This window comes from Neofelis nebulosa, chromosome 7 (assembly GCF_028018385.1).
Source record: "Neofelis nebulosa isolate mNeoNeb1 chromosome 7, mNeoNeb1.pri, whole genome shotgun sequence".
In the NCBI taxonomy this organism is placed as follows: Eukaryota; Metazoa; Chordata; class Mammalia; order Carnivora; family Felidae; genus Neofelis; species Neofelis nebulosa.
Window position 1 is genome coordinate 131,275,322 of NC_080788.1, and position 72,089 is coordinate 131,347,410.

At 36.6% G+C, this 72,089-nt stretch overlaps 1 protein-coding gene and 1 long non-coding RNA gene across 4 annotated transcripts; both read left to right on the plus strand.

Annotated features, from left to right (window-relative positions):
• The first annotated feature begins 10,287 nt into the window (after positions 1 to 10,287).
• Positions 10,288 to 34,311, plus strand: LOC131517598 (uncharacterized). 3 transcript variants are annotated; one of them, XR_009264674.1, is made up of 4 exons: positions 10,288 to 10,533; positions 23,362 to 23,518; positions 32,733 to 32,916; positions 34,079 to 34,311. It is a non-coding gene; the product is annotated as an uncharacterized LOC131517598 (long non-coding RNA). The 3 variants fall into 3 exon arrangements; XR_009264676.1 differs by lacking the exon at positions 23,362 to 23,518 and having other exon boundaries at positions 10,303 to 10,533; XR_009264675.1 differs by lacking the exons at positions 10,288 to 10,533; positions 23,362 to 23,518 and adding an exon at positions 31,304 to 32,003.
• Positions 34,312 to 50,530: 16,219 nt separating this feature from the next.
• LOC131517597 (small ribosomal subunit protein eS1-like) lies at positions 50,531 to 51,615 on the plus strand. Its single transcript, XM_058739926.1, is given in 3 exon segments — positions 50,531 to 50,774; positions 50,777 to 50,999; positions 51,251 to 51,615. Coding segments are annotated over 3 exon segments (663 nt in total). The 5' UTR covers positions 50,531 to 50,545; the 3' UTR covers positions 51,462 to 51,615.
• The last annotated feature ends 20,474 nt before the right edge of the window (positions 51,616 to 72,089 follow it).

Genomic DNA, 72,089 nt, shown 5'->3' on the forward strand with positions numbered 1-72,089 from the left:
GCATCTGGTGTCGGCTCAGGTCATGATCTCTTGGTTTGTGAGTTCAAGCCCTGCATCGGGCTCTGTGCTGGAGCCTGGTTTGGATTCTGTCTCCCTTTCTCTCTACCCTCTCCTCATGCACTCTGTTTCTCTCTCTTTCAAAAATAAATAAATATTTAAAAAACCTTTTTAATCAAAAATAGGGTTTTTCACTGCTTCATGCAAAGTACCTCCCTCCCTTCTCCCTCCTGTCTGCTTTCCTTCTTTGTCTCCTCCTCCCACCCTTCTCCTCCTTCTTGTTATTGCCTTCTTCTTCCTCTTCTCCTCTCTCTCTCTCTCTATCTCTTCTTTCTCTCTCCTATGGTTGTGTCTGAAAACAACCAATGATGCTCTCTATAGTTTTGGTTATCTCTCTATAGTTTTGCATTCTGAGAATTTTGCCCTTCATTCTTTCATCAGCTAGACCCCCAAACCTGACCTTTACTGCTCACCCACCCACTGAAATTTGTCTCACATTTGTCCTTAAGCTCTTCTTTCTAGCTCATCTTTTAACTAAGGTGAAGAAACCTATGGACATAACATCCCGTGGTGGAAATCAAAACTACCCCTCAATCAATAGTAGTGTCTAGGGGAAGAGCTGTGGTGGTTCAGACCACACAGACAAGTTTGAGCTAAACCCTTGCCTGATGCCTATGCAGATGGACCATACAGTGACCTCTGGAATGACTGGCAATTATCTTTACCTCATGATAATATTAACATCTATGTCCTAGTTGTAGCACAAGTCTCATACAAGGCAAATGTTTCCTTAAGGCACCTGCATGACCATATGCCCAACTCTACATAGGATGACAAGGCTTCCTGACAAATATTCATCCTGTCCTAAATAAAAGGAATCCATTTGCCTTTTCTTGGGAGTCATGGCTTTGGAAGTTATTCCCCATGATTTCCTTATTTGCTGCAAATAAAGTTTCCTTTGTGCAGCAGCACACCTGGTGTAGTTTCTATCAGTGACTCACCGAAGAGCAAACTCACGTTGGTTTGATTGCAATTCTCCGACCACCCACCTGCAATATATATGAGGTCTGTCTAGGAATTTCATTCAAGTGTCACAGTATTGCCAAAAATCAGATATCCAGTAACAAGTGTTGAGGCACACAAACAGAGGGCAAAGGGGTCTTTCAATAGCAGCTTGTTAGTAACCACTGAGGAAGCTACTGGACTTCCAGCTCGCAACCTGTAGTGAGCTTTTTAAAGAACTTTCAAAAGACAAAATGCCTGTAAGGGTTGAATAGAACAGCAACAACAACAAAAATGCCAATTTTGAACCATGGACGTCTGAACAAATAATAAAAAATTGTTGTTTTAAAGCTAAAATTGGGAAGCGCTTCTGTGACCAGTATCCTCTGGCATAAAAATGGAATGAACATTTTTTTTTTTAATTGGAAACAATTGCAAAATCATCTGGAGGCGACTGAAAGAAGAGTGGAAATATTAGTAACTCCTATTGAAAGAGTAAACCCATATGTGATTAAGGCATGGCTGCTTTAGAAAATCAATGCTCAATAACAAAGTTTGGCATATATATATATATATATGTATATACGTATATACATATATATATGTACACACACACACACCTATATATATATATATATATATATATATAGGCATAAATATTTTTTGGTTTGGTTTAGTTTGGTTGCTATGAATGTTTCTACTTCTTAAAGCATTTTGATAGTTCATCAGATTCCTTTCTTTCTCTTGGGAAATGTATAATTAAATACACATTACCAGTCATCTTCTGCTGCTACACTTTATGTTCATAAACATAAATTTTTGTGTGAAATTACAAGTTTTGTTGAAACACAGTCAGCATGAATAACCCAATACAAGAGATCAAAACTGGCATTTTTGCTTTGAGAAAAGTCATCATCTTAAATCAAGTCAAAGACATTGATGGCCTCGAGTTGCCGGCTGACTTACCTGCCATTTTTGTGGGGTTTTTTTTTGTATCATGTTGTGTACATAAAATATGACTTTCTAGACATAATATCAAATTCAAAATAAAATTTCACTGTCACTTATTGTCAATCAAAAGCAAATTTCCTATTCAAAGTAAAAATAAGAAAAGTGTAGAGCTTAGACAAATCCACAAAAAGGCTTTCTTAGCATGCTTAAATATTTGATTAATAAATGTACCCATGCGGCATTTTGGGTGTCAAAGAGAAAAATGAATCTATATAGCAGTACTTGCTTGCCAAATGTGGACTCTAATACAATCATGCTTTGGGGTGTTTAGGAAAAGATTGTGAAATATAATAAATGGCATGGCAGGCAAATTATTGCTTTTTGTATTAGTACTGCAGGGGGAAAAAAATCAGCCACTAAAATACTCTCTTATTCCGGCAGTGTGGTATCATCAAATAGTTAACTGCAATGTTAATGCAAAATGTCAGCGTAAATTGTCAAGGTTGTAAGGTAGTATATTAATGCTACATAAAAAGCTTGTATTATGTAGCATACAATACTACACTGTCAATTCAAAGGCTTATTCTAAAGGAAGATAATTCTGAATTATATTTTTGTCTCTATGCTATGACAGCCTAAACTGAATATGTTCTTTGCTTTTCATTCTAAAAATGAAACTTATGTCAGTTCATCCGAAGGGGAAAGAATGGAAATGGAAAGCATCACAGGGAATTTAGGACTATATTATAGTCTAAATTAAATATCCATTTTGCCTCTAATGTGAGCCATGGTTTCCTAGCTGCACTGAAGTGGAATTCAGCTAAAGCAGAAGCTAATTTCCCTTCTCTGTTCCTGGAACGCCAAAGGCAGAACATTCAGCACCACGTCAGGCAATACTCCCATAAAGCTAATAGATTTAGCAGAATTGAAAAGTAATGTGACCTCTGGAATTGAAAAGCTTGCTGGCAAGGTAGAAATATCATAACCCTGGGATTTCCTAGTGTTGGTTCTACAGCCAACTCATAGGAGTTTGGAGTTGGAAAGGACCACCTGGAGAGACACGGGCTTTTCAGAGTAAGAATCCAAGACTCATAAACTTTATCACTTGGTTGGGTTCACAGAGTGGTCTGTGGGATGACAGATGACCTGGGTAAGGGAAGCCAGCTATAGTAGTGGTGACTATAGGAGATTCCAGAGTAAATGGGGAAGAAATGTTGTATCTGATAATTTTCATGCATGTTTATAGCATTCCCCTCTTTGTCCCTCTCTCTTAGGAAATGTGTAATTAAATCCAGTGCTACTGCTAATCTGCTACTCTTTTTCTATGTTCGTAAGTGTACATTTGTGTTTAAAATTTAAACATTTGTTGAATTACAAAGTCACCATGAATAATCTCAAAGTTGACGTTTTTGCTTTGAGAAGATCATTATCTTAAGCCAAGTAGACTATTTTGGGAAGGTCACAGGTGAAGTCACAGGGAAGGGGGGGACAGAATTACATGACTCTGCCAGTCACGGTATAGGGAAAATCAGGTCACCACATTTGATAACCACAGACTATTAAGAACAAATATGGAGGGGCGCCTGGGTGGCGCAGTCGGTTAAGCGTCCGACTTCAGCCAGGTCACGATCTCGCTGTCCGTGAGTTCGAGCCCCGCGTCAGGCTCTGGGCTGACGGCTCGGAGCCTGGAGCCTGTTTCCGATTCTGTGTCTCCCTCTCTCTCTGCCCCTCCCCCATTCATGCTCTGTCTCTCTCTGTCCCAAAAATAAATAAAAAACGTTGAAAAAAAAAATTTAAAAAAAATAAAAAAAAGAACAAATATGGAAAGATGGCCCATTTCCAGCTTTCCAAATTAGGAAATGAGTTTAGTAATTCCTATTCAATGAATTAGTTATGAATGTGCATATGCATATATTATTGTTACCGTAATATTTATATTTGACCATGAAGACTAACAGATTCTAGCTTGATGTGTCTGCATGAGTCAGCATATGCAGGAAGAAACAGAAGATTAACTGTAGCAAAATAGTTGTAAACACATTGGAGAAGCTAGATTATAACACACCAAACCAAAAATACAACCCCAGTCAATATTTCAGCTAACAAACTAGTCAACATTTTAGCTAACAAACTGGTAGCCTAGAAGAAAATCTCCTCTTAGATATTCTCTTCTTTAAAAAAAAAAAAATTATAATAATGTTTATTTATTTTTGAGAGAGAAAGAGAGACAGAGCACGAGCAGGGAAGGCGCAGAGAGAGAGGGAGACACAGAATCCAAAGCAGGCTCCAGGCTCTGAGCTGTCAGCACAGAGCCCGACGCGGGGCTGGAACTCGTGAGCTATGAGATCATGAACTCAGCTGAAGTCAGATGCTTAACCCACTGAGCCACCCAGGCACCCAACGCATTCCCTTCTTAACATAACACTAGGAGATGTCATTTTCCCCAGCTGTTTAGAGACGGCAGCATCCAGTTATAAAGTGTTTCCCTTAATCAGATTCAGTAGTTTAGTGAGCTCCAAGTTAGTGTTGTTTTAATCATACACCCAGATTATTTAGAAATTGAGCACATAACTAAATTGCAATTACAGAAACCATGCTTTGTTTTGCAAGCCAACATTTCAGATTTTGTTGGTCAATAATTTAGAGATTGATTCTCTAAATTTGCTTCCCTAATAATCACTGTTACATGACAAATTGTTTTGATTGAAAAGCTTTTATGCTATCCATACAGGAAGTACAATTTTTGACTATGCTTGTGACATTTCTTGTGATAAATATCTGACTATAGAGTAGTTAATTATTATGAGGTTCCGATGGGTAAATATAATTATAAGCACATATATATTCTAATCATTTATAGAAGAAATGGATATTAATAATAAAATAATTATAAGGAGCTACATGGAAATATTAGCATAATAATTAGAATAGGGAGATTAGACACCATTCAAACTATTAATGATCATTCTCTGATTTGTTTTATTTACGTTTCAAATATATTACCGATGGTGTCTTAATCAGGATACTTTAAATGTTAGTAGTTCAATGTTGGAACACAAAAGCACACACACATATGTATATTTACATGCACATAAACCTAAATGTATTTTTCTCTAAAGATAGAAACAAAAGATTACGCAACCTGAATTAAAATTTATCTTTTATTTGCATACTGTCATAGATGCTATTCCTTAAAAAGGAATTTGGGACCAAGAGTTTTTGTCTTAAAAGTAATAGAATTAAAGTGGAGACGTTCATGGGCTATAGTTTTAGGGGTGGACAACTTTTTCTTTCTTCCCTTCTAGGTTTTTTGGCTGGTCTAATAATTAAAGTGCCATAAGATAGAGTAACAACAACAACAAAAAAAACAAATTTAATTCGTACATATGGAAACTCATAGGAATATGAAGCTCACAGCAGTAACCAAAGCAGTCAGTTTTTATACATTTTAAATGAAGAAACAATAGATCTGTGAAGAATTGACAAGACAAAGAAGTTTGAGCTCTCAGGCTAGTAAATTAGTAAAGAAGTAAGGAGATTTGTTTATATAAACTTCTCAGCCTTGGATTTTCTATCTTTGGTGATAAGGATATAGCCTTCCCTCCGGGTACCTGGAGGGTAACTTTTATCACCTGGAGATTTATTTCCCATTATCACGGAGGGTGGGGACAGGGGGCACAAAAGATGGTGAGAGTGTTTTTCTTGCATAGCCTATTTTTTATGTAATTTTAATTCAGAATGAATGATATGCCAAAGTGCCATATTTTGGGGGGCTTGCCCTGAACCCCATCACAGTGTAACTTACAGGGGTCAGGAGGGATGCAGTTTACTATCCTTGATTGTAGAAAACTGGCAAGACCATTAAACAAAAAATTAAAACATTCTTCAAAAAGCTGCAATTACATGGCAAAGCCATCCAAAGACTGTGCTTACTTTATGCTCCATTAGGTATGTGGGTTTATATGGCTATCTATTACATTATTGAGACCAGGTCTAATAGCAGCTGCCATTTACAGTACCTGGGAGATACCGAGCAGTTTATTAAAGTGCTTATTTTCGCTAATAGGAAATCTGATCACTAGTTCTTTTTCTAGTATTACTAGGAAAGCAAAAATGCATTTTCTCTAGATTAGATTTGGTGGTAATTTATCTTTGTAGTAAATGTAGATTTACCCTTATTGTTTTAATATATCAAAAGAGTAGGCTTTTAAAAAGTTGTTTAATAAAAAGGAAACTACAGGAAAGTACAAAGAGGAACGTGTGTCCTACGAGAGATAATTTCTCAGGAAACTCAATTAGCATCATGGACCCACCCCCATCCACACCGTCAGATCTCTTATTTACTTGTCTTTTTCATTCCTTGTAAGCAAAAACATTGAAATTGGAAAATACACATGTGTACAGAAATCTATATTTCTATACCAAGTGTCTTCTGTATGTCTTGTTTTTATCAAGTGTAACACCACTCAGGGGAAGACCAACTTTTTTTTTCTTGGCTAATGGAGAGAAGCAGTGACGGAACAAAACAAATCAGTAGGACTTTCTTTTTGAATACTTTTGGAGTAAAAAACTCTGAGATACTAAATATACTTCCAATTAAGCCATGATATTCCAGAATGTCAGACCATACCATAAATTACCGTTATTGTAACCAGGACATAGGGTGCAAGGAGTCCTGGCTTCAGGGATCCCAAACAGACCGGGTTCGGATATTCACCACTGACAAACTCCAGAGGCAGAGAGACAAGCAGTGGTGAAACAAGAAAGGGATTTATTTCAGGGAGGTGGACACCGGGAAGACTATGGACTGATGCTCAGAGTTCTAAAAATACCCCCAGGTTTATATAAGGAAAATGTGGGACAAAGTCGGGAGATACACACAGGTGGACAGTGAAGGTCAGATTGATCACTGGCTCGGGGTCAATCACTTGCTGGCCTCAGGGCAGTTGTTATTGCTGGAGGGGGTAGTTTGGGTTCCCATCTGGGGATGCATTGCCTGCAGGGTCTTTTGCCTGAGTTATAGGGATAAGCTGAAAGGAAGTTTAATCAGAGAGTAGAAACTGAAGTATAAATGGAGGTTAAGTGTTCTTTCATGATCTAAATTGGAATAGCATATCCCTTCAAACGAGTCTCCATAATGCAGGAGATTATATACATCTATTGGTTCTAACACTAACAAAATAATGATTGGTGATATTTGCTATTATTTATTGCAATTTTTTTTTGAGAGAGAGAGAGGTGGAGAGAGAGGAGAGAGGGAATCCTAAGCAGAGCCCAACATGGGGCTTGAACTCCCAAAGGTGAGATCATGACCTGAGCCAAAACCAAGCACCTGATGCTCAACTGACTAAGCCACCCAGGCGCCCCTATGCTTTTTATATGCAAAGCATTGTGTCAAGGGCTTTAGGTAGAGTCTATTGTCTTCTCAGAGGGCAATCCTGTGGAGTGTATTATAGTCACGGGCAACTCCAGTGTCATTCTTTTGTTGATTTCTCAAACTCTTTTTCCTTGACATTTTAACTATCTAATTTTTCCGTCCTGCAAGGGTTCAAAAATCAATTTTTTTGTTTTTGCTTTCATTTCCCTAAAACATGATTTACAAAGACAACTGCTTTCAATCTACTTGTCATCCTATTTTGAGGATAATAATGAAGTTACCTTAGTGGTACATTACAGCAACATGGGTCCACGTAATTTAAAATATTCCCGCTTTTAAAATCCTTGTCCATTCCTGCTTAAGCATGTTTTACTGTCCCTCCCCACCGTGCTGCTCTTCTCCTGGCTGTTTTGCCTCTTTGCATTTGTTATCCCTAATCTTCTCATTTCTGACTCAACTCATATCTTTGGTCTTGATGTGTGTCCAGAAATTCAGAAGTCCTTGAAATTTTTGTGCAGAACAATTCAGCTCTCTATCTACAATAATAATTTACAGATACATGTCCTGATGAACTGCTGTATTGTAAATTAGCTTAAAAAAATAACACAAAGCTAGGGGTGCCTGAGTGGCTCAGTGGGTTGAATGCCTGACTTCAGCTCAGGTTATGATCTCGCGGTCCGTGAGTTCGAGCCCCATGTCGGGCTCTGTGCTGACAGCTCAGAACTTGGAGCTTGCTTCGGATTCTGTGTCTTCTTCTCTTTCTGCCCCTCTCCTGCTCATCTGTGTCTCTCTCTTACTTTCTCCCTCCCCTGCTCACATGCAGCCTCTCTCTCTCTCTCTCTCAAACTTAAATAAACATTAAAAAGAACTTTTTAAAAATAATAATAATAATAAATAACATAAAGCCAGAGTGTGTGGGTGACTCAGTCGGTTAAGCCATCGGATTCTTGGTTTCAGCTCAGGTCATGATCTCAGGGTTCAGGTCATGATCTCAAGGCCTGCGTCATGCCTTGCTCTGAGAGCAGGGAGCCTGCTTGGGATTCTCTCTCTCTATCTCTCTCTCTCTCTCTCTGCCTCTTTCCCCAACTGTCTCTCTTTCTCTCTCATTCTAAATAAATAAATAAATAAATAAATAAATAAGATAAATAAAATAACAAAAGTTTTCACTGCTACACTTAGAAAAATAAATGTATTTATTCTGAGTCTAGCATTCGGTGATACGACGGGCTTGATCTGCATCCCTGGTAAAATAACTCCATTTCTACACAAGTAGCCTAACTTAGTTGGTCCCTGTTCCTGGCAACTCAAACAATCTGCAAGAAATGTGGCTCCAAGGGAGAGTGATCGGATTGGCTGTTCCAGAATCACACACCTTCACACACCTTCCAGAGTGGGCTTTCTGAATGCCACTCAGCAATATCTGGGATAGTGACATAGACTTGGGCAGAGTTCCTAAGGGTGTCAAAAGTAGCTCTCTTCCCCTGTTAGGAGCTCTGTGATTATTTAATTGCTAGGTCTGCACCCAGAAGTCAGACTTGTGAACTGTGTGGTCACCTAGCCTAGAGAGTGACTTAGACTTCAAACCATGAGCCTGTGGTACAGTGAAGCTACAGGGTCCCTGGGAAGGGAACTTTTCTCATTTACATAGTCACCTCTATAGCTTATCTGTGTCCCCGAATGTTTTGCCTGTTATGTACCCGTATGTGCTATCTGGTGGAGTGTGTAACTCGTTTCTTGTGCTTGTTTACTTTTAATTGAGGGACGGCACTGGAAATATTTATTTTTTTCATGTTTATCTATTTGTTTCGAGAGAGACTGTGTGTGTGAGCAGGGGATCGGCAGAGAGAGAGAGGGAGAGCCCAAGCAGGCTCTCCACTGTCAGAGAAGAGCCTGACCCCGGGCTTGAACACACAAATCATGAGATCATGAGGTGAGCTGAAATCAAGAGTCGGACGCTTAACGGACTAAGCCACCCAGACGCCCCAATACTGGAAATATTTCTTATACTCCTATGGGTTTCCCATATTTTCAAATATCTGCTATACAATAGACACTGACGATGATAAAATTACATATAATAACTAAAAGGATGAACTTCTTACCTCATAAGTCTCCTCCAACACCTCCTGCATCCCACATATTTTTGGAAGTTCCCGGTAAGTGTGCCACAGATGCCCATCAAAAAAGCCCACTAGATGCTGTGGTTGTTGGGTTGAAAGCCACTCTTTGGGAAAAACCTTTTCCCAGAAGCATTACGGCATCTTACATTTTGCTGTTCCGCCACTATTCCTGGGTAATTAGCAAGCTTTTACTTTCATGTCCCAAGATCACACATCAGCTTGTTCTCACACTAAATTCTCCATGAAATGCTGTGCTTTTTTAAATTAAATTCTGAGACATGATCGGGAGATACGCTCAGATGATAAAACCACACTTGGAAAATATGGTTCTCTCTAAAAATTCTATCCATGAGAGATGAAATAAATGTTTCCCATGGCAATTTCGTGCCGCAAGTACGATGATACAGAACACTGGTCCTCAGCCCTCACTGCCCATGAAAATCATCTGGGAGCTTTGAAAACTCCTGATCTCAGACCTCATCCCAATTAAATCGGATGCTCTGGGGGAGAGGGAGGAAGAGCAAGGGCACCAGGAGATTGTCAAGCTTCCAGTTTGTCAGGTGATTCCAAGGTGCAGCTAAGGTTAAGAATCACTGATGGATGTGCCATTTTATTTGTGACACAATTAAATACATGACACGTACCCGAACATGAGAGTGGAAAGAGCATATATTACACTTCTGGTATAATTGCTGAAAAAAATTTGACTTTAATTAAGGAATCATTAAATTTGACCCTCAGAGCCTCTGAAAAATTCAACTTAAAGAAACCTGGCTTAGCCATTTATTCACTCTCGTTTAATTAGATCCTATTCTTAAACAAATGCATGATATAGGTACAGCATATATTTTTATGAGAAAAAGATCTTCGCTCTTAACAGAGCTCAGCGTCCTGCCGATTTTTTCTCACTTCATGTCATAATCTTCTGTGACATCACAATTAATCCCTGTGGAGATGATTATGGAGACATAGAGAGGATTATGATTTCAGGAAAGTGATAAACAGCAGGCACAGAATAAGGCTTTCTTTTACTTCTCAAGGATTACCAGCTTGGTAACAGCAAAAGCCAAGAGGGGGGAGAAAAAGGTTCGTACAGAATATTATAAAATAGCATAAAACTATAGATTTGTCTCTTTTGTGAAAGCCAATTAACTCTTTAAACATTTTTTTGTCAATTGCATCAGCTTAATTACTTACTTAAACAGGGCATGTTTTGTCAGGTCAATCACATATTTTATTAGTATTGCTTTAAATTAAGATTCCAAATGTACCTTGCGGTTTAGATTTATCAGCATCATTATTGTGGATATTGGCTACCTGTGAATGTTTAGCTTCGCAAGCACCTCTGACTTTAGGACTTTAGAACAGCGATAAAATAAATTTGGCCTTCACAGAATATACTCATTTCCACTAAAGTTATCAAGACTTGAGTGATAAAGCAAGTGATTTTTTTTTTTTTTGTCATTTTCGTAAGCCCTGAAAACTTTTGAATGAAGATTCTCCCAGGGCCTTTAATTCCACGGAATGATATTCAAAGCATTATGTGCAAAGGATCTGCACCTGTACTTGTACTTAAACATTCATGCTATGACTTGACCCACAAATTTCTTCCGATATTATTCTCCATATTCAAGTATATAAAGTGAGTACCCTGAGTGAGTGGGGTGTGGCTCACAGTCTTATACCAAAAATGGCAGAAATAGGAAAAGCAGCGGTGAGGATCAAGGTTGACTGTCCAACGAATACATTCCCACCTGACTTTGCCACCTACCGAGTGTTTGCCAATAAGGAGGTTTGGGTAGCTACCATTTTTCAGAATTTTTATTTGTCTAGACTTTCATAGAAGATCCAACTAAATAGATAAGGGGACATAATTTACCAGCTCTGCCCAGCAGGAATTTAAATAAAAATCATGTTTTAAGCTCATAGAGGTTTTTGTTTTGTTCTGTTCTGCTTTTCAAAATTTCTCCAGGCAAGCAGAAGTGTTACTTAATAGTTTTACAAACTATACTCAGGCTTGAAGGATCCAAAACTGTCTACTTTGTCTGTGAGAAACTCTGAGTTATTACTCCTAGAAAGCACAAATGCTATAATCAATAAATGGTTAATTCTTTTCACAATTTTGGCATTGTTCTTTAGAAAATAAAAACAAAATGGAAAGTTTATAAACAACTTTAAGAACCTGTAAAATGGCATTTTGTGAGGCTATCTTTTGGAATAGGAAGAACTTTCTTCATAATTACCCAAACACAATTTTCACTCTGAAAGCTTTTTAGCTTTGAAAATTTCCTAAATTATAATTAATTGATTTAAATCTTGCCTTGATGAAAGAATCCAAGCAGATAAGATTAATTTCTTAGTCTCTAACTATCTAACTTACCCAAGAGGCTTTTCCAAAATGCTCAGCACTCAGACCCCCATCGATTATAATTTATATAAATGATCTGTTTCTCTGCAAAAGTACTGAGAAAGTACAATAGATACACAAATCAGTGGGCTGGTGGGAACATACAGACTCCACGTGGGCTATTATGAAAGCTGATTTAATTATTTCTTTTCAAAGTTTAATATGCAAAAAGTTAACTTCTAGAAATATTCAGACCATTGCCAGATGGCTATGAAAATTGTTTTTCATTAAATTGGACTGTTCAAATTTTCCAGGCCCATGAATCCAAAGACAGTTTAATCATAGTCAAGAGGGAATTGTAACTCTGGAAAACTAAGCAGAACCCTCCAGCCAGGGCTATAATGATAATTATAATGAAATAAGACCACATGATTGGGAATCGGCCTACAGGAAGGTAATTCTAGCCATCCAGAGTCTGACACGAGAGGTTTATCAAAGGCAAGGCTTGAGAAAAATTCCTAGATAGTCCACTGGAAAAGCAGGAAGAATCTACTCTCTTTAGGAGGGAAGTACACAGTGTCATGCTTGGGTTGTGCATGCCATTGAGTTGGGATTATGGCTTCTCATTTAATATTCATTTACCCAATCAAAGGAACATTTATCAAATGCCTCATTCACTACACAAAGTGTAAATACAAAGTAATGTGACTGATGTTGAAAATAATCTGCTGGATGAGTGATGTTTTCACCTGTGTTCTCATACAGAGTTTTCTGGGAGGTTCTCCAATTATCAAATCATTGGGAAATCCCTCTTTTTGCAAAGCATCTTCAGAATCAGTTCCCAAACAATGTAAGATAATGCATTATTATTTCAGATGCAGACATCTCAAAAACATTGTGACTGAAGTCTGTGGTTCGATGAGCTCTGAGAATTTATGATTAGCTTGCTGTAATGGGGATATGTGATGGCATTGCTTGGGGTTTATCATGGCATTCGTGTTTGTACAAAAATTAGGGATCCGGGGCATCTGGCTGGCTCAGTCAGTTGAGTGTTCCACTCTTGATTTCAGCTCAGCTCATGATCTCACAGTTTTGAGATCAAGCGCTGCATTGCAATCTGCACTGAGTGTGGAGCTCAGTTCTTTGGGATTCTCTTTCTTCTTCTGCCCCTCCCCCACTTATTCTAAATAAATAAATAAATAAACATTAAAAAAAAAAAAAAGATTTTCTCTGGGTACCTGGGTGGCTCAGTCAGTTAAACGTCTGACTTCAGCTCAGGTCATGATCTCATAGTTCATGAGTTCGTGCCCTGCCTGGGGTTCTGTGCTGACAGAGTAGATCCTGCTTTGGATCCTCTGCCTCCCTCTCTCTCGCCCCTCCCCAGCTTGCTCTCTCACTCAAAAATAAATAAACATTAACAAAATAAATAAAATGAAATAAATTTTAAAAAGATTTTCTCTCTCCACCTCATCCTCTGCCCTTTCCCTGCTCACACTCTGGCAGTATTTTACAAAAAAAAAAAAAAAAAAGATCTATTTTCACACACACACACACACACACAAAGTTCTACACTAAGGAAGGTCTTCTTTCTTTGCCACCAAGAAAAGATTTAAACAGATCTGATGCCTTCCCAACATTTACAACTATTAATCCCGCAGATAGCCTAGAGTGAACTAAATATCTTTGGTTATAAATATAGAGTTAATATAGAGTCCGTTTAATAACTTCCCAGATAATTTCAGAGTTTTTCAGACATTGGAGAGATACACGGCCTTCCACAAACAATTAAGAGTGAATACTTACAGCCAATGCATTGAATGGCTGCAGAGGGAGACAGGGCTCTGAAGCAAAAGGGGTACATCTTACCTCAGGAATACTGTGACACGTACAAAGACACTTCAGATTGTAACACAAGTATTCTCTTAGGTCTGCCGGTTAAAAGTTGTACCTGATCCTGGTACAAAAGAATTTGAGTCTAACAGAACTGCTATCTTTCAACATTCCTACCTATAAATATGGTACCATAATTCCCATTTAAAAATGATTCAGGGGCGCCTGGGTTGCTCTGCCAGTTAATCCTCTGACTTGAGCTCAGGTCATGATCTTGTGGTTCCTGAATTTGAGTCCCCGCATCAGGCTCCCTGCTGACAGCTCAGAGCCTGAAGCCTGCTTCAGATTCTCTGTCTCCCCTCTCCCTCTACCCCTCCTCCGTTCACAATCTCTTCTCTCTCTTTCAAAAATAAGCCTTAAAAGAACTACCATGTGATTCAGTCATTCTCAATACATGACTCTGTGGCAGCCATAAATATCTTCAATCATTATTATAAATATGCCACAAATAGGAGTAGCCACTGTGTTCTCAAGTCATGTTTCTGGGCGTTGACTTGTGGATAGCCTGGCAAACTTCCGGCTTATAAACATCTGACTAAAGGAGACCTGTTTCCACTAGCAGCTGGACTTTAATGTCCAGAAGCTTCGATTCAAAGGGATTAACTCGGCCCGATGACAATGTGATGACTCCATGCATATGTTTCCATTTGTTCTTTTCTGAAAGAGATTGAAACATACACTTCATTTGCAAATGTAAATACACTCAATGATTAAATGTCCCATTAGAATTTTCAGAGAAAAAGATAGGGAAAATTTTTCCTCGTGGTGATTTTGTACTTAGAATTGAGTGAGGTCTTGCTTTAACCAAAAACAATTGCTCCCTTTTCTAAATTTCATTGGGTAAAGCCCACAAATGGTTTAATTCACTAGTAAGACTTTTTAAAACTATTCTTGCATATGCAAAACACGAGTAAGCAGATGGATTTCATAGCAAGTTACACTATTCTTTGGATGCTTTTCTATTCCCTCAGAGAGACATAGTAGCTACATGTTCTATATGTGAAGAATACTTTATTTCTACAAAAATAACAACAATGAGGGTGACTGGGTGGCTCAGCAGGTTAAGCAACCGACTCTTGATTTTGGCTCAGGTCATAATCTCGTGGTTCGTGAGTTCTAGCCCCGAGCCAGGCTCTGTGCTGACGGTGTGGAGCCTGCTTGGATTCTCTCTCTCTCTCCCTCTCTCCCTGCCCCTCCCCACCCACGTTCTCTCTCACTCTCCAAAATAAACAGCCATTAAAAAAAACAAAAATAACAACGATGAAGATAGCTAAGATTTATTGAGCATTTCCTAATCAGCTTAATTGCATTATAGATATTATTTCATTTTATTCTGACAACCACATGGTGAGGTTGACATACTCATTATTTCCATTCATTCAGAGATGTGAAGCTTATAAGAGATTAAGTGACTTGCCCAAGGACACTGGAATTAAAGTCAGAGCCTTTAAATCCTACGTGCTACTTCTTTAAACTTTGCAACAAATATCAACTTGCATTTTAGCTAGTTTCTCTCCTGTTTCTCTAGTAAGATTAGACTGTCACTTCTCACGGGGGAAGATTTTATATTATGCTTCTTGGCATTCGTAGAACTCTAACAGCTCCTGGCTCTAGTGCTCAATGAATGAAGATAGAAATGATGAATGCATGAATGAATGAAGACTTAAAAATAATTAAATCACCTTTCAACCAAGGCAAAATTTACTGTTACTTTCACTTTTTCGTATAGATTTTTTTAATGCTTTAAATCTTTGCAGGAAAACACAGAAGGCTCATATTTTTGTTTTGAAAATACTTGAATGGTCTCAAAGGCACAGAGCTAAATGTTATCACTTGATTTGAGGATGATTTGTTTTCATTTGATGATTATTTGGAGTCCTTCCTCAGAGACAATTCACAGTAACCCTGGCTTCAATAAACACTAGGGAGGGACTTCTTGTAGTTTATCTAAATGGTGGGGGTCATTAATATGTTTGTTGATCTGTACGGGAGCTAAAATTTTCTAGTAATATCTAGTTTAAACCAATTTTCTCAGCACAAAGAGTGGGTACATTCACGGCTAAACACCACATCAGGTCTTTGCACTGTTAGTAATGACACAGATCCCATGGATTCCTGCATCCATGGTCCATCAGGTTGATAGAAAACTCTGCTCCACACTGTGCAATCATGGACATTTGTTCCCAGAAATGATGAAAATGATTTGATCATGAGTAGTTCTCAAATGCTTTAAAAAATTCTTACCTTTTTCATAGGACCATTAGGATTAGTGACCTTTAGATGATTTAATATTTGCAAAATACCCGAAGCTCCCTGAAGTACTATGTAAATATGAAAATCGCCCACAAGGAAGTCAATATATGTAAATAACCCATAAAAAAAAAAGATAGCTTGAATTAGGCACAAGAGAGGCTGTCCATTTACCTCATTTGAATAGAAACTGCAAACACTAATCCTAAACAGGATTTTTAAGTTTCAGTTATTTTTAAATAATCACTTAAAAAATGTCTTTTTTTAAAGTGTTTTTGAAGAGATGATGATAAAACTCTACACACAGGAAAAACTGAATCTGCTGTGAGATTAAAATCCAAAGGCTTTCTTTCTCATGAAATGATGCATGCCTTAAACTGATGTAGCACATCACTCAACAGGGGAGGGGACACGGCAGCCACCAAATATCAGCCTTGGTGATGACGGTTTACTTGGTTTATCCCTAAGGTTGTCAATTGCCCTACACCTCTCAGTGTTCAGACTCATTTGTGAGTTACAGTGATGGGAAATACTTGTCACAGCCCAGGAACTGCTTCTTGAAGTCACGCGGAAAGACATAATCAGCTAGAACCGGCACTCAAAAGTTTGGATGCTTATCTGCACTCCGCTCAGAAACAATCTGAATCGTTTTTGATACAATATTCTGACACTTCCCATTTAGATCTTGTTTGAAAGAGCAAGGGCAGAGGCAATCAAAAGTAAAATAAGAATGTGGGCTGGGAAGAGTAAATATTGAAATTTTATGAGCATAAAAGATTCAAATTAAATTTGTGGCGAAGTTCTGAAGAGTGACTTGATGGAAATTCTGGTTAGCTCTCACTGTAGCAAAACCATTTATGCATTTATCGGGTCGGCCTGCAAGGTGCACGTGTGATAAGGTTGGCAAAGATTCTTGTCGAGTCAGGCTCTCCTGTTTCTCAAGTGTCTAACTAGGTGGATCATCAGAGCTAAAACTCTTTTTCTCTTGTTCATTTATAAACAAATTCCTGTTTTCACAAGTGAGATTTAAACAGTACAGAACCTACAGAGCAAAGATAAGCAAATTCTCTCCTCTTCTTGACTTATCCTGTCCTCCTCAAACTGCTGATACTCCCTTCCTTGCCCAGAGTGCTCCACTCACTCCTTATTATAATGAAAATAAAGGCACACCTGGGGTTTGGTAAGGGACATCTCAGGATCCAGGCTTTCCTGAAATGTACCCTGTGGATATGTGGGAATCTTTAAAAGAGGGTTGGTTGTTTCTTCTTCTGCATTCCAGTACCTCATACCAACTAATCTTGATCCGATGGAAAGACCCAGAATTAGGAGGTGAGATCACTCTTTGAAAAGGAAAAATAATAGGAATCAGATCATCATGTATGCATTGACATATTGCAGAGGCATTTAGTTTAAGCAGTGGTTTGTAAATATTATGGGAAATGTTGGGGAAAAATAGCATGTGTTTGTCCCTCAGTGGCTGGAAAAAAAGGTATTTAATAAATTAATTAATTGTCTATTTATTTTTGTTGTCACTGTTTTGTTTTTCTTTGCTCACTCCTATAGCTTAGATGCCAAAAGAGTGGCACACAAGCGGTACTCAGTATCAGTCATATTAATAGAATCCAACAAATCCATAATAAAATAACAAAAACTAGCATCTCAATATAAATATAGAAAAGTAATAAAGGATACAGTTAGAAAAAAAAAAGCAGGGGATTAGTAAGATAGGTATTCAGCCACATTAATAATCAAAGATATCTGTCTTTTTTATATATATGTAAAGAAAACCTATTTTCTGCCTATCAAAATACCATTGACAAAAATACTAATATAATTTTGATGAAAATTACTGCCTAAAATGTACTTTCTGGGAAGCAATAATATTCATATCTAATGCAAAATCTTTAACATATGCATACCTTTGATATAAATTACACTTCTAGGAATTTATGATAAAAATAAGAGGGCATATATACATATTCAAGGATATAATATTTAATATTCTTTAATATTTAAAGGAAATGAATGTACCTATAACCTACATTACTATCACAAGATTTGGAATATATAAATATGGACATTGCTGTACACAAAACATAAGACATATCAATCAATGTCACTAGATGTTAACGATCTATCATTTAATCAAAAAGAGACTTACAAGGAAATAAATGTATATGTACACATTATCATATAAAAAGGTGCAAAGATTTTCAATACAATCGCAATAGTTTATATTTAAGTGTTTGACTAAAAGGTGACTACACCTTGATATTTTTACATCTAGTAAATATTTGAGAAGGTTTATATGCTACATTTATGATGGGATAACATTTTTATTTTAGAAAAATATATCCTTATAGAAACTTAAGAACTCAAAGTTCAATCAAGTTTACTCCAATCTAAAGAATCTATTAAGAAAAGAAACGCAATTTAAAAACTTACAGAAGAAGATTCGAAGAGTGACACACATGCATTTATTTTTGGTCATCTGAATGTCTGAATTGACTCTGACCGTGCACATAATTAGCTTTATATTTTGTTTGTCCCCCAGTAGATGAATGGATTCATCATGGCAACTTACTCAAATATCTTTATCAATAAGATTTTCTGCTTCTTTTGTTCTGTTTGGAGGTTCTTGCCCAGGATGAGATGGACTGATGAGTCAACCTAAGTGTCCTTTTACACTTGGACCGAATATTATTGGTCTTCTGTGAATTTTGGCAGCCTAAACTAACCAGTACTCTGGATGAACTAAACAAGTTGAGTGTCTGATCTATAAAGCTAAGGACACTGGTGGCGCTTTTACCACCAGAAGGCACTGTCAGCCTGAGAGCCCTGCTTCTCACACTGCCAGCAGCTCTTCCTGTAGGCTCTTGCTTCGTGTGGTGTAACTGGGCTATCCTTGCTGTTTCATAATTATCGGGGGACAGGTAGCTTTTAAATCTACACTATCTGTAGGGTACATGGCATAAAAGTCCTCCTGTGATGACTACTGCCCAGCCCACCCCTCCAGCCTCTTTCCTGAATATATCCTGCTTAGTTATTACAACTAGTTGAATTTTCCTATTTGCCATTTAGATGATTCCTGCAGCCTGTCTTAACCTCTACTTTCTGCTGTGCAACTTTCTCTGCTAGGTCTTTGTGGACTTCTTATGCCAAGCGATGACTGTGGTCTCACAGTTCACTGCACACAACCCTACTGACATATCACATTGGTACATATTGGTTTCCTTACCTCTCTGTCTACCAGATTCGGATTCCCTGGAAGGAAAAGCACCTATGTCTGTTATTAGCACTTCGTAGGACAATGGCAGACACTAACCACTCAAGAAGTGTTAAAACAGGAATGAACGAATGAATGATGAATAACAGCATAAATGAGTGGTAATAAAATAAAGAGATTATTCTCTCTTCAAGGATAAAATCATTGTGGCATTTAGTTACTCCATCTAATTCTGCTTTGAAGAAATGGTGCTGTAATTATGAAAAAAATAAAGTAATCAACACTCTTTTAACAAATGAAATGCAGCACTTTTTGACTTTCAATGTTTCATAATTACTGTATCTTTTACTATAGTTATTACAAATGTTTTAAGCTACAGGAACAAAATTAAAAAGAAAATCAAACAAATCCTGAGCAGATAATTAACACATTACTATGCCATAGCCATTCTCTCTCTTTCTGTTGTTTCTGTTCTGTTTCTGTTTCATCAGTACCTGATGTGTCAGGTACTGTTTTATGAGTTAGGGATACACAGGGAACAAGATCAACAAGGTTCATGGCTTCACAGTGTCCATGCTGGGGGAAAAGAGGGAAGCAATCAATGACAAATCAATAAACGTATTAACAGTAAGACTTCAGAACAGAATAAATAATGGAAGGACCAATATACTATGGTGTACATAAGTGATGGTAAATGGTGTTTCTGAACCATAAATGGTGGTTGGGAAGGATCTATCTAGAGAAGTAATAATGAAATTCCTGACCTGGACAACAGTGCCTAGAAACTTCTCTTTGTCTGCCTGATCATGACTTGGACTTCCTAGTCCCAAATCCATACCTACTTTGGTAATCTCCCCAAAACAATGCTGAGGCTGATTAAGAAAGAATTCCTCAGAAGACGGAATTTCAAGATTATACTTGCTCCTTATTTCATGGATCTTCCGGATGCTGTCAGATTTCAGGCTTGAAATCTGTCTTGACATTTCCTAGATGCATTTTTGTTTTGCCTTTCCACTAGTTAATTGGTGACATATTTGCTATTTTTCAGTGATTTGCCAGACCCATGGGCACAGTGGGATACTTGTCTTCTACATTTGTACTTCTCATCAACCAACCAACAAACAAACACCAAAAAACTAAAGCTGTTGAAATTGATGAAGCAAACCACAATGTCTCAAGCTTTAGAAAAAATGTTCCTGGCATATCAAATGGAATAGAAAATTATTTGATATTGTTAGTAAGCATTTTCTTGTTTATTTTGTGTTTAATACAATTGTCTTCTCCAACAAATGGATTATTTTCAAGAGACATCCTTTGTTGGACAGAGAAACTTTTGACAGTCTAATTTAGTGATGTTGCCATGAAGAAAACTTGAAAGAGAAGGCAGAAGCCAAGTGCAGCAAAATGACACCAAATGGCACATTTCCCATTGCTTTCAAAACAGTGTCTGTTGTCACATACCCCTACCAATCTCTCACACACACACAAAAGCAAAGCAAAACACAGAAAGGAAAATACACATAAAAAGAACAGGAAAGGCACACAACCAGGCATGCACACACACCACTGATCCACAGGTTTGAAGACTTTAAACCATAGTTTCTTATTTTAGCTTCGAGAAAAATGGTAGCCATCTTTAGATGGCTATTAAAGTTTGTAAGTGGTAAATCCTTTGACGATTTCTTCAATCGTTTCTTAGACAAGCCAAGAGCCTCCTGCCATCCCAACTCTAACACTTACAGATTTTTTTCTTCTTTCCCTTCATTTGGCAATTAATCACTCATTACCATGTCTGGCATCTCGAGTATTGATACCATGAAGTGTTATATAAATGGTTCATTTCCCTCGGCAGGTCTCCATACTTTAAGCACTCAGAGCTTCTGAGAGGCTTGAGTCACATTAATTGATGCTTCTCTATTTCCTTGTAAATAATTCAATTACTTGAACACAAACATACAAATATGCATGTAATTACAAATTTTAATAATTAATGAGGACAACAAAAGGTCGGGGAAGTCTTATCTGAAGAAGCAAACACTTAAGACCAGCTGAGCGGTTGTAGAAAGCACATTTTAGCAAGGCTGAAGAGCAGGACGTAAATCCAGGAATCCCAGGATAGCTGATGATTACAAACCAACAGGGAATCTTGGAGACATAATCTGGAAGAGAACACAGAAGCCACATTATACAGGTGTTTGTAGGACTTACTACCTAAAATTTGAATTTCATTCCAAGTATTAAAAGATAAATGAAGCACATTAAAATTTGGAGGGATTTTATTTGAGCAAGCATTGACTCCAATCAGGCAAGACCAAACAGTAGGTAGGAGAGCTTTACCCACAGAAGCTAGGGGGCAAGTTTTTTTTTTTTTAATTTTTTTTTAAGTTTATTCATTTTTGAGAGAGAGAGACAGAGGGTGAGCAGGGGAGGGGCAGAGAGAGAGCAGGAGACAAAGAATCTGAAGCAGGCTCCAGGCTCTGAGCTGTCAGCACAGAGCCCAAAGCAGGGCTTGAACTCATGGACCCTGAGATCATGACTTGAGCCGAAGTCAGAAGCTTACCCAACTGAGCCACCCAGGGGCCCCAAGGGACAAGGTTTTTAAAGAGAAGATGGGAGCAAAGCAAGGAAATTATTTATGTGACTATAGCTTAAGTACTTGCATTATTTGGGGAAGTGAAGTTCATTGTTAGTGATTGGTTTTCTTCTTAACCTTGAGTTATTTTTAGGAATTGTCTCTGGCTTAGGTTCTAGTTTACTTATGTAGGTGACCAAGGTGTTACAGCCACCTCAGTGTAATGCCTCCTTGTTTGATTACTTTAACAAAAATATAATGGAGAACCAGGAAAAGATGTTATGGAGGAGAGTAAAATTTTATATTGTTAAAATGATGCCACATTATTTTTTTCCCTTGACCCAAGGTCTCACGATTCTCTTCTTTTTTACATTGCTTCCAGATTAACCAACTTGAAATACAATTTCTCTTTCACTCTCTTCAGAATTATAATCACAACCACTGCACTAATGGAGAGCTTGCTGTGTGCATCTCACATATATTTTCACATTTATCCTTTATTATCACCATAAAACTCTGGTGATGGAGAGATTAATACTTCCACTTTAAAGATAAAGAAACTCAGAGCTAGAGAAGTTAAATAGCCTGCCGTATTTACCTGGGTTTGCCAACTCTAAAGCTCAGGGTGGAATACTGTCCACTATCTTCCACAAACCACACTGTTCTCCTGTTACCACCTCAATCACGTTTGAGCTCATAAATGTGTCCTATTGGAATACATTCATAAACGCACATAACTCTCCCTCTATTCCCATCCAACAAACTGCAGTTGATCTGTTTCCTTTACCCACTCGTCCCCATCTCCAAACCACTACAGAACATGCTTATTCTACCACTTTTTGTGATAATTTACTAGAAAGACCATTGGTCGGCAGGAAAGTTGAGTTTTCATTCAGAATTCTCCACTTATTGGGCCTCACTGAGCCTCAAAAAGTTAAGGTTAGAATGGTAATCTAACCTACCCACCAGGAATGGAGTGAAAATTAAATGAAGTGTTGAACATAGAGGGTTTTTTTGACTCAGAAAAGGACTATGTAAATGTACATTTTATTTTATATATTGTTTTAGACCCTTTCTGTGACCAGTAACGATTCCCCCTACCCTCCATATATCTAAATGCCCTCTCCCAGACTGAGACAAAGGGAACACTATGGACGCAGATATTCTCCTTGATCTTAACTACCATATTCCTTTTGTGCACTATGTTCATACCTAGTTAAGAACAAATTGTTATACTGTCTTGTACTTTCCATACGTGTATTCATGCTTGGCTATCATTGACGCAGAGTCAGTACAGGATCTTATGGTTTGGAATCCTGACTCAAACAGTTAGCTGGAAAACATTGGCTAAAAACTCTCCCAGCCTCATGTTTCTCACCTTTAAAATGGGGTTATTAATTCCATCTTCCTCTTTAAGTTGTTGTGAACTTTAAGTCAAGAGAAGTATGGGTAATGCAGTGGTTGCCTTCCTTTCCGTTAACTATTACTCTTACCTTCCTTCTTGCTATAACTGGTGTAGTGCCTCATTTATTTTCGTGTTCCTCAAAATCATCAGTTTCCTGGAAGTTTAGTTAATGTCTGTTTGCTAAATTAAATATGTCGTCTATTCCTTTGGACTTCTCTATGCAGTGTATCCACGTTAAGCAATTGGACTGACCCAGATTTTCTAGAAGAGCAATTTCCACTCAACCTAAGATAAACCCCAGCCAAGCTTCCTCACGCCTTAGATGAAAGAGGTTGTACTTTGTTTTGTCAACTGATGCCATTTCACACAGACCAACAGCAGGTATAATTTACTTTGAAGAAGTCCTATCAGTGGTTATCACGATATTTTTGTGTATTTCATAATTTTAGGGGCACCTAGGAGGCTCAGTAGATTAAGTGTTCTACTCTTGATTTTGGCTCAAGTCATGGTCTCACAATTCATGAGATTGAGCCCTGAGTCAGGCTCATGCTTTGCATGGAGCCTGCTGAAGATTCTCTCTATCCCTCTCCCCACCTCCCTCTGCCCCTCCCCTGCTCATACTCTGTCTCCCCAACAACAATAATAATAATAATAATAATTTTAAAGGTCAGCACTTAAGGCTTGTTTTTCATGGAATATAGAAATAGCCCAGCTGAAAAAGTTGAGTTGATAATTGTATTTATTTATTATTTATGTATGTAGGTATGTGTTTATTTATAGATTTATTACTGATAACTAGAGATTGCATGGAAGAGTATGTGTCTTTTTTTTGAAATGGTAAAGAAAGCAAAGTATGGAATTGCTCCCCAGTAACTAAGTGAAGAATGCACCTGCAAATGACTTAGTTTGCCATCTTTAATCTCTGAATGGTTTTAACTAGATATTAATTAGTGTATCATGTTAAATTCATTACACACTTTATGAATATCTTGAATCCTCTTACCATAAGTAAATAATATAGAAAGCATAAAGGATAAAATATTAAGTAATTTGGACAAAGAAGACTTTGGAAAACACTTTACAATAAACTTATATGCCTTTGGAACTATATTAATAAAATTAAGAGGGTTTAATCATGCCGATTCTTGTTTACATTCAAAGGATTAAACTCACTGGTGGATTTGAGAATGGAGGTTTTTTAAAGGACAATGTGAACATAATTTGGCCTTTAGCTAATTTGTAATTGAAAAGTTCAATTCATTAAGCAGATTTGTCTTTAAAGCTTATGTGACAGAGCCTATCATTACTTTAGAATTTCACAGAACACTGAGGTCAACTGAGCCAAGGAGTTCTTTCAAACTTTTAATTTTTAAGTATGCAAATATGTTGGAGACTTGAAGCGGAAGTAGAGGGGAACATCAATTTAACTTCCTCTGCTACAATTCTCTTGTCCCTTTTCCTTTCCTTCTCTCTGTCTCTGCTGTTGTCTTCTTCCATCTTACCTGCAAGTAATTCTAGTACATGGAATAGACTGGCGGAACAGAAATAGAGATCCCAGAGCTTACCAAGTCTGTCTCAGCCTTACAAACATGAGTCCAGTGGGAAGGGTAACTGATTCAGCCTGATACTAGAGTCTGAGACCGAAGGCCAGTGCAAATGCTGTTCCCTGAGAATGGGTTGGGAGGTGGGGTAGAGATGTGGTCTGCTCCATAGCTATGTGACACTGGGCAAGTTGTTTTACCTCTCTCCACTTCCATGTCCTCACCTATAAAGTGAAGATAATATCGATGCCTACTATAGGGATTTTGTGAATGCGTATTGAATAAGACCATCTCAGTAACCACTTAACCCCATGCTCTAAGCAGTGTGTGGTCAATAAATGTTTGCTGTTATGAGGACATGCTTTTTTGTATTATTAATATATAAGATATATAGGTAGGGAGTATAAGAGATATAAAGAGGGAAATTTTAGAAAACAAAATAGCCTGGTAAGAAGAGTCAGATTAAAATGGTAGCATCTCTAACCATCAGCATCGCTATCTGGAAAATGGGAATAATTATAGTGTCTACTGTTTTAAGAATTCATTGAAACACTGCACCTAAAGCATTTAGTCTGGTGCCTTGCACATGATGAACACTTGAAAAATGGTGGCTGTTATGATGACAACAGTAGTAAATAAAATGACATAGAGTCGGGGTTAGCAGTGGAATGACCTGGTTGCAATGTACAGGCTAGAGACGGGGACATTTGGAACCAAATGACAAATGAGTCATGGAGTCTTACAAAATCATAAAGAAAATTGTGATACTTCTTTCTCTCCTGAAAACCCTGTAAGCCCTTCCCATCGCTGTATCTTAGTGCTCCTTAAACGTGTCACTTAGATCCTATTTCCACATATGTTATTATATGGTATGCCTCCTACTTGATCGTCTCATAAGGAATAATGTGCAAGCTAGGACGTGCTGGCACCTGAGTTATGTTTTTCCCAAATACATACAAAAACAAATTTGTAACTATCAAATTAAAAATGAGATCATCACTAAAAAACCCAAATATTGTGTTGTGATAGCGTATGGTCCATTTTCAGGAAACGTTGAAACTAACACATGTTAATTACCACCATTGCTGCTACAAGTCAGGAGGTTCTGGGAGTAAGAACGGTCACACCGATTTCAGTTATTTCAGTTTGCTTGTCTACTATGGTTGCTTGTTGGTTCTCCTCAATCCCTAATCCCTCTACAGTTAGTCCAATCCTGGAAAGCTTTTCACCTGATACTCATGACAAGGTGATCCAAGAGCTTAACATTTTACAGACAGCTCAGACACTTCAATAGATTTTTCCTATCTCATTTCTTGTGCATACGTGTTGTGTATTTTATTATATTAATGTTGTGCGTAGTGTGTGCATGTGTGTTTATTCAATATTATAGTATATTATATTAATTTTGCACAGGCTAATGAAAATCAGGATGTGATATTTCTAAGTCTAAGCCTTAGGTCTCCACAGAAAACTCAGGTAAAGTACTGAAGTTAGTATTTCTAAAGACAAACTTCTACCCCTAGTAGCTTCTTTCTTACCCCCCCCCCTTTTTTTCCTCCTTCCTCCTCCCTTAATATCTCTTGAAAATGGAGGTAAAGTTGAGTCATTCAGCTCAAGTGGTCCAGGTAATTTACTCACCTTAATACTTCACTTGGAGATAGAGACTATTAATTGTTACAACTCTGAGTAGTTGAGAGATAAGAAAGATGTACTGAGGAAAGGATGGACGTAAAATAGCTCATTAAAGCATCCTCATCCGCCCTCCCCTTTCTGAGATTCAGGGAGCTTTTATGATCCACCTGTGTGATTCTCATCATCACGCTAACCCGGCGATTCCAGGACGACAGAACAGTCCCCTAGACTCCCTCTGAGCTTTGGGTCAGGTTTTTCATTTCACACATCATTCACCTCCTCGCTCCAGTGATCCTGAAGAGCCAATAACCCACCTGATCCTGTGTGCACATTAGCGCCAATCATTTAAATGCATACTTTGGAGAGGTGGAGACTATAATACGAATTCCTAAAAAACATACACACTGGGGACTTTTATAGTGGATTCTCTTAGAAATCACCTCAGAAAGTGATAAAATTTCAAGCCAGAAAACAGAATAGTTTATAGGTCCTGACCAACCTTCACGATTACAGTAATGATTCCTTGGGTGAGCTTCTCTTTTTGTGCTCATAATATGGAATTGAACTTGAGTTTACATTAAACAAACATTATTTTCCTTAAGTAAAAAAGATCTTCTTCAGTCAAGTTGGCTTAATGTGGCAGCCTATCGGAGAACAAGGAGAATCCATTTTTACCTGTAAATTGGTCCTTGTCTCCAAATATCCATATGCTCTAATATTCAAAAGTGAATATTCCCAAATTTGGTACTTTCTACCTGACACCAACACAAATAGCTTAAAATTAAATAGAAAAAATACGCATAATACTTTAAAGTCAGCAACCTGAAATTGGGTCAGTTTGTGATTTAAAAGGAAAGTAAATTAATAATTGAACATTGATGAGATTTTTTTGCTCCCATTAGAAGCTTTTCTACTCCTGTGTTAGGTTAACAAACAATGATTACATGTTTGGGGCTGCTATAAAATATTAATTAGCTGGAAAAAATAGAAGATTTGAAGAGAAAGTAATATCAGCCACATTTTGACCTTAAAATCGCATTTGTATTTGGGTGCATAATGTTAAAAGGACATTACTCAGTAGCAGAACCCTGTGTTTATTTAGGAATTGGGTGACTGTTTTTTTGTTTGTTTGTTTGTTTGTTTTGTTTTGTTTTTATGGAATCTCTTAACCCTGGGTAATGAATGTTGATTAGACTAGGGAACCAATCCCAGTAAAGCCAACTCAATTATAGCTATTGGTTTAAGCAGGAGAGTTCGACACTTACTTATAAAGAGGGGAGGGGTTATTCTGGAAAGGGGAAATAATAGGAAAATTCTCCTTCCCTTAAAACTGATACATGAAAATAGAACACATTTCTTCCTAACCTTGGATATTAAAGTTCATAATGTGATGTTTGGGGCTTGCAGTCATATTATGAACACATTACTGAGCTACGATGGTAGAATAGTTCACCTCCTGATTATATTTTCTCATGAGATAATACATTTCCTATTGTTGAAGTCATTTGTAGTAAGATTTTCTGATACCTCAAACTGAAAGCATGCTAATATCTTTAACTTCAAGATTTTGGATCGTGTTTGTGTTAATCAGATTGAGCTGAATAAGCCAAAGTTTATTTCCATCCACATAAATTTGGCCACATTTCAGTGGATTTCCAGGTAAACTCATCGTATTGCTTAGGGATTCTTTATTTTTAACATCTTAAGGTCCTGCAATCTCAACACATGATTCCCAGGGTTACTTAATGAGAAAAAGAGAGAGATAGGGCACTACCTAAAACTTTCTACTGCCGCAAAACGATGGTGACTTTCATTTAGTCCATTAGCCAGAGCCAGACACATAACTCAGAACATCCACAAGAGACGGGGAAGTGTAGGAAACCTCTTGGATATTCAGTGAGCTTTTAAAATCCTCTGTCACAGTGAACATGGTCAGGCTATAGAGATGCTAGATGTCAGGATTGGGGAATTCACTATTCTTACTATATAAGAACAAGAAGGGACTCTCCTGATTCCCTTTAGTTCTCACTTAGTTGGAAAAAAATTTAGATTTAACTTAATTCAAGAGAAATAGTTTTATAAGAGCTAGAATAGGAGAAAAGGCAAACTGTAGGGAACCACGCATGTGTGTAGTAGACGGTCCCTAATGGGGCAATGGTCCAGAGCATGGACGCTGAAGTTTGATGGACCTGTGTCTGTACAGAGCTCATTTATGTGCTAAGCTGTGCAGCTTAGAGTTTCAGGGTGAGCTTGAATTGCTCAAATGTGCTTCGTTCATCGAAAAATGCACAATGTATGATCAACCTTATTTTGCTTTGTGGTACAGTAAGCATGAGTGTTAAGTGAGTCCATCAGTGACCTGAACAAAATCTTGAGAATCCAGTATGGCATAGTCATTTCTATTGTGTGTTTTTCAACACACCAGGCAATTCTCAAATTCTCAGTGGGCACTGCCAAGGTGTCCTATGAATTTAATGCAATTCTGACTCTATCTCCTTAGAGATAGTGTCATATCCTACAGGTTAAGTGCTCGGTCTCACAGCACTGCTCCCACTTCAGACACCAATTCCAAGTCCAGGTGTCTATAAACTGCTATAAATGGGAAGTTCCCACATGCCCCTTCTTTGGGTCCAATTAATTTGCTAAAGTGGCTCAAGGACTCAGAGAAACATTCACTTACATTTAGTATAAAGGATGTGATAAGGGATACAGATGGATAGTTCGATGAAGATGTACATAGGACAAGGTTCAGAGGGTCGAGAGTCCTAGAACGTCCCCCGCTCCTGGAACCATGGTGCACAATGCTCCAGACGCATTCACCAACTTGAAGCTCATCTTTTCTCCTTGTTCAAGAGATTTTATAGATCTTTAATCTCCACCCCATCCCCCTTTCCCAGAAGTCAGTGGGCAGGGTTGAAAGTTCCAGCTCTCTAATCACTTAGTCTTTCCGGTGACCAGCCCACTAAGGCTATTTAGTGGTCCTGTCCTAAGTCACCTAATCATCATGAGCTAAGGTGTAATTGAAAGGAACTCATTATGAATAACAAAAGACTCTCCTACCACTCAGGAAATTACAAGCATTTTTGGGAGCTTTGTGCCAGGAAGCTGGGACAGAGACCAGCTTATACCACACTATCCTATGTGAAAGGAGCATTTTCTTTTATTCTCTAAGCTTGCTATTCAGTATGCATATATTATAACTAAAGTGCAGAATAAGTAAAACGAATAAATGTGTCATTTTACAAATAAAACAGGGCATTCTTTCTTAAGCAAACTTTTTTCTTCTCGCTGTCCATGTTTGGTATTTTATAATAATGCCACAATTTTGTTAGTGGAAAGAGGGTAGAAAAGTCAATTAAGTATATTTACGCTTATATTAGGCAATTACAGTAAATGTAATGCCATACCAATAAGCATGGGTGATTTTCTTAGGAAAGTCTTAGATTATAAATTCTTCTGCATTGTATTTCCCAACTCTCTGCAGTACATCCATAAGAAATAATGCTAGAGAGATTCTGTGATATTGATGTTTTAAGTGCATCTGGCATAAACAGCACCCCTATTATTCAACCATAATTCTGTCAAAACTTGCTACTGTTAAAAAAGAGACAATATACTCTAAATGGAGTCACTTGTGCTGAACCCCACATCACTAATTTGAGACTTACTCCTTAACTCAATTACAATTTCAGCCCCTCCCAGAAATGGAATCTTAAACCAGTCCATTTAGAATTACCTGGTCAGCACTAGTGAGGTAATCTGTTTGATGGACCCTGTGGTCCTCTAAAGGAAAGTGACCTTGCCACAATCAGTTCTTTGCTAGTATAACTTTCTTGCCCCACCTCCTTCTGCTTATAAAAATGTTTCATGTTGTGCAGCTCTTCAGAGCTCTTTTCTCTTTGCCATATGGGATGCTGCCTGATTCATGAATCCTTGAATAAAGCCAGGGAGATCTTTAAATCTTACTCAGTTGATTTTTTTTTTTTTTTACACTACACTTTCCCATTTTAAATATACAATGAACAAGAATAGCTTGGGTATAAAAGACTATTAATCCTTACATGTCACCAAAGGCAAACTTCGGCCTTTAATGAATTGCATTTGCATCATGGTGTGTGTATGTGCATCCATGTGTGCATGCGTGTGCGCGTGTGCACACGTGCGCACATGCACGTGTTTCATGCCGGTGTGGTGAATTGGAAGAAGAGAGGAAGTAGTGTTTTCTTGTAGCCAGCTCTCCATTCATTCACCAACTCCTAATGAGCACTTACTGTGTACAGAAAATTGGGCTAAGAGAGCAAATACGTTCTGTGTCTGTAAAAAGTAAAGTTTAGCTGCAAAGATGGACATTAAATAAATAAACTCAATAAAGTATGATCAGTGTCATGGCATGTTAACATGTTCAATGAATATTTACCTGATGATATGACCTAGTTTAAGTGAGTTAGGGAAGGCTTAAGGGCAGAACAGATACTTAACTGAATAATGAGTAGGAGGTAGATAGGAAAAAAAAAAAGTGGGAAAACCATACCCATACATCAACGCATGCCTTCTTTTATTCTGAGATTTTAGTTTCTGCATTTTGTTACATATGTGTGTGCTCCGGCCTTTTTTCGGTCACATTGGATTCTGATAAATAAGTACATGTGTGCTAGTTGTGGGACCAGGAAAAAGTTTTTAACCAAGTAGATATCCTTGATTCAAACTGTTAAATTGATATTAGTTAAAACATCAGCTAACCGGGTGCCTGGGTGTCTGAGCATCTGACTCTTGATTTAGGCTTAGCTCACGATCTTGCAGTTAGTGAGATCGAGCTCCCCCATCGGGCTCTGCAGAGACAGTGCATCTCCTGCTTGGGATTCTTTCTCTCCCTCCCTGCCTCTCTGCCCCTCCGCTGTTCATCCTCTCTCTCTCTCTCTCTCTCTCAAAATAAGTAAATAAACACTAAAAAAATTTTTTTCAGTATAAATTAGCATATTGATATATTAATTAAAAGCAATTAACATATTAATTAAATTTTACCTCTGCTTGTGTTCGGTGGACCAAAAGAAGTAGATGCCAGGGAGAATGATCAGCAGGAGCAGACGGACTAGGGGAGAAGCATAGACTGAAGAATGTGGACTGATTGATGAAGCAGAGCATCCATTGTGCATATGTACTGACCCACTGGATTAGAGAGGGGGCAGAGTGATGAGGGCTGCAGTAACAGTAATGCCCACCAACAGCTGGATATTGCTCTCGAGTAACACACAAACACCCATTCACGCCTAGTCTTTGTTTTGATCTTTATGTCAAGACACCTTCAGTCCAATATCTCAACCTCTTACACAGCGTAAGACATGACATAATGCATTTCGTATTCCAAATCTACCATTAATTATTGCTGAGGCTTTAGGCATGACACTGAAAGCATCTTTGCCTGGTGCAAGTCTTTCTTCTATGATACAAAATATTCATGTTTCTCTCAAACCAGAAAAATGAATGCCCGTTCCCTTTGTAGAATAAATTATGAAATTCACTTTATCATTCATTCTTTCCAGTGGAGCTCTTGTTATCTGATGCAACCAAGAATCAATAATAAAGAAATGGTGGGTATTTGTTATAATGTCCTGAGGCTCAGCATTAGTGACAAGGATATTTCTAACTACCAACTAATAAATGGATCTTGATTTAATGAAATTTGTGTATTAAGAGTGAGTCCTGCTTTTTTCTATTGAGAAGCCAATTTTATTTACTCAGTAAGCAATAGTGAGAGACTACTGCACATTGGAACTCCAAAACAAATCTGATAAAACCTTACTCATACAAAGTTGGCCGCTAGAGACATAAAAATTCACAGTCCAGTGTATTACTTTAACTTACATGCACGTGTGATTCTATAACAGCACATCTGATCCTCACAATAAACTTGTGGGTTAGATTAAGGCAGAAAGTTCACGTAATTTGTCTAATTGCCTGGAGTTTGTAAAATTGGTGTTTAAATCTTAATCCTTCACTCCAAAGTGTGTGTTTTTCTCAATAAGTTCTGATTATTTGAAAGCTAAGAATCAATGGATACATATGCATGCATCCATAAGTAGACCTGTATAATTCAAACCCATTTTGGTCAAGGGTCAGCAGTATTTTTAAAAGTTTCTTATATGCATATTCAAATTCCCTGATGTACTCCTTCAACTAAGGTGCATATATCAATACATACATGTTATCCACAAAACCACAAACTCAACCATGGTATAGGGGGTCTCTCTCCAGAAGGGTTTCACCATAAGCCACATACAGGGTCATATCCAGTCTCTTCTAAGAGCCTACAGGCCCTGGTCTGACCCTGAATCACCAGTCAGGACTCCTCTCTTCCCACTGTGGTTTCCAGTTTTTATTCTGTCACTTTCTCACTCATACAAATTGATGTGCCTCCTTCCTAGGGTCCTGTTCTGTCAACCAAAGGGGATTCGATTCGATCTGTCCTGTTCATGTCATGAAATGCTTCATTTCACCTTTCCTCAAAGCAATTGATGCCAGCTAGCCCTAGACCTCCACAATTAAGGGGACCAGCAGGAAGCATTCTATTAGTGATCGTTGGAAGGAATAAGGATCAGCCCCAAAGTGGTATGTGGTCACCAACTCTAGACAGAGAGTTTTGGATAATTTTATGCCTCACCTGCAATGAACTTGTATCATCTATGTCTTAATAGGAATATTGGGTGTTCCTTTATGCTGTAAATGTAGTGGTACACGTGGAAACATCCCAGTCTGAAAATAACACGCCTGGACCAGTCGTTGGCCCGAATAAGATCATCATAAATGTGATGGTAATCAGGGTGAAGACCAAATATGTTGCTGCTAAAAGCTGTCCCAAGATTGCATACAAAAGTTCTGTTGTTGACAAGAAAGCAGTTTTGCAACAATATCAGGCTGGTGGTGGCATAACTTTGCTGCACTCTTACCTTGCCAGCCACTCATTCCTTTTCCGACTGAATAGAAATGATTGTGTTTCTTCCTCACGTTTGCCTACTCCTGTTTCTTGCCTCCATTTACATTATGTATATTTTAGTATGCAGTTGGCAATTGACTGCTTAGCAACTATAAAATTATTTTGGAGAAGAATCTATATCAAAAAGGCAACTTTCAATAATGTAGTGCATGTCCTTGGAAAACTAATTTTAATGGAAAGAGATGTTCAGCCAATACAGATATGCTAAAGAGTATGAACATACATTTTAGTATATCTACACATAATAAAAATGGGAAATTAATCTTTACGGTCCTTGTTTTAATTATTTTTCTGAAGAGGTATCCTATTTATCTATTGTTTGGCTCTTTTCCTAAACCAATACTATTAAGTTAAGAATTATTTCTTCTTAATCATTACAAACAGTTGCTACATTTCCTTTTTGCAGTATGCTTATTTATTTTTATTGTAGGAAAAATAAAGAGTATGTTGTAGTACAATGACATTAAGTCATTCCAAAATTTTCTGGTTGTGAAGATTCACAATTATGCACATTACAGCATGCCTAAGCATGTATGTGCAGGGGGTGAGGGGGGTGGGTAAGAGTGACAATTCTGCATTTAAGAAGACATACTGGGAAGGTATAGTATATAATATACAAAGGGGGGAAGAACATGTACATAGGGGAGCAAACAGAATATACAGTTATTTTAGTTTTCCCGCAGCACCTTTTTTTTTCTAGGAATTTAATTTTTCTCCCCAATTTCATTATTGAAGCAGGAGTAGCCATATCACACCATGTCTTCCTTTCTTGGACAGAGTTAATTGATCTTCTAGTAAGACACAGGCTTCAAAATTGGCTGGTAGTAGCAACACCCAGGCCACCAACACCACTGAGCCACCCCAGATGGTTGGTTCAGTGGTTGGGAACCAACCATAAGCTGAACTTGTGAGACACTTCATCAAGATTTCTGCACTTGAGCCAAAGAAGCTGGAGTATTAACTCCTTGGATGTTTCAGTCACAATATGTGCAATAAAGAAACCACCCACAGCCATGTTTTCTGCTTCATGAACTTAAATGGGGGAAGATATTCTACAACTGAAAGGGGCTGAGAAAAGAGATGCTTGCAAAGGAGCAGAGAAAAATAGAGAAAAAGTCCTAACATTGTTGGAATCCTCGGATCCCTTAATTTCTGAAGCCCAAATACTTTCCTTTCATTGGTTTCTGAATTCAAGAATCTCCTTAATACATTCCTCCTTTTTGAGTAAGCTAGTTTGAATCGAATAGCTGTTACTTTGCCCAAACATGTGTTAATTATACTGTATGGTACCGAAGAGTTGCCTGGCTCAAAAGTGCAGCAAAGTAGCCTGGCCATTTCAGCCTCACCAAAGGGCTGTTCAGGTCATGATCTAATATTGGGAAACACAAAGATCACTGTGAAAGCCTCACTAATCAGGGGATTTAATCCAAATTGTGTGGCACCACTGTTCTGTTGCACCTGCCTTCTCAGGACCATGGTTAGCTGTCCAAACTGCAAAAACACTTTGTATGGCAGAAGCAGGGAGTAGTTCTCAGACTACATTAGATGCCCACTTCATTCAAAGAACATACAGGCCAATAAGACAAAAGGCAGACTGAATAATACTAGGTCAAGATGATTGACTTCCCACACTTCCATAGAGCTGGCTGCTGTATTATCCTACACAACTCTTTATCAATAATCTTTACTCTGTTCCCCTCTCTTCTCTGACCCAGGCTTGGTTATCACAAGAGTTAACATTCTTTCCTGCCCTATACACGTAGTCAGGAATATGGAAAAATAAAATGAGTCAGGATCTGGGATTTTCTGAACCAGAACACATCACCTTTTAGGATCTATGACTTCAGAGTTCAAGGTAGACAAGGGTGTATATGTGGGTCCCTGCTTTCCTTCCATCTGCATTAGAGGTAGAATGAGCTTATGGTGGTTGAATCACCAAAACTACTGAGTACATGCTTTTCTTCTTTGAGAGACAGAGACAGTGTGAGTAGGGGAGGGGCAGAGATAAAGGGAGAGAGAGAATCGTAAGCAGGCTCCCTGCTGTCAGCATGGACCCCAACGTGGGGCTTGAACCCATGAAACAGCGAGATCATGACCTGAGCCAAAACCAAGAGTCAACAAATACCAGCTGAGCCACTGAGGCAGCCCTAGTACATGCTGTTCAATAACAGTATTTTATATCATTTACCTGAATGTATGTGTGTGTGTATATATGTTTTGTTTTATTATCAGTTTTATGGACTTAAGATGTCTGAGAACTACTCCCTTCAGATAAAAAGTATTCTTGACAACTCTTTATGTCAGTCTTTTTCTTATTATATTATTATTATTATTATTATTATTATTTTGAATTGGTGGGTTTCATTTCAGGGTGATAATAGATGATTTATACCTTTTTAGTAATCCTCTGAAGGCAAACCTTCAGGCAAACCTTTGTTTATTAGTTTGCTATTTCTCCTGGGAAATTATTTTCTAGAATTCCTGCCTAATTGGTCCAATTTAAGGACTCTTAAGCCAAGGTTGAGGAGATCGAATAATAAAAGTCATCACATGATGACTTTTTCATGACATAACTTGTATTCATGACATAACTTGGTATGACATAACTTGTACTTTATGGTATTCATGACATAACTTGTACTTTACTCATAAACTTTAGTCTAATTTTGAAACATTTTCGACTATAGATGCTGGAGAGGATGTGGAGAAACGGGAACCCTCTTGCACTGTTGGTGGGAATGCAAACTGGTGCAGCCACTCTGGAAAATACTGTGGAGGTTCCTCAGAAAATTAAAAATAGACCTACCCTATGACCCAGCAGTAGCACTGCTAGGAATTTACCCAAGGGATACAGGAGTGCTGATGCATAGGGGCACTTGTACCCCAATGTTTATAGCAGCACTCTCAACAATAGCCAAATTGTGGAAAGAGCCTAAATGTCCATCAACTGATGAATGGATAAAGAAATTGTGGTTTATATACACAATGGAGTACTATGTGGCAATGAGAAAGAATGAAATATGGCCCTTTGTAGCAACGTGGATGCAACTGGAGAGTGTGATGCTAAGTGAAATAAGCCATACAGAGAAAGACAGATACCATATGGTTTCACTCTTATGTGGATCCTGAGAAACTTAACAGAAACCCATGGGGGAGGGGAAGGAAAAAAAAAAGAGTTTAGAGTGGGAGAGAGCCAAAGCATAAGAGACTCTTAAAAACTGAGAACAAACTGAGGTTGATGGGGGGTGGAAGGGTAGGTCATGGGTATTGAAGAGGGCATTTTTTGGGATGAGCACTGGGTGTTGTATGGAAACCAATTTGACAATAAATTTCATATATTAAAAAAAAGTCATTTTGAACCATTTTCTCTGCAGTCCAGAATGAGATGATGAAGAGTAATCTGGCAGTTTCTAATGCAAAGTTCAATGTTCTGAATTTCTGAACGAACAGATTGAAAGTATCAAGGATGAGGAATAAGATGTAGAAGTTCCTAATTGTTGAGGGATTGCAGGAGGAATGAGGAAGAGAGAATCTCGAATGTACATCTGAAGGACAAGTTGAGCTGGGTGGCCATCAGGTAGGTCATTAGCAGCTGCAGCCGAAAGAATTATGTCTATAGACTGCAGCTTGCTTATGGCATGAGATGTGTTGTATTCTGGTGCATCCAAGTGGTGATTACAGAGTTGTGGTCAAAACCCTCTGACTAAGGTGGGCATGTCTGTATTCATCAGAATACAGCTTGTGTGAGGACACAAGAATGGGTTAATTGGAAAGAATAAAATGTAGTGCCTCCCGGACACAGTGTAATTGGCTCCCACTGGCACATCAGGGCAACATGCCAGGTTCTGGTGTTGGCAGGGAATGAGTTCTCAATTAGGCAAATCTCTCCACTTCTTAACCACCAGCACTGCTAATGCTCTGCTCTTTGGCCGAGATTATTGCAATAACTGCTAACAAGTCCCCCTGCTACTCCTTTTGCTCCTTTACAGTCTACTTGCCACATGTCAGCCCAAGAGATCCCTTCGATTTGTTAAGTTACATTACATCACTTGTCTGCTCAATGACCTCAGAGAGTTCTCACTCACTCAGTAGAAGCCAAAGTTCTCATGGTTTATAGGGCAGGTGCTATATGTTCTGCTTCCCCCACTCCTTGCTGTTCTGATCTTAAATCCCACTCTTCCTGAGTTCGTTTATCTCAAGCCACAGGTGACTTCTCACTGCATCTCCAACGTGCAAGGCACACATCTTCCTCAGGGCCTTCGTACTTGCTATTTCCTCTCCCAGCATGCTCTCCTCTACATAGGTATATGCATGCTCCAGCACCTCCTCCGGACTCAGGTTAGATTTCAACATTTCAGAGAGGCCTTCTGAGCTTACTGTCCACCTGGGTACTTGAAGTCCATTTCTAAAAGTATAATTTTCTGTATGGCAATTACCAACTGTATATACGTATATTTCTTTTGCTTAATTCTCTTTCTTCTGACACTCAAACACAACTTCTGTTTTATTCATGGATTTATTGCTGATATATAGTATGTTCTCAATGCCTATTGCATACTTGTTAAAAGAACTGAGCTCTCCCTTCAATGCCCAGAGATACCAGCAATTCCTATTTACTTCCTTTAGGGGATATATAAATACATGTCACATATGTGTATGTGTATAATTCACTTATGCTTAGTGAGCGAAAAGAGAAAGAGATTAACAAAAAATAGTGTAACGGAGTATAATTAAGAAATAGTTAGAGAAAAAAAAGTGGAGTGTCAAAATTAAAAAGTTCCAAAGGAGAAAATTGTAAAGGAAATCGTAGAGAATGGCTAAGGGAGAGCCACTGGATTAAAACTGTAGGGTCATCCATTACCTTTAAGAGGAGATTTTTCATTTTTAGGAGAATGGGAGCAACTCATGAAAGGGTTTAAGTTACATGTACCTGGAAAAGAGACAGGGTGTCTTAGAGAAATAGGTGATTACAAGTCTGGGGCAGGAAATGTACCTGGAACATCTTGTTTTATCAGAAATTAAGCATGTTATCCAAAAGTACCTGAGAGTCGATTTGAAGACAGTCTCACTGGTCAAAGATAAGACAATTTGAACATTGCTAAGAATAACAAATGCTATGGATGAAATATATTAAGAATGATTAAATACATAAATTCATAACAAACACAAAATGAGCAAAGAAAACACACTGGTCATCACTGGGAGATTGTATAAAAACCCAAACTCATTATTTTGAAACTGGTAAATGAAAGATTAGGCATTTCTATGACCTTTTTGATAATAAGTAGAAAACTAGTAAACCAGGTATGAGATGAAGGGTTTTTCCCCCTTTATAGAGATTTTAATCTGATAAAGAAGACATTATAAAAAATAGAATTATCATTTTGAAACTTCTGTTTGAATAAATGAATCTAGGTACTGAACATCAACAATTGTGAACACACAAAAAAGTAGACATTCTGTGTTTTCCGATAGAAGGTCATACCACCTACCAGCGAAGCAGCCTTGCCAGAAGAAACAAAAATGAATCAGATCAGACCTCTATAAACAGTTAGCAATTTACAGAGGAATATATTAATCTGTGCCATGGAAATATAATCAACACAGTGCAGACTGTGGGGAATGTAACAGGACAAACAACCTTATCTCCAGCAAATAAATCACAAGGATAAATAAGTTGGGCAGAACTTACAAAAGAAACTTAAAGAAACATCAACAAATTACATTATTCGAATTTTATGTGGGCTCTGATTCAAACACATAAAAATGAATAAACATAATGAGACAGTGGAAATTTGAACACTAAATGGGTTTTTGATATTATTAATGAATTATTGTTAATTTCTCTTAGATGCAACAAGGAAAATGGAATACCTTTATCATGAAATATTTGGGGCCGAAATCATATGATTGTTTGGTGTCTTCTTCATAAATCATTTTCTCTATTTTCCCTCAAAAGTCCTCTCTAATTATTAATTATTTGTGCTAAGTTTGTGTTTATCATAAGCAGAGCCTGAGATGAGGATTGTGTGCAAGTGATTTACTAAGGAAATGCTCTGGGAGAGACCCACAAGAGTTCAGAATCAGGATAGTGAAGAGGAAGAAGCCCAGTGACACAGAGCATCAGCCTCAGTCAGATTCTGCAAAGAAGCACAAAAGTATTAATTATACTTCAGAGAGTATTTCAACCGGAGATCTGGGAAACACTCAAGGAGTCTGGAAATGGGAAGTCTGCAGGAGTCCTGTGTTGGAGGCAGTTAGTTTCATGGCCACAGGGACACAGAATGGTGAAGAGTATGACCTCAGGAGTCAGAGTTTTAAATTCTAAATCCTGGCTCCTCTACCTACTGTGATTCAGCGTTCCTATCTGAAAAATGGGGATAATAAATAAAAATGGGGACACTTCACAAAGTCACATGAGACAATACCTTTATAAGTCATTTAAAACAATGCTGGGGTTTTAAACCAGAACATGTATTAGAAATGATTGACCCAACAATAGTGCTGCTAGGAATTTACCCAAGGGATACAGGAGTGTTGAGGCACAGGGGCACTTGTACCCCAATGTTTATAGCAGCGCTCTCAACAAGAGCCAAATTATGGAAAGAGCCTAAATGTCCATCAGCTGACAAATGGATAAAGATGTGGTTTATATATACAAGGGAATTCTACTTGGCAATGAGAATGAAATCTGGCCATTTGTAGCAATGTGGATGGAACTGGAGGGTATTATGCTGAGTGAAATAAGTCAGTCAGAGAAAGACAGATACCATATGTTTTCACTCATGTGGATCCTGAGAAACTTAACAGAAGACCATGGGGGAGGGGAAAGGGGGAAAAAAGTTACAGAGAAGGAGGGAGGCAAACCATAAGTGACTCTTAAATACTGAGAACAAACTGAGGGTTTATGGGAGGGTGGGGGAGAGGGGAAAGTGGGTGATGGGCATCGAGGAGGGCACCCTTTGGGATGAGCACTGGGTGTTGTATGGAAACCAATTTGACAATAAATTATATTTAATATAAAAAAAAGAAAGGATTGACAAGAGATGCTTTAATTGGTAAGTGTCTTGAAATGTACATTCTGCTTTTAAGGATCCACAAAGCCAGTAATAAATATAGATGATAATAAATATACATGAATAGGTAGATGGTCGTTGTGAAAGACTTGGGAGGATCTAAACAGAGGTGGGGGCTGCCCTAGGTAGCACACTCAGCAATACTGATTTGCATGCAACACTCTTAGGAACAGCACCCAGAACTGGAATCTTTAGTAATACAGGGGAGGCAACATAGGATCACACTCCCAGGAGGAAAATATGTGAAAATGAGGCATAGACTCCAAATGCTACTTGAGTAAAGGGGCAATTTGTTGTAGTAAGAGCTTGAAGCTGAGAATCAGATAAGATTCTGATTACTGTAAGCAAAGGATTAGGTTCAAGTAGAGGGAACATGCAGCTTGATTTGATGATATAGACTGACATCTCATTTGGTACTCAACCACCCTTATTTTAGAGACGAAAAATCTTAGATAAAGTTTAAGCAATGTGCCTAATTAATTCAGTAATGTGCCCAAGTTAACTCATTGATGAAGTGGAACAGTTGTGACTAAATCTCAGATCTTATAGCCACAGAGCTTGAGTCTTAACTTCAATACTGAAATTTTAGTCTTAAGCTTTTAAGGCTATTTTAGGTGATCATCAGGTACTTGACCATTAAGTTTCATGAAGATGTGATATGGCCTGTTGATGGAATATATCCCAACAAAAAAAAAAAAAAAGTTACAGTGTGCTGTAGTTAGAATGTTGTCCCAAAGTATGAAGCATTGTTAGTGGAAATCCGAAACGGGAGCAAAGGCATTAAAAAGTGTTTTATCTGTGCCCTGACTCAGCCTCCAATAGAGCTGGGAGATGTGAAGCTGACTTTGCTATCAGTAAAAGGATGCTGACAGTGGGTTCCAAAAAGGAAAAACAACATGCAACATGAGACTGATCAAGCCCATCGGTCTCAAGCATAGAAACAAATAAATATAGCTACGGCAATATTTTTTGCCTCACTGGTCATTAATAATGTGTCAGCAAGCATGAGACCATTTCCATCCGGCTACTATATTAATGCCAATTTAGGAACAAAATAGGAGTAATTGACTCAACATGTCTACAGTCACTTGTTTACCTAAGAATAAAACACTGAGAGGCATATTGGCAAATTAAATGAAAATGAATCCTGGTCATAATCAAATAAAAATACAGTACATCCAAAGACTGTTCTAGTGTTGAACTTTCCCCCATGAACTAATTAGCTGGCTGGAATGTCTTTCTAAGTGTCATCTTATTCAGCTTTTTGAAATGCAAGATGTTAAAGGGAAATCCACATTTTATTGTAAAGCTGGAATATAAGTCTTTGGCTTTGTTATTCAAAATGGAAGTGGATTTATTTTAAGGTGATTTTTTTACTAAGCATAAAAATAGAAATTCTAGTAAATTTTAAATCCAGGACGAATGCCCAGAGTTCTACCCATATACAGAAAAACTATGAAAAAATTGTTACCATCGTTGTAATCTAAGTGTTAGAATAAAATCTCGTGAAGCTGGTACATCACTGCCCACACTCAGTACTTAAGGGAAATAAGCTGGATTCATTTTTTCTGAGTAAATAATGATAGGTCAGTATTTGGTATGTATTTTTCTGGGAAGCAATAAGGCTCCAGAGAATGTTTTATAAATGTGTGATGTTGGAATAAGCAGAAAAACAGGTTCAAATCATTTTTTATCTGAACTTTTGTTTCTTATTGAATAAGAGATTTGAGTAAGAAATCTCTACAAAGAAACCTAAAAAGCCTGGTATACAAACTTGGGCATAATAAGTACTCAGCTAATGTACTTAGGGAGAATGTGAGTTTGGCAATCAGATAAGCATGAATTAGAAAATTTATCAGACCTCAGATAGCTTACTTCTTGTCTCTCAGTTTCTGCACTACGAGTAAAGAATCTATTTCAGGGAAGGAGATGAGAAAAAATGAACATAATATGTGAAAGAATCTAAAATTATACTTTACATAAGAAGTCCCATTAACCAGTTTCATCCTTGAATAAATAAATTTTGAGGCTGAAATTCTCATTTCTAAAACAACTGTGAACTGTTATTCACAATACTGACAGGTTAGTTAAGAAGTCTACTGGAAGGGGGGCACCTGGGTGGCTCATTTGGTTAAGCATCCGACTTTGGCTCAGGTCATGGTCTCGTGGTTCCTGAATTTGAGCCCCGCATTGGGCTCTGTGCTGACAGCTCAAAGCCTGGAGCCTGCTTTGGATTCTGTGTCTCCCTCTCTCTCTGCCCCTCCCCTGCTCGCACTCTGTCTGTCTCTCTCTTAAAATTAAACAAACATTAAAAATTAAAAAAAAAAAGATATCTACTGGAAGAGTGGCTAGGTGGCTTAGTCAGCTAAGTGTCTGACTCTTGATTTAGGCTCAGGTCATGATCTTACCATTTCTGAGATTGAGCCTGTGTCAGGCACTGAGCTGAAAGCACTGAGCCTGCTTGGGATTCTCTCTGTCTCTCTCTCTCTCAAAATAAATGAACTTTAAATAAATAAATACATAAATACATTAATAAATAAAAGGAAGTCTGCTGGAGATGATATAAAAGCTGGCATGTTTCAATATGGAAAGACAGTCTTAGGATAAGCATGGCTAAAGGAGGTGAGGAAGAAGCTGGTCTCTGAAAAGCTCAAAAGGCTTACAGAGATTTAGGGACAAATGTCTTCCAGAATAATTCAGCCTATTTTATGTGCCTTGAAATGTACCAGGTATTTCAATATTTAAATTTAAATATAAAATTTTATTCAATTTATCCTTTTTAAAGTTATACATAATCAAATAATGGCATGAAGAACTGGATGGCTGAATAACTGGGTGACTGAATAACTTCATAATTGAACTTGAAAAGTGAACTTGAACAGTATTATTAGTTGTAAAATTCTTAGCCATTTATTGAAACCCATTCCAGCTTCTAATTCTTACAAGACTGAATGTTACATATGCTAACAACAGTACAGGAATCTACTTAAGAAAAAATAAAGTTGAGAAAGAATTGATAGTATAAATCAGCTTTAGTGACACCACCCACATCAAGGTGACATCAATCTTTATTAAGTAGCTACAAGACTTCCTGAGATTTTTATGATGAGAATTTCTCTTTTAGTCAACAAATCATAGAGTTTCAGACAGAACTGTGCTGCACTCCTGTTTGTATAATCAAACATATGCCATAGAATCATAATACGATCTCTCTACCCACGTTAGCAAAAATTAATGTTTGATTAATGCATTTGATTGTTAAAGGCACACTTTTCCCCAGCTCCATATGGCATTTTTCTAAGATAGAATTTTCACCAGAAAATCAAAAAGCCTGGTGAATGTTTTCCAGTTTTCATCTAAGAATTGTGCTATCTGTCTTGATATTCCAATTTTGAGAATATTTCAAATAGTATGACAAACATTTTCTTGTATATATTGTTTGTATAAAACACCTCTGTACATTTTTCATCAGAGGAAAATGAACCTTTACAGAAAAAAATAAATTCGTAAAGACATCTTGAAATTAGGTCAAAAGGGTTTAGATATGTTTCTATACATAAGGTACTTGAGGAGAAAAAAACCATAAATATATTTTTATTAGATTAAATTAAATATATTTTATTATAAGAAAAAACACCGTTGTCATCCTCAATGTAGATAACAATTGGGATTCAAATATAATTGAGAAATTTTAAATACTTGTATTTCATTCCAAGAAAAAAATCAGAGGAAAAAAAAATACCAAACTTAATCTAAAGTAGCCTTAAAAGAAGAACGTGAGGCTTCTGGAACAGCAAATTGAAGAAAATGACAAAAATCTCTCTCCAAAAAGCAATGATAAAAACTGGACAAATTGTCAAAAATAACCATTTAAGGGCTCTGGAAATTGACCAAAAGCATACAACAAATGAGAAACATGACGTTAAGGATCTCAACTGAGCGTCCATAAACACGTTGAGGGATTGTGGGAGTTTAGTCCGGGGCCGTGTTTTTCTTACCCATCCCAGCTCTGTCATCCAGACATTTTACCTAGGAGTGCAAGCCATGGCCTCAGGACTAGCAGGCTCACTGCCAGAAAGGCTGCATGCACAACACTGTGTGCAAACTTAGAAGAGAGCAGAGGAGCCCTAATGAGCTACTGAATTTTAAGAGATCTATGGGCAAAATGTGAGAGTTCTACTCTTTCAAAGTGTGTGAGCGTAACCTCTGAACAAGCACTGGATGAAAACTAAGCTATGTTGACCCAAAAGCTACATCAAAGAAGCTGACCTTAAAAATAAAAACAAGAATTAAAGAAGACAGAAACAAGTAACTGAGCAGAGACATGGCCACAAATTAGTCCAAATAAACAAACATGAAAACAGGAGAAAATATCAATCTTGATGGGACTCAGAGTCTAGAGTTGTTGCAATATTACTGCAGTGTAATTCTACAAGTCCAGCTTTTGGGGTTCCTGGGTGGCTCAGTCGGTTGAGCGTCTGAATTTGGATCAGGTCATGGTCTCATGGTCCATGAGTTCGAGCCCTGGTTGGGCTCTGTGCTGACAGCTCAGAGATTTCAGATTCTGTGTCTCCCTCTCTCTCTGCCCCTCCCCCACACTCTCTCTCTCTCTCTCTCTCTCTCTCTCTTTCAAAAATAAATAAACACTAAAAGAACATTTTTTAAAGTCCAGCTGCTAACAAAACAGGATGAGATATGTAAAGAAACTAGAATTTTTGACCCATTAAGAAGTATACTGTAACTCCTAGAGCAACAGCTAAGGAAAAAAAATGCAGAAAATAATTCGAGAAAAGAATTTAAATGGAACATTAATTATCTACATAACACCAAGAAAGGAAGTAAAAGAGAGAGACAGAAAGAGAGAGGGAGAGAGAGAGAGAGATGGAGAGAAGGTGAAGCATACAGGAAACAAATAGCAAAATAGTAAATATAAATCCAGCCATGTCAATAATGGTAGCAAGCACGTATGGATTAAAAACTAATCAGGGGCATCTGGGAGGCTCAGTCAGTTAACTGTCGGACTTCAGCTCAGGTCATGATCTCACCATTGGTGAGTTGGATCCCCACATCGAGCTCTGTGCTGACAGCTCAGAGCCCAGAGCTTGCTTCAGATTCTGTCTCTCTTTCTCTTTGCCCCTCCTCCACTCACACTCTGCCTCTCTCTGCCTCTCAAACATGAATAAACATTAAAAAAAACACATTAGGAAAAATTTGTTTTTAGCTATAATATGGACACTTTCTAATTATAAAACATCAATTCACTTGGGAGGTATGTTAATTACAAACACACATGCACCTGACAAAAGATTAAAAAATACATGAAGCAGATTTACACAATGTATAGGAGAAATAAGAAATTTAACAAAATTATTTGGAGAATTCAATGCCCTAGTCCCAACAATAGCCTGCTCAGCTAGAGTGAAAATCAGCAAGACTCTTAAGGACTCGAGACATAAGACCATAAAAGACATTACTGATGAAGATGAGCAAATGGACATTTATAGAACACACTATCCAATAGCAGCAGAAAAAAAAGTACATGGAACATTCTCCAGGAAAGGCTAAGTTCTGGGTCATAGGAATTCTCAATAAATTGAGAATAATTGGATTCCTACAACATATGTTCTTTGATCCCCATGGAATTACATTAGAAATCAAAAAAAGGAGAACTTGAGAAATTCAAAAATATTTGGAATTTAACTAGCATACTTCTAAACAAACAATGAATTCAAGAATAAATCACAAAGGAAATCAGAAGATATTTTGAGTTGAACAAAATGAAAACACAATATATAAACATTAACGGCATGTATCTAAAACAGGGCTTACATAAAAGTTTATAACAGAGATGCCTACATTAGAAAAGGAATATTTCAGAGCAATAACCTGTGAGTTCATTTTACAAAGCTAGAAAATAAAAGAACAAATTAAGCCCAACACAAACAAAAAGAAGGAAATAAGATTAGAAAAGAAATAAATGATACCAAATACAAAAAAAATAACATAAAAGTGAATCCCCAAAATTTTATTGAAAGAAATCAACAAACCTGTCAAAAATTTTTTAGAGTTGGCAAGAAAATAAGACAATAGACAAATTAACAAAACTAGGAATAAAAGGGTGGCTATCACTACTGATTTTACAGAAATTAAAAAGATCAGAGGGAATATTAGGAATAACATTTTGCCAACAAATTGGACAATGTGGATAAATCTGAACAACAACAAGAAAAACAATAAGAAAAGAATATGTGAATAGATGTGTAACAAATGAAGAAATTAAATTAGTGAGTAAAAATCTTCTCACAAAGACCAGGCTCCCATGTCTACACTGGTGATTTAATCAATCATTATATGAAGCAAGTAATAACCATGCCTCCTGAACTCATCCAGAAAAAGAAAGAAGTAACAGAAATGGAAATTTTTCTTTAGAAAACGTAGAGCAGGAGGGAGGGAATACTTTCCTAATTCATTTTGTGAGGCAACTGCTATCGTAATCCTACCAGAGAGGAAAATCAAAAGACATCAATAAGGGAAAAAAGTACTAGCCAATAGATCTCATGAATATGGATGTAAAAATCCTCAGGAACACATTCGCAAATAAATCCAGCCACACACACAAAAATGATTGTATGCACGCCATGCCCACATGAGGTTTATCTCAGGAATGGAAGGTTGGTATAAATATCCCAAAATCAACTAATGTAATGCACCATATTAATAAACTAAAGTACCAAACCTCATGATCATATTGATAGATGCACAAATACATTTTGAAAAATCTTTTATCCATGGACGGTGATTTTCAACAAATTAGGAATAGAAGAGAACTTCCTAAAACTGATAAAGAGTATCTATAGAAGTCCTATAGCTAAAAAAGCTATAGCTTTTTCCTGATTTTAGGGGGAAGCATTTGGTGTTTCACTGCTAAAGTGAAAATTTTAGTTTAAAATGGTAAAATACCAAATGCTTCCCTCTTAAGATCAGGAAAAAAGCAAGGATGCCTGCTCTCAACACTTTTATTCAACACTGCATTCATTGAAGGTGTATAGGTAGTGAAATAAAACAGAAAAACAGAAGAAAATGATAAATAAATAAATGGTATCTAAATTGGAAAGAAAGAGATAAGATTTTTTGTTTGCAGATGACCTGATTCTGTATGTAGAAAATCCAAATAAATCACAAAAAACTACTAAAGCTTTAAAATAATGTCAGTATCAAGATCACAGGATTTAACATCAATATAGAAACATTAATTAAATTTCTGTACTAGCAGTGAACATTTGCAAATGAAATAAGACAAACAATTCCATTCACAATTGCATGAAAAATGAATAAAATATTTAGAAGTAACATTAACAAAAGCAGTACAAGACTTGTGTTCTGAAAATTACAAAATGCCTCTGTGAGAAGGAAGATTTAAATAAATGGAGAGGCATTCCATGTCCATGAATCAGAAGACTAAATGTATTAAGATGGCAATTTGTCACGAATTGATCTATAGATATAATTAAGTCACTTTCAAAACCCCAGCAGGCCTTTTTGTTGGTGGAAATTGACAAGTTGTTTTTAAAGTTTATAGGGAGGGGTGCCTGGGTATCTTAGTCAGTTGAGTGTCCGCCTTTGGCTCAGGTCATGATCTTACAGTGTGAGTTCGAGCCCAGAGTCAGGCTTTGTGCTAACAGCTCAGATCCTGGAGCCTGCTTCAGATTCTGTGTCTCCCTCTCTCTCTGCCCCTCCCCTGCTCATGCTCTGTCTGTCTCAAAAATAAATAAAAGCATTAAAAAATATTTTAAAGTTTATAGGGAAATGCAAGGGACCCAGAGTAGCCAAAACTACTTGACAGGAGAATAATGTCAAACACTTAACATTTTCCAATTTCAAAACTTGCTATAAATCTACACGAAGCAAGGCAGCATGGTCCTGGTATAAGGATGGACTTATAAGATAAATTGAACAAAAATGAGTTCAAAATTAAACTCTTCACATTAATGGTAAAAAAGAACAAGGCCACAGTTAGATTTTATGGGTTTAAATTTTTTGTCCAGTAACAATCACCTGGTTGGTTTATTTTATTCTTTAGGCTTATTTATTTATTTTAAGAGAGACAGAGAGTGAGTGGGGGGAGGGGTAGCCATAGAGGGAGGGAGGGAGAGAATCCCAAGCAGGCTCCATGCTGTCAATGTAGAGCCTAACGCATGGCTTCAACTCACAAAACCAAGAGATCATGATCTGAGCCAAAATCAAGAGTCCCACGTTAAACCTACTGAGCCACCCAGGCGCCCCACCAGGGAGGTTTATAAAGCACATAGTTACCTAGTAGCAGGACCAAACAAAAAGAAACGCATAAAATTTGAGAGTCTTACATCATTTGATTTATTTCAAAATTACATTAAAGTAATGCTAGTTGTAGGACAGTGTCAAAGATAAATACCACCATACGTTAATTTCAAGGAGAACAGATTTTATTCAGTAACTACGGATTGTAGGGGCAAGTGCTGAGCTCCATTCTATTTGTTCAGAGGTGATGGGATGTTTGAAAAGAGAATAGAGAGGAGGGAGTGGAAATTTCAGGGGCTCCAGCAGTCAGGGAAGTGAAAACTCACAAAAAGCAGAGGGAGGTGGTCCAAGTGAAACCCATCTGGGTTTTCTAACTGGCACTTACCAAATGTAAGCCTCTCCCTTTGCACAGAGACTGGGAAACAGGGGCCCTATCCTCAGACATTGGCAGCAACAGAGTAAATTCTTTTGGCAGCCTTGAGTTTGCTCAAGCAGGTACTTGAAGAGGGTCTAGAGACATCCTAAGGGTACTGACTTGAGCTGTTACAAACTATAGTAATGTTTGCTCAGGTCTTTATAGGCCAAGATGGAGGCATAGTAGAAAAAAATCTGACTAAGGTTTGGTCAAGGAGATAATCATCATCAGCAAGGATTTTAAAATGTACTCTGTAAACCACCTACACGAGAACTTTGGAGTAATTATTGGAAAAATGATTTTTGAATCTTACCCAGAGTTATTAAATTAAAATATTTTGTTTAGGACCCAGAACATATTAGAAATCAACCCAGATGATTCAGACATAAATGAAAGTTTGAAAACCACCTGTTGAGAGTGACCAAGTTTTGGAAATGGATATGCACTGTAATTTTCACAACTGCTTAGATGAAAACAAACATGAGGATATAATAATGATAGCAAACATACATTAAGAATTTAAATATGTGCCAGGCTTGTTTTAAGAATTTTACATGTATCAACTCAATCCCATATTACATTTGGAATATTGATTTTAATGATAAAGAAAACTATACACAGAGAGGTAAAGTAATTTACGTAAGGTCATATAGCAGAGCAAGAATTCAAACCCAGAAATTTTGCCTCCAGAGGCTATATTCTAAGTCACTATATTATATATTTAATTGTGACATGATGATCAACAACCTATTTCCAACATTCTTGAAAAAATTTCGTATGGAGATAGGAATGTGGTGGTCTTGCTAAATTTGACAAGACTTATTTTTATGAAGTATTTGGGAGAGAGGGTGAAAGGCAGACTGCACCAGCTTAAAGTTAAGATGGTCAAAGAAAATAGAAAGAAAAAGTAAATATAAAAGAAAATGTATTAAATTATAAAGTAAGCATCTTTCCCTCTATTTGTAAAGGAAACCAATAAAGTAAAATTTAATTTTTGGAAAACATAACAAAATAAATAAGAATTTAGTAAGACTAATTAAGGGGGAAAAGTGATAAATCTATACTATCAGAAAGATATGAGAAAGATATTATGCTTGGCTGGCATAGTTGGTTAAGCATATGATTCTTCATTGCGACTCAGGTCATGATCCCAGGGTTGTGGAATCAAGCCCCACGTCTGGCTCTGCACTGACAGTGTGGAGCCTGCTTGGGATTCTCTCTCTCCTCTCTCTGCCTCTCCCCTGCTTGTGCATGTGCTCTATGTCTCTTTATCTCTGTCAAAATAAATAAACTTTAAAAATATATAAGATATTAAAGATAGAGCTTGAAGATATTCAGATGTTAAAGACATTAGAAATGTAAAGAATATATGTTCCACCAGAGCAAGGGCCTAATGAAAGTTGGCAAAAGGGAGCCCAGAAGAGAGTAGTTGATCCGTTTTCTAAGAAAGATTGGTATGATGTGAAAGCATCAGCTATGTTCAATGTAAGAAATATTGGAAAAACACAAGTCGTGAGAGCTCAAGGAAGCAAAATTGAATCTGATGGCCTCAATGGTAGTGTTTTGGAGGTGAGCCTTGCTGATCTGCAGAATGATGAAGTTACACTTAGAAAAATCAAGCAAATTGCTGAGGATGTACAGGGCAAAAACTGTCTGACTAATTTTCATGGCATGCATTTTAACCCTGACAAAACGTGTTCCATGGTCAAAAATGGTAGACCATGATTAAAGCTCATGTTGATGTTAAGACTACCGATGGTTATTTGCCTTGTGTATTTTGTGTTGATTTTACTAAAAAAATGCAACAGATTTGTAAGACTTCTTATGCTCAGTTCCAACTGGTCCACCAAATTTCGAAAAAAGATAATGCATACCATGACCTGAGAGGTGCAAATGACTTAAAAAAAAAAAAGTCAATCAGCATCAGACAGCATCAAAAAGAGACATAGGAGGGGCGCCTGGGTGGCTTGGTCAGTTAAGCGTCCGACTTCGGCTCAGGTCATGATCTCACGGTCAGTGGGTTCGAGCCCCTCGTCGGGCTCTGTGCTGACAGCTCAGAGCCTGGAGCCTGTTTCGGATTCTGTGTCTCCCTCTCTCTCTGCTCCTCCCCTGTTCATGCTCTGTCTCTCTCTGTCTCAAAAAAATAAATAAATGTTAAAAAAAAAATTAAAAAAAAAAAAGAGACATAGGAAAAGCTTATAAATCTACTTATCCATTCCATGATATCTTTGTTAGAAAAGTAAAAATGCTGGAGAAGCCCAGATTTGAACTGGGAAAGCTTATGGACCTTTCTGGTAAAGGTAGTAGTTCTGGAAAAGCGACTAGAGATGAGACCAGTGCTAAAACTGAACAAGCTGATGGGTCTGAGCCACCAGCCCAAGAATCTGTGTGAAATTCAGACATTTAATGGTGACAGATAAAAAAATCCTATTGGTGAAAATAAATAAACAAATAAATAAATAAACAAATAAAATTGAAACTGTATATTAATCTGACAATTTAGATGCTGCAATTTGAGGAAAATATAACTTAACAGTACTAAAAGGAGAAATAGACAAATCTCAATACCATTGTTTTTCTTTTCAGAACATTACATTCATTATTTTAATAATCTCACAATAATCTCCCGATTTAGATGATTTCACTAGCAAATCTTTCAAAATATTTAAGAAAGGGAAAAATACAAAATCTTCTATTTAATAAAGATAAAATCATTCTTAGATCCTTTTTTTTTGAAGTGAGGATAATCTTTATATCAAACCTTATCAAGGACATTAGAAGAAAAACTATAGATCAATTTCTCTAATATATATTATTTCACAAATCTAATAAAATATTAGCAAATTGAATCCAGTAATACCAAAAGTGGGGTTAAAATGAGCTGAAAGTCTTCATTCTTTTTACCTGGGTGAGATACTTACTTGGTAAATACCAAGAAAATTACTTATTTCTTAAAAGTTTAGAAAAGTAATAAAATTGGAGTCTTACGCCATTAAAAATTATTTTAATCATTGAATGTCGTTCTACCTATATATTTTTGTTTTTTTGATTTTTGGACCAAGGGTTTTCAATTTTCTTTTTTTTTTTTTATTACTGACATTTCTTTAAGTCAATTGACTACTCAAATTTTTCACATTTTCTTTATTAAAATTTTATATCTAAAGAGTTATGTGTTACATATGCTATTTTTATTCTATTGGTTACAATTAAATCTTTAACAAAATCACTTGAAAAAAGACAAAAACAATTTCATGATTAAGTTTATCTAGAAAGGAGTTTTTAAGAATATTTTATTTTTTAAAGAATATTTTAAATATTATCACTCCTTAGCATCATCCATTTCATCATTGTTTAGTATTTTAGTTGCTCTTTCGTATTTATCCACCCAAAATTAATCATCATTTTTATTATGCACATCACTGTCGATAGTTACTTATGTTTATTACTGTTTACTAATTTTAACTGCTTTTCAGATTCTTTCCTTCCTTCTGGATTTATTTCCCTCTTTCTGAGGTCGAGAGTTTAGGACACTTTTTAACTATGAATTATAATAGCAAAACTAAATTTTAGTTAGGTTTAAAATAACTAAACTCTTGAACTCAATTTTTTTTTCTGAAAAACAACTGGTGTAGTTTAGTTATCATCTACTTTTCTCTTTGGTGTGATTTACGATTTTCTTTTTAGTTGTATTTTTTAATTCTATTCCAAAGTGTTCAGATGTAGATTTGCTTTTGGTGTAGTCCTTGAATTGGTATTTTGATTTAATCTCAGGTTGTGAGATTCATCATCTCTTAAAATCTCATCTTTGTACATTTCTTTGACTACTGATTCATTGCCATTTTCTTTATCATTTTGATATTCCTATAAGACATATTTTGCAATGTATCTTTCAGGTCTATTTTTGAAACATTTTCTCATATAGTACATCTGTTTTTAACTGTGCTGTCCATACAAATATTTACACAAATATAGCTCTAGTTAACTAATTTTGTCCTCAGATTTGTATGTGATATGCTATTTTAACCATTCATTGAATTTTTAATAATAAAGACTTTATAGAAATTACATTTCATTTCTTTTCATATGTATACTATTTGTTCATAATAATTTAAAACATACTACTATAACATATATTTCAAATTTTATGACTTTTATTTATAGTCCTTGGGGAACAGATTTTTCTATTTAATCTTCTGATGATCCTCATTTAAAATTTTTCTTTCTTTCTTCCTTTTTCTCTCTCTTCCTTCCTTCCTTCCTTTCCTTCTTTCTTCCTACCTTACTTCCTTCCTTCCTTTCTTCTTCCTTCCTTCATTCCTTTCTTTCTTTTCTTTCTTTCTTTCTTTTCTTCTTTCTTTTCTCCTTCCTTTCTTTCTTTCTTTCTTTCTTTCTTTCTTTCTTTCTTTCTTTCTTTCTTTCTTTCTTTCTTTCTTTCTTTCTTCTTTCTCTTTCTTTCGCCTTTCTCTCTGCCTTTCTTTAATTGTAGGCTCATCTTCTGCCCAGTTTGCTTTCTTTCATGGTGGTTACATCTACCCATGTAATGTCATCTTGTCATCTACCTTCCATGATCTTAGACAATGTATATTGCTTCTTCCTAGATCAGAAGAATATCAAAAGTTTTGTTCTGGCTTTATTTCTTTCTCTTTAATTAATTAATTAATTAATTTATTTATTTATTTATTAAAGTTTATTTATTTATTTTGAGAGAGAGAGAGAGAAAGCACAAGCAGAGTATGGCCATAGAGAGAGACACGGAGAGAGAGAATCCCAAGCAGGCTACACGCTGTCAGCGCAGAGCCTGATGCGGGGCTTCAGCTCCCGAACCATGAAACCATGACCTCAACCAAAACCAAGAGTCAGACACTTAACTGACTGGGCCACCCAGGTGCCCCATTCATTTTTGTTTAAGTCCTGACCACACAAACTATATAAATTCAGACACCTGACAGGCATGTGTGCTTAGTTTTTCAATCTCATGAAACAACTAACACATACCCTCCTCCCTCAACCCGGTACACAATTTCACACAGATATTCAGTTAGTTGGCAAACTCTCTGATCCTCTAATGGTATTTTTAGATGTACTTTCTTGCATCTTATTGGAACTACATGCATAATCTGGATGTATGATATAAATTGAATTCCAACTTCCTAACTCCCTGAGAGCTCAATCTCTTCTTTTTTATGTCACTAAGGGTCCTAAAATCCAGGCCCGGCTAGTGCCTTTAGTAAGACCAAAACAGAAGTATTCACTGATGAGTCCAGGTTTCATTTATTTATTTTTTTTCATTTTAAGCATTAGATATTCTCTATCTCTTCCTTTTTGTTCTTCTCTTTCGACTTCTCTTCCAACTCCTCTTTTTTCTTCTATTTTATCTCAATTATTATTGGTTTATTTTATTTTATTTGTGCTAGTAAGTGTTTGTGGTAGAGTTGGGATAGAGTTAGTCAGAGCATGCCGACTCATTCCATCATGTTACCTGGTAAACCTCACATAAATATTATTTGATTACATTATTGCAGACATAATATTTGCCTGAGCTAATATTAGAATTTTATTTACTTTTTCTTTTTTAATTTATTAATTATTCCACCACTTAAGTTGGGTTAAGAATTGGTGAGAAGAAATTTTCTACCTCCCATAGACTCAAACCATATACATTCTTTCTCTATCAACCCTACCTCTCTTATTATCTCTCCCTCTGTCTCTCTTTCTCTCTGTTTCTCTCCCTCTCTCTCTCAGTTGTTCATATATACAATCAAAGTCACCAAAATTTAGTGACAGAAATAAAGACATATAAATCAGGAGTATGTTCATCCTGGAAAGGTTTGTATTGGCTCTTGGCTGTCTAATGTAACCTGTAGCTATCATAGATACTGGCGTGTGACGTGTATCTGGCTAACAAACACTTGTAAAAACAATATACACATTAGCACATTATGATTTAGAGCTATTTATAAGCAAATGAAAAATTCCTGAGTAATGTTTAGCACTGGTAAAACCACTTCCTTTATTGTGGAAATAAAATGCAATAAAAGAATTGGTATGTTCATGTCTCTGATGATGTTCTCCACATTTGAAAGTTCTGGAAAAAGAGTTTTGTAAACTAGTCGGTAAGATTTCTCCTTTCTCCTATTTATTTGAGGTAATTAATGTCATCTACACATGTTCTTAATGATCCCTACTTATGAGTAGTAGAAATAAATCTGCATATGTCTTTTAGCTTTTTGTTCTTTCATCCTGAGGGAATGACATAACAATATTTGGTGTCACTCTAGCTCTATCAACTTAATTTTCTTTTAAATTAGAATTACTTATTTTTGAAAGGTAGTGATCTCCTTTGTATTTTTAAAATATTTATAAATCAGAAATATAAATGTAACTCCATAGATATCATATTTAATATTGATCAAATAATTTTCAAGTAAGTAAACCTGGAGTAACTTCTTAATAACTTTCCTGAAATTTTATTTCACTAACCAAGAAAAATTCACTTAAATTGTATATTTCTCTTTTGTATTTTCGTCTCAGAATAGGTGACTGAGTTGTACAGAAATGACGATCTTTTTTTAGAGGCCAATATTTTTGAACAATAATATGACATCATGAACCACACTTAACAATTGTCTCAGGGATGAAGCTTTGAGGAAAATCCCAGTGTCTTGGCTGTTATTTATAAAGTAAAAGAGAGTAGAGAAGTCAAGGAACCACAATAAAAATGATTCTCCCTTGCTTTAAGCATCTTTGATATACAATTTTAGCCAGAGGATTCTCAACCATACAGCTGATATTGATTTGAGCAGGCGATAGGGTAACAACTGCCTTTAACCAAGAAAATTATTTTGTGTTCTGTAATGGAAAAAATGATAGTGGTCCAGGTGATTCATATTCTAGGCCCTGTGGCAAATCCATTGATTATTTTATATTTTATTGCCACTGTGCTGAAAGTGGAAGATTTTTTTCTCGTGTTCTCTATTTTGGAAAATAAAAAATGGCACTGGTGTTTTTACAGAGTTATAATCGTTCAAGAATGTAGGGTGGGTGGTGGGTTTTGTTGGGTCGTGTGTGCCTTCCCTGGTGTTTTGCATGTTAAACCCTTTATAGTTGTCTACCAAATGCCTGCAATAGTCCAGTATCTTTGCTAGGTACTATCAGAAAGTAATAGCAAAGAGTAAGCTTAATTCCAATATGATACGTATATGTTTGTGTATATGTAGGTATGTGTGCAGGTATATGTGCATTTTTCTCCTTACCTAGAAATTCAGGAGACAATCAGTACGATGTTTTCTGATAGTGCCTGTCATTAAAACAGTAGGTCACAGTGAGCATCTGTACAACTTTTTTATTTATTTATTTATTTATTTATTTTTTAATTTTTTTTTTTCAACGTTTATTTATTTTTGGGACAGAGAGAGACAGAGCATGAACGGGGGAAGGGGCAGAAAGAGAGGGAGACACAGAATCGGAAACAGGCTCCAGGCTCTGAGCCATCAGCCCAGAGCCCGACGCGGGGCTCGAACTCACGGACCGCGAGATCGTGACCTGGCTGATGTCGGACGCTTAACCGACTGCGCCACCCAGGCGCCCCCGTACAACTTTTTTAAAATAAAGTTACAGAAGACTCCTTGAGTTTTCCGATCCATCACGGTGGTAGCGAATGATGGGTTTCATCTGCGCCCCTACCCTGTTCGAATGAAAGGCTCTAGAGACATTATTCCATGTTGCAGTAAGTCTTTGCTTTGGGACAAACCGAATCAAAGTCAGTAGGCAAAAATACAGGTAGTCCTTGAACCCTGAATGATAGACCAAGCACAACTTAATTGTCAACTACACCATTAGCTCTGAAGCTGGCCTGTATTTGCTGTCAGGGGCACCATGCCAGTGAACAATTAGTTCAGTTCAGGATAAGCATACGAGTACCTTTACACACATATGTACATCTTATAAGTGTGAGTAGAATTCATTTTTTCCTCAGTCAACTGAAATTTCATGAATAAAAGTCAGCTAAAAATCACTATGACAATGAAAGCGCAACTATGGTTTTGATTGTGAAAATTCCCTCTGCTGTCAGTCCCTTCCAAGAATTCTCTAATTATCTGACTAAATGTTTAGGTTCACCTATGCTTCTGCCTTTACCCATACCCCCTTGCTTATTTTTTTTTTCTGTTGATTCTTGCTCAAATCAGAAAAAAAACTCTGCCAGCTTATCTTAGGAAGTTTGATGTGGTATAAGAAATTATCATAGGCTGGGTGGTTTCAACAACAAACATTTATTTTCTCACATTTGTGAAGGCTGGAAGCTTAAGATCAGGGGGCCAATATAGACAGCTGCCCTCTTGTATGGTGAAGCGGGAAAGGCCTATGTGTTTTCCTCTCCTGAAGATACTAATTCCACCCTGGGGGCTCCACTTTCAATGAATTTAATTTTCTCCCGAAGACCCCACACCCTAAAACCGTCTTATTGGAGCCTAGGGTTTCCATATGTGTGTCATTGCTTGTGAAAGCGAATGTTTGCAACACCGTCTTTGCATGTGTGCCTGAGGGCACCGTTGTGTGCTTGCATACCTGTATGGGTGTGCACATGTGGATTTTGAAGACACTACCTTTAATCAAAGGGGGACCTACTGCATCATTGGCTCCCTTACTGCGAAGTCCTTTTTATTATCACTAAGTGAATTGCTGTATCTCCATTACCTTGGGATTCTTAAGGGCTGAGCAAGAAGACCGTGTAAGGCATCATCACTGCCACCTGTTCCACCTTGCTTAGCTCATCGTCTTTGAACCGAAGGTATATGCCTTGATCTCTCATGAAAATTAACTTCTACAAATCTGGTTTAGAATTTATTTCATATGCCAATAAGATTCAACAGAAATCAGCCTCAAGCTGTTGAAAATGAAAAACATAATCCTGTCTACCTACCTTGAATAGTTTAAGAGCCCACCTGTAATTTATGAAAATAGATGTAAAGCTAATGGATTAATTTTGAGAACTTACTCTATTTCAAGCATCTCTTTAAGTGTATATAGACTTTATTTGAAATCTTTACAACAAACATGTCAGATCCTATTATTGTATCCAATTTAATAGATAAATTGTGACATTATAAGGACAAGCAACTTGATTAAATTTATACGGCAAGTAAGGGAAGAATAACAGCCTAAGAAATACAAAGCCAGAAACCACTCTTAACCAATGGGGTGTCTGTTTAAGGATGGTCTAAATGATTGGTCTATCAGTTTTGGAGGTTCATTATAATAACCTGGGTATTCAAGAATTAATTCAATATAATAGTCTATTCGAGTGCCTGGTTGGCTCAATCAGTTAAGTGTTGGACTTCAGCCTAAGTCGTGATCTCACAGTTTTTGGGTTCGAGACCCGTGTCGGGCTCTATGCTGACAGCTCTGAGCCTGGAGCCTGCTTCCTTCTCTCTCTGCCCCTCCCCGACCTGTGCTCTGTCCCTCTCTGTCTCTCAAAAAAAATGAATAGTGTAAAAAAAAAAAAATTTAAATAAGTCTATTGATACCATAAACTTTTCCATAAGTTAAAAAAAAAGAAAAGAAAAAGAAAATTACAGTTAATGCGAATGAAATAATTGCATATGTTAGAAGTGCATTTTATAAAATCCATACGTTTTTCTCAATAACATATTTAAAATAGGAATACAAATATTCTCCAACAGAATAAAAATATGTCTTTTATTTCTGTAGTTCCTATTTACTTCATGGAGAAATGCAAGATGTTCTTTACAAAACAATTCAAAAAGAACAGGATCTTATCACCATTCCTGTTGGGAAATGTCATTTTAGCTGACATTACTATTTGTAATACATTTCAAATATTATATTTCCCTGTTATTATAGTAAAAAAAAATACAAGTATTTCAAACTTGCTAACCAAGCTGATTGAAAAACTGGTCTGCTAACCACAAAATTTTCCAAGAAGCTACACAGCCAACTATATTCTCTTCTCTTAATCTAACCAAGAAATACTTTCTATTGCTACTTGTAACACTTCAATGACTCACGTGATACACTACGTTGCTTCTTCAATTATATAAAAGGAATGCTCCATAAACTCAGACCCTGCTCAGGGCTGAGGCTTAATGTGATATACAGACTCTCCTGTGGTGTCAAAGCACGGAGACTTTGCTTACAAACTACTTTCCAGTGTGAACTGGTCGTTTCCTCTTCCACAGAAATATGATATAATCTTATTTCTTCTCCAGTTTTGACAACTTTCACCACAGTTTCCAAGAGGAATAACTATTTTTAAAAATTATATCATTTAGGGCAAAAACTAAATCAACTATAAGTATCTTTACAGTATAGAAATATGCAGTGGTCAAACCACTATGTCTAATATAAACAACGTGAATATTAACCTGTCATATTGATAAGACACGATGTTGATGCATGTAGAGACTTAGGATGATTTTATTTGAATAAATCAATTTACTTCCAAATCAATTGTTATATATGGTATTCTTATAAAATGTATTTAGAAGCTTTTGTTATTTTCTTAGTTTAACTGAACTTCTATTTCATTGATAACTTCATTTATCTGTGAAATCTGAACCTATTCTTTCATATAAATGGCAGAGAAGAAGGGAAGGGGGAGGGTTAGAGTCTTCCAAGGTCTATTATATATTTAGATCTGTTAAATGTCTCTGTGTCAAAAATAATAATTTGTATTTTCTTAGTAAGTCAGCTATTTCATCTAGCATTCCTAATAAATCTGCCCAAAGCTGGATAAAATACTCTTTTATTTCTTTGGTAATACCTTGCATTAATATTATTTTTATTCTTATTAGCAATTTTTTATGGTTTTTCTGTTTTTCATGGATAGATTTTTGAGTTCCTATATTTTTTTTCTACTTTTCTCTTAAATCAGGTAAATAATACTTAGCATTATTTCTTCATTCTAGTATTGTTGGATTTTCCATTGTAATAACTGTTGCTTTTTTTAGCAAATATTTTCCATAAATTAATGTATTGTTTTTATTTTATTTTTTTTTCCCTAGCACTGAGTTAAATATAGTACTTTATTCATTTACTTTCACTTTTTCTTACTTAGTAATATATGCATTTCAGGTCATGATTTTTTTTTTTCTGAACACAATTTTAATTGATTCATGACATAAAATTGTCTTGTTGTTACTCTCGAGATCTGTATTCTGCCCTGTGGTAGCCAGTAGTCACATGTAGCAATTTAAATTTAATGTAATTAAAAGTAAATGAAATTTAACATTTAGTTCTTTCATCATTCACCTTAACCACACAGGTATGCATATACCTAACTACTCTTCTTTTTTTTTTTTTTTTTTTTTTTTTCAACGTTTTTTATTTATTTTTGGGACAGAGAGAGACAGAGCATGAACGGGGGAGGGTCAGAGAGAGAGGGAGACACAGAATCGGAAACAGGCTCCAGGCTCCAAGCCATCAGCCCAGAGCCTGACGCGGGGCTCGAACTCACGGACCGCGAGATCGTGACCTGGCTGAAGTCGGACGCTTAACCGACTGCGCCACCCAGGCGCCCCTCTAACTACTCTTCTTAATTCTGTTTTGTGAGAGTGAATTCATACTATTTTAATTGTTTTGTAAAATTATTTATTTTCCTCTTTAATAGTGTATCAATTATATCTTTCTATGTCATTGGAGTCTATTGAACGGCTCTGTGTCTGGCTCCAGAGTCAGAATGCTGGTTTCAAATCCTGACCTTTTTTACTTAACTGACTATGTGAACTAGAGAAAGTTACTTAACATTGAAATACCTGTAAATATTAGCAAATTTCTCATTCAGCTGCTGTGAGGATAAATGTCAGAACTTTGTGTATTTCCAGTTAACTATAATTTCTCCATTAAGGTTAACTTTATAATTATTCTATTAACCATGTAGCTTTTCCTCAGTTTGTAACAAGTGCAGAGTATTCTATATAAATGTAAGTCACTTGCCCCTATGAGCTTTCATTCTTGAACACAATGTTGCTAGAATTCTTGCCATGAATGTTTAAGAATCTCCTAGGTTGATACATAATATTAAAATTGTTGGGTATATAAGCTCGTATCTATATCTATATCTATATCTATATCTATATCTATATCTATATCTGTATCTATATCTATATCATCTATATACATATAACCAACTCTGTGTGTGATTATATATATATCTATATATCACATTGGTAATAAAAAATGCCTATAATTGTGATTAAACTAGTGGACTTCAAACTTCAGTGTTTCTGCACTGTGAGTGCATGAGGACATCCCATGAGGTATATACAATGGTGGGAAGCATATTCTAGTTAACTGACACATGCTTTTCCAAAGTGGATCTGATGGAGAATGGGCCTGCACTGAATGCTGACATGCTCCTGTGCCCCCTTTCTTTTTTTTTTAAATTTATATTTATTTTTGACAGACATTTTTTAAATTTATATTTATTTTTGACAGAGAGAGATCGAGAGCTGGAAAAGGGCAAGAGTGAGAGGGGGGACAGAGGATCCAAAACAGGATCTGCACTGACAGCAGAGAGACCGATGCAGGGCTCGAACTCACGAACCTACGAACCATAAGATCATGACCTGAGTTGAAGTTGGATGCTTAACGGACTGAGCCACCCAGGCCCCCTTTTACCCCATTCCTTTAAAAGCCTTTTTTCTGCCTTTTAAGGAAGAAAGTTACATCTACCACTGTAACAGGATTCTCGCACAGAGGGTCCTGACACTGAGGTTTTACTTTCCAGGAAGCAACTTTATTCCTGCTGGCACTGCTCAGTTGGGTTTGTGCCTGAAGAACTGAGCCCCGAACACCATGTGGCTTAGTTTTTTATACATTTTCTGTTTCTTTGTCTTCCATATATGGTAACACACAAACAATGAGGTCTGATTAAGTGGTCTCATGTTACAAGTTGATTTGAGGGTTTTTTTTTTGTTGTTGTTATTGTTGTTTTCTCTCCTTAGGGAGGGGACCCTACCACACCATCAGCCTGAAATTTACTATAGTAAATTGTCCAAGGATATGAAAGCCTCCATGTGAAACAGAAGGAGAATTTTAAATTTGCTTGTTATATTTCAAATTATTTTATCATAAGTTGTAATACACTTAGGTTTTTTTTTTTTTTTAATTAAGTGCTACAGATATTAAAAGGTAATTCAACCCTAAAGTTAAAAAAAAATAGTCTTATCGTTAGGGGAAATTGAAATGAACAAAGTTCAATATACAGAGATATGACAGATTTCTCAAAAGACTAAGGGGTGCCTGGGTGGCTCAGTGGATTAAGTATCCGACTCTTGATTTGGGCTCAGGTCATGATCTCAAGGTTGTAAGATCCAGCTCTATGTCAGGCTCTGGGCTGGGTGTGTAACCTGTTTGAGATCCTTTCTCTCACTCCACCTTTGCCCCTCCCCTACTTTCATGCACACGCAAACTCTCAGTCTTTCTCTCTTAGAAAAAATAAACACTAAGGATAATATATGTAATATATTATGCTTTATAAAATTATTCAGGGAACGTGGAATGGAAATATATTTTCAAGAAGATAAACTGTAACATTGTAATAATAAAAGCAAAACTTAACATATTTTTAAATAGATAGTTGATATATGATTTATATATATATTCAACCAATAAGATAATGATATAGCTATTTTATTTAAAAATATCAAATTTATATCTGAAATTATGATCTTTATAATTTATGCAACTATTTTAGGTATTTATTTATTTTCAAAAGTTTGAGAGATAGAGAGAGAGAGAGAATGAACTGGAGAGGGGCAGAGAGAGGAGGAGAGAGAAAAATCCCAAGCAGGCTCTGTGTTGTCAACATGGAGCCTAATGCAGGGCCTGATGCCATAAACCGTGAGATCATGACTTGAGACAAGATCCAAAGTGGGGCGCTCAACCTCTTGAGCCACCCAGGCACTCCATATTTTAGGTATGTATTTAAAATGTAAGAGGAGATACGTAGATCTTCAAGATCCTTTTAGGGCTACCTGTGTGAAAACTTTACCGGTTTTTTAAACAATATTGTGGTTGTCCAAAGCACCTTTGAATTTACCTATGGCTGGAGTTTTTTAAGTTAAGTATACTAAACTTAGTATACTTATACTAAAGAGAGATGGTGGATTTGGAATTTAGTATTCATCTCCAAGATATGCTTATTAATTACATTGTAGGCAAGCATCCTAGTGCAGGAAGAGTCAGAATGTGCTTTAAGTTTCTGGGATAGGAGCAGGCAAGCGATCCAATTATCCTCTCTTGGACTCCAGGCTAACATGCTAGTTAGTTAGCTTGTATGTTTTGTTTGTTTTACTTCCTGTGTTTTATAGATCTCTGAAGCTTCATCAGGGACAACCACCCACCCTTTCATAGAAAGCCTTTAATTGTTTTGTTGATTCCCGGTGGTCCAATCATGCTTCCTGTGCCTCTTCTCGCTGAGTTGGAAAGTTTTCTCAATGGACAGAAAAACTCTCACCTCTGAAGAAACCCACTGGTGTATCTGCTTCGTAATGGTTTCTTCGCTATGAGTTCTCCGTAAACTAATCCTATGGGCATTCTTTCTTAGAGAAATGACTCACAATTCATGCCCCACCTATTTTTCCGTGGCATTTATAGGTTTCATTCTCCTCTGTTGTATCCTTTCTCCACACTTCTGCCTTAGAAGTAATTCCAATGCAATTTGAGAAAGCAGAAATGTCCCTTGTCAGAGTGTTGAACTTGTAATTCCTGACATTTTCCATAAAATATGTTCAATATGCATCTAAACTTTGAGGCTTGTAAGAAATTTCGCAGGTTTTATTTGGTTAATACAAGCTGATTTAACGGTAGATTTTTTTGTGTGTTTTGCAACATCTCGATAATCTTTACATTTGCGTTTTATATTGTTTTAAATTGTGGCATATACTGTTTTTTTTTTCTTTTCAGTTTATTTATTTTGAGAGAGAGAGAGAGAGAGGCTCGTGCACATGTGCGAGGAGGGAGGAACAGAGAGTGGGGAGGAACATAGAGAAAGGGAGAAGGAGAATCCCAAGCAGACTCCACCCTCAGCCCAGAGCCCAATCGCGCGGGGCTGGAATCCATGAACCATGAGATCATGACATGGGCTGAAACCAAGACTTGGATGCTTAACGAACTGAGCCACCCAGGCGCCCCAGCATATACTGTTCGTTTGTATGTAGGACTATTAGAATGACTATATTGACTGTGTTGACTCACTACTTAGGTCAGTTTCCAAGAATTATCACTGATAAATTTTGTAAAATGCATTATTTTGCCCTCCTATTTTCAAAGACTGAACTGGTTTAGTTTTTATCCACTGTTGTTTTTGTGTCGTATCCACATTAAAAAATGGTTATTTCTGCTCAATCTAATAAACTGACAACAGTATCAATGTCATATTCTCCTTTCTCAGGAGTTTTGGCATAAAAAACAATTGCATATGAAAATAATTATTGGTAACATTTTTCATGTGCACCTATCAAATAACATGTGTGTGGTTATTTGAAAGAAATACGAACATGGCAATTTACAAGTATATACTTAAAGGTACTATTAATGCTCATTTGACCTATAACTAAGTTCCCACATTGTGGCTTCACTCAAAAGTAAGTAACACAATGCCTGAATAAAATAAGTCTCATGGTGTGATCTTATAAAATGGAGGGCTCTGAAATGCAAACTTCTCAGGTTATACAATTTATTAAAATGGAAGTAATTTCAAACAGTCTGTTTCTTGTTAGTCTTTAAATATGCAAATAAGAAAGGCCATTTGATTTATTCATTTTTATTTATGCCATTTCCAGATGGGACTATAACTACTCATTATGAATTCATTCCCACTGCCAAGCCTCTTGACTTTGCATCTTAGCTTTTGAAAACAAATTGATGCCTAAGTATTACAAATTGAATTTTAACCATTGCAACTAATCCCAACCCAAGATGGTATAAATTTAAAATCCTGACAAAGAGTATTGTTGTCAAGTCACTGCTCTGTGGAGTTTAGCCTTAGGTTTTTAAATGATACCCATATCAAGAAATTCATAATGAATTCAAATAAATGTAACTAGTGGATGAAGAAGGAATTATATTTCATACATTCTCATATTTCACCTTGAGTTGGAAAAGACTTCATGACTTTTTGCATTGTTAAAGTGAAGTTACTCTTTTGTTGTTGTTATTTGTTTGTTTAAGGGAATATCTTCATTATTTTATCAAAGAAGAGATAACTAATTTTCAAAACTAGAGGAATTTTCCAGATAGGAATCCTTCCTTCTTCCTCCTCCTCTTCTTCTTCTTCTTCTTTTCTCTTTTTTTTTTTTTTTTTTTTTTTGGAGAGATGACCTCTCCATATAGTTTAGTATACTAATATAAATGAGTGCCTTGTATAAAATTAACAAAATCCCAGGATTGGAGGGGAATCTAGGTGGTTGGAGAATAGTATGTTATTCTTTTTTTTTTTTTTTTTTTCCAAATCAAACATCTAAGCCTAATATGAAGGAGTCAGATTGTGTTTAGCAATTATGGTTCTTTATGACCAGGAAGAGAGGCACTTCTGTTAAATTCATTCATTTATTTAATCTAAAATCTTTGAGCATTTCCTAAATGTCAAATGTGATTTCTGATCTATATTTTCACAGTATAGAATTTGAAGGTTTGTATGGAACACAAACATATAGCTCCCTGCTCATCATTGTTCACAACCTCGTTCACAGCCAAACTTTTTGAAAATTATCTTTATTTGTTATCTTTACCTCTTATATATATTGCCCAACCCATTCCACCCTAGAAAATACAGTGAAAATGTTTTAAAATACAGAAATATCAAAGGCTCAATTAAATATAAACGTCAAAATGGAGGTTGCTCAAGTTGGATAATGTCAGTACCTGTAAGGGTTTGTTTGTGATAGTTCAGTGAATAACAATGTTAAATACTCTCCAACCACCATGTTTCTCTAATATCTTAAAACTACTTCTTGCTCATTTATGTTTAAGCAAAGGACACCTTTGAGATCAAAAGTCAGTAATTGAGCAAGGAACCAATTAGAACCAATTCCAGCTGGGCGCCTGCGTGGCTCAATCAGGTGAGCATCTGACTTTGGCTCAGGTCATGATCTCACGATTTGTGAGTTCGAGCCCTGCATTGGGCTCTGTGCTGACAGTTCAGAGCCTGGAGCCTGCTTCGGATTCTGTGTGTGTCTCTCTCTCTAGAAAATAAACATAAAAAAAAAAAAAAAGAAGAAGAACCGATACCAGTTGTTTGAGCTAGAACATAGACCCATCTCTAGTAAACACACTGTTGTTGATATGTTCAGTCTGATTGGAGATGATTCTTTACTTCTGATCTGGCATCCTCAGAAGATATTCCCATATATTTTCTCCATATTTTTGCCAATATAAATTAGCAAAACTTTGCCCTTGTTTAGTTGTTAAGCTTTCTCCTCTCAAGTCAGACTTTGAGATCCTGCTTTGTATCCCAAACTGGAATATAACTTCATAGGTCTGGGGACAAGGGGGAAGTGACCTGAAAACATTTGTTTTATGCCTCTCAAAGGAACTCTTCAGGCAAACAGGTCCTCCAAAATGATACAATGGTAAATCAATGTATTCTTTTTCAATTACAACTTTTGTGATATATGGAAAAAGTTGTAGTTCACGCTCTCACTTAAAGTTCTACATTGCTTTCTTTAAATATATCCCTTTATGAAATATTCAGCAGCAGAATGTGGAGAAGGCAATGGGGATCCACATAATATTCACAATTGGAAAGGGATCTTGAAAGAAATTGTGATGTTTTTCAGTGCACTGTGCTGTTTTATACTTCATTTCTAAAACATTTTATGTACTGTAAATATTTTGTAACATTGATTTGTTTTTTTTTTACAGCCTATGCAGGATTATTTTATCAAGAAAGCAACAGAATTAGTATCTGATTTGATGCCTTCCGACCTCTAATTTTATGATGATTTGTTATTATGATTTTTCCCAAAGTGGCATATCATTAGTCTTAAAATGAATGTCATTTAACAAATGGGCTTTATATATATATGTGTATATATATATATATATATATATATATACACATATATATATGTGTGTGTGTATATATATATATATATATATTTTTTTTTTCCCTAACAGACAGAAACATACCTTTTGGCAATAAAATATAAAACTTTAAAGTCACTTTGGAAAGAGTCAAGAAGAAAAAGTCTTTGAAATTATGGTGCCAGAGATCCAGTTCCAATGTCTTAGGGCTTCCTGACCTTATATTTACTCGTTTGCTGGGCATTCCATACAAAATAATGCCAATTTTAATTTTTAAACTGACATGTTGTTTTAGATAGTAACTTGTCTTTATCTTGATAGTAAGCTGTTTTGGCAATAACTTGTTGCTGGTTTTTACTCTCTGTCATTCATCTGTCTTCCTTGGAAGAATTTAAATGTGGCATGGGTGCTACATGCCCTAACAAACATGCTGTTTAATCCCTGGCATTGACTCCTAACCTTGCTTACCATTGTGAGGTAAGGTTTGAATATTGTAGACCAGGTATGATGATCTTCTAATCCTATTCTCCTTTCAACTGTTCCCTAATGCAATCAATACTGAGGTCAATATACACCAGCTTTCAGTCTTGAGCATTTACAATTTTCTTCTGGGGCACCTGGGTGGCTCAGACTCTTGATTTCAGTTCAGGTCATGATCCCAGCATCATGGGATCAAGCCCTGCCTTGGGCTCCATGCTGAGCATGACACTTTAAGGATTCTCTCTCTCTGTCTCTGTCTCTCTCTCTCTCTGTCTCTCTCTCGATCCCTCTGCCCCTTCCCTGTCATCTGTCTCTAAAATTAAAAAAAATTTATTTTCAATTATTTAACATGATAAATTAAAACACGAATATTAATAATGTCTTACATTTCAGTGTCAAAATTTAGATCCGTTTGATAATTTAAAATATTATTCCTCATCATCCATATAGTTCTGGAAATAAAATAGTGTTTTATACAATTCTCATTTCATCTGGAGCCATTCTTAGTGTAAATTCACAGTTTTCAGTGAAGGATATGTACCTGCCCACCTGACTTGAATGAAAGTATGAGGGTGAAAATGTGGATGCAGTTCAACATTGATTGAGAGAACACCAGTTGGTTATAGATGTGCATCACAGAGAATCATGAATCAGCTGAAATCTCTACCAGCAGACAGCTTTAAATCTAGTAAAGGGGATTGGGGTGCCTGGGTGGCTCAGTCGGTTGAGCATCTGACTTTGGCTCAGGTCATGATCTCACTGGGTTTGTGAGTTCGAGCCCTGCATCGGGCTCTGTCCTGACAGCTCAGAGCCTGGAGCCTCCTTCAGATTCTGTGTCTCCTCCTCTCTCTGCTCCTCCCATGCTCAGGCTCTGTCTCTCTCTGTCTCTTAATAATAAATAAACGTTAAAAAAATAAAAAAAAATAAATGAATAAATCTAGTAAAGAGGAATAGACACACATAGGGATGCTAGCATAAAGTAGACAGGTACTGAGATCAGGTCTATGGAAAGAGAGATTGACTGATATAAGGAAGCCCTTTTGGATACGTTGAGAGCTGAGCAAGCCTATTAAGAAAAGAAGACACCATGTTAAACACAGACTTGAGTATAAGCAAGATATCATTCCTGCCTTCAAAAACCATATGCTGTGGTTGTATCTAAATATTTCTATTTTTTCTTCTTTTTCTTAATTGAAATAACAATTAAAATTGGTGTAGATATTCACAAGGCTTCACAGGTGTAAGAATAGTATGAGAAAAGCATTTAGGCTTTTCAGTTAAAGGGAACAATGGATTCTCAAGGGAAATGTTCCCATAGCTACGACGTCCTAGGACTGGGAAGCATCTGAATTGGCACACTCAGAGTGAAGTTTACAGTGGGTACTTCAAGTCCACCTTAGCCTTCATCTTTGAGGTTTTATCATGGAAAAATAAAATAATCAGCATGATAATGCATAGAATAGAATAAAAGCCTGTGAGAAATACAGTTCTGTTATGTTTGAACACTGTTGTTCAACATGCCGATCAAGAAGGGCGTGGGGCGTTTGGTACTTTTATACGGAGCTATCACCAAGTAAGAGTAAGTAAGCAAGACTCAACTTTCTCTGTAAAGCAGCATGTTAGTAAGATTGATTTTTTTGCCATAGCCTTTATTCAGTAAGCCTTAATTAACCCCCTACTATAATCCAGACACATATGTGACAAATGAATAAATAAACAAATACACTGCAACAAAGTGATAATTCGTCTTTGTGAAGCGAATCAACTTGCTGTATCTCAAAGTAACACTTGTTATGTAAACAGGACGTTCGAGAGATGTATATGTGTAGCTCCTCTGTAGTTCTTCCACATATGTCCCATGTGACATTAATTGCCATTACCCACGACTACTTTCTGAATCATGAAGGTGGTCTTAATCTTGTAAAACTTCTACTTGATAGACACAAGTGATGAGTGGTACAACGGAAGATCTTTTCTCTGGCATTGTTGGGAATTAATCAACTGATTAATAGAAAATTTAAGGTAGTTCAGAAGGCAGAGAAAAGTGAACTTACTGAAATAAATGTAATTAAATGGTAGACATAGTAAAAATTTTGGTGATGATTCTTCTGAAAAGGTAATCAGTATCTAATAACTTTCAGATAATAGCCAATATTTTGATTACCTTACGTCTGCAGAGTTAAGAGATCTTAATAAGGAGGTCAAGAAGTACACGGTGTACCAGAAAATTATAGTTATTAGCACAGTACCGCACATACTCGGACACTAAATAAATATTTCTAGATAGGAACTTGATAGGATTTTGTCTGCCTAATATGGTTTATTAAATGAGGAAGTGGAAATGTGGAAAAAACAGGTTCGTAACTGGGTTTAATCCATTTTCCTTTGTTCAGGCTCAACTGAAAGCTCTTGAATAATATAGTTAGTAATCAAAATCTGAATGCAGGCTTGATTATTCAGACAATTTAGGGCTTTGTCAATCCTTTTCAAGAACACTCTGCTGTGATCATGAAATGCAATTCAATGTACAAAGTTAAATATAAATAGGATATGTTTACAGGTGTAAAAATATGACAATGTCTGGATCAGGGTGCTATTTACATGACTGTGTTTGCTTTGTGAAAGTTACTCAGGCTACATGCTTATGATTTCTGCACATTTTTGTGTGTATACTGTGCTTCCAAAAAGGTTTTGTTAAAAACATTATGGTGCTATTTGTCGTCCATGATTATAATATATTCTCCAGTTATTGTTGAATAAAATTGACTTCATGGAGGTAATATGAGAGATGAGAAAAAATGCATTGAACTAAAAAATAAGCAGATAGAAATCAAGATGTGAAGGATGGTGTATATGAAAAAAGTTTTGGTTAGACAACATGGGAGTTTTATAAATGTTTTAAGTTTGCCAGGACTGTTTCTTTATGGATAAGCCATTTTTCCTTACGTGCCTATAACTATCTATTTGCTACTAATGTGCATAATCTTCAGTAAATGTTTTAGTAAGCATTACATGTATAAGCAGGGGAAATCATTTGTCTGTTGGTGGTTCTTGTTAAATTAAATGGAAAGTAATATAGTGACATACTGACTTGCAAGTCATATAATTGGAATGTTGACCCATATCTAATGCTACGTAGATGTATAATCTTGCATAAGATTCACAATCCTGGAACTATAATTGAGTCATCTATAAAGATGAGGATGATTTTTAAAACCTCTACCATATTTGAATATTTTGTTATTATATTATGAAAAATCACCTGAAGCAAGGGTTTTAATTACTAATCAAAAAACTATTGATTTTTTCTGGTTCTGTCTTTTATTTTTGTTTTTTTGGTTAACATACACATATTCAATGTACATTTTTCTAAAGAATTAAGGGACCAAAAAATAAGGCTAATGTGTTCTTTGAAAATTGAGGAATCTTCTCTTTTTTAATTTTTTAATGTTTATTTAAATTTGAGAGAGAAAGAGAGAGAGAGAGAGAGACAGAGTGCAAGTGGGGGAAGGGCCAGAGAGACAGGGAAACACAGAATCTGAAGCAGATTCCACGCTCTGAGCTGTCAGTACAGAGCCCTACATGGGGCTCGAACTCATGAACTGTGAGCTCATGACCTGAGGTGAGGTCAAACACTTAACTAATTAAGCCACCCAGGTGCCCCCAAAATTGAGGACTCTTCTACCAGTGACCTTCTTAAGTATATCAATTGTCTTGGAGACACATGGAGACTCCATGTTATGGAGTAACCATGATCTACCTAATTTATTTTAAGCTATATGTATTAAAAGCTGTCCCCCCCCCACTTTTTTAAAATTTTGTCTCCCCTGGAGTAAGAGATTGTTCCTAAAAAAAAAAGCTAGAATACTGAATACAGTGTTTAGGGGTTATCTGCTAATTTTCTTTTTTTTCATATCATTTTTATTTCAAGAATAAATGAATTCTAACTTATTCATTAATAATTAATGAATGTTATTATTAATATTATTTTTAAATTATTAATAATTTGAAGCTAGTAATAGGAGAGTAATAAAAATACAGAGACAGAATGTTTGCCATTAGTCCATGAAAATATTTGAAATCCTCTCTGAATTCATTCATTTGAGTTAAGCTTAACTTTTTTACCTATTATTTTAATTTCTCATATTTTACTCACAGAGGTATTTAATATTATCGGAGTTCACATATCCTTTTAATTACCCAGGTATACTGATATACATTTGTCTGGCATATGGTGGACCCAATATGAGACAGGACTTACGATTCATCATGGAAATTAGGAGACCAGAAACAGTATGCTCATTTCATTAAATAATTGAGGGTATGTTTCCTCAGAGAAAAATACTTTTTTTCCCCTTATAGAACAAAGATTTGAATATTAAAATGCAAATATATTAAAATCATGCTCTCTTCTGCTGGAGGAAAGGAGGTTATTCAAACGATATAATGGAGGGCTTTAGAAGGAACACAACACGTCTGAAAGGAAAGAATCAAA